The sequence below is a fragment of the Silene latifolia genome, chromosome 8, assembly GCF_048544455.1.
Source record: "Silene latifolia isolate original U9 population chromosome 8, ASM4854445v1, whole genome shotgun sequence".
Classification (NCBI taxonomy): domain Eukaryota; kingdom Viridiplantae; phylum Streptophyta; class Magnoliopsida; order Caryophyllales; family Caryophyllaceae; genus Silene; species Silene latifolia.
This window is the reverse complement of record NC_133533.1, coordinates 26,100,693-26,172,781: the sequence shown is the minus strand read 5'-3', so window position 1 is coordinate 26,172,781 and position 72,089 is coordinate 26,100,693. Positions and strand designations below refer to the sequence as shown.

At 37.5% G+C, this 72,089-nt stretch overlaps 1 protein-coding gene and 1 pseudogene across 1 annotated transcript; one reads left to right on the top strand and one right to left on the bottom strand.

Annotated features, from left to right (window-relative positions):
- Positions 1-22,494: 22,494 nt before the first annotated feature.
- LOC141594889 (linoleate 13S-lipoxygenase 2-1, chloroplastic-like) lies at positions 22,495-40,193 on the bottom strand (annotated as a pseudogene).
- Positions 40,194-59,773: 19,580 nt separating this feature from the next.
- Positions 59,774-61,188, top strand: LOC141594888 (uncharacterized). Its single transcript, XM_074414874.1, has 2 exons — positions 59,774-60,154; positions 61,123-61,188. Exons 1-2 carry the CDS (start codon positions 59,774-59,776, stop codon positions 61,186-61,188), a joined length of 447 nt encoding a protein of 148 aa, XP_074270975.1.
- The last annotated feature ends 10,901 nt before the right edge of the window (positions 61,189-72,089 follow it).

Genomic DNA, 72,089 nt, shown 5'->3' with positions numbered 1-72,089 from the left:
AACTGATTTAATCCGATCCAAAATCAAACCAAATGACCTGTTTACCCGGTCTAAGTACAACTATTACACGTTTTGTTTGTTCCAGCTATGCAAGCCGACAATTTTTATTTGTCTTGTGGAGTAGAGTTTATTATCCACTAGTTTTATACCCCTGCAAAAATACACGGGTTGAATATGTTAATTTTATCTTTCAAAGTTTAAAATTTTAAATGTATAAATAGTCAAAGTTATAGTACTCCGTATTTCATATGGTACTCGACTTAGTAGGTGTGACTCGGTCGAGCATGTAATACCCGGTTATATTGAGACTTTTAAAGGACCTTTGGAATAGTGAGTTAACCCTTTAACATAATAAGAGGCTTAATCGGGAGTAGGGAGGTGAGTAGTAGACCGAGTGTCAGTGGACCAAGTAAGACCTTTAGTGGACCGAGTAAATGGCACTTGGCCGAGAATAGGTGATACTTGACCGAGTGAGGGTACTCGGCCGAGTGTACAAACACACTCGACCTAGTGGTTTGATTCAGCGGGCGTTATAAACAAGAGTCGGGATTAGAATTCAGCAAACTCAATTCATTTCTTCTTTTCCCTCTAAAACCCTCAAATACCTCCCACATTTCTTTAATGGTATGTTTGGGAACCTTAAATTAGAATTGAATTCTATAATTGAGACTTTTCAAGTGTTTGGGAACCCCTAGAATTTGGAACTGGAATTGACTCAATTCCTTATCAATTTCAAGCTAGTTAAAATTTGGGTCTCTCAAATACCTACCATATAGTAGTTACTTCAATTCTATCACTTGTTACATTTTATTTTGTGACGCAAGTTCATCGCAATATTTTAATTTATAATATTTATTCTAATCGCAAATATTTTCCGTGACAATATTTACTTTCATCAAACATATAACATCCGATGATCCCGACCCATATCCGTCTTGCCCAAGTCAAATTCCAATTCCATGGGCTACCCAAACACAATTTTGGAATTAGATTTAGAATTGAATTCAAACATTTGAATTTTACATTTGAAATCATGAAAATGAAAACAATTTCGCATTTTCAAACACTACATAAGCTTTCCCTGGCCTCCTTCTATGGAGTTTGAACCTAAATTCGAAGACATTGCCCCCCTCGTTCATATCTCTTTTCGGATCTTGCATTTGTAAGTCTTCCGTCAATTAAAGCGAGTACTGTAATACTACACTTTTCTGGTCCTTGGGTACTCGTTCGAGTGGGTTGTACTCGACCGAGTAGGTGTCTTGAACGTTTTAGACAGGCTACTGCCTTGGGTGTAATCAACCAAGGTAGGTGACACTCGGTCGGTACTCGGCCGAGTGTCCGGTCTGGGGACGTTTTATTCGCGGTTTGGTTAAAACGATTAGGAGTTATAAAATTGTATTATCAGTTCAGTAATTATCATTCTACAAACCTAAACATTTCTATACATCTCCTTAAGCATCTTAATAATTTACTAAGCAAGTGTGGGTGGATTGTGGAGCGTTTGGAGTCCGTAAGGTCGTGCCTATCGCGTCGTAAGTCTTTATCGTCCTTAATCAATTAGTATTGTTGTTGTTAATAGATAGTTAAACCCTAATCTGGGCGATTAAGGGAAATGGTTATTTTGGGGATGTATATTGATATTAGTATTGTCGGTGTATATATGTTAGGTGACGACTTCGTTGAGAAGCAATTCCGATTGATTATTGTTTGGTTGCCAGATTTGCTAGTCAGTTGGGGTTTCCCTACTCAGTATTCTTCTCTATGATTGATGATAAGTTGTTATGGCATTGTGTGATTATCATTGGTGTTGAATTCTTCTGATATTGTGGTATTATTAGAATTGAAAGTATTAATTGTGAAGCCATTATCGGGAGATGGTCTTCACCCCTATGTTCGCCCTTTGTGGCTCCCAACACAAGGGGGATGTGCACCATTAATTAATGATCTGGATTCGCTCGTTGCGATGAGTAGGGCTAGGGGGCAAAGGTGCGGTCTACCACTAGCGGTGTCGGTGCCTATTGCGATGGGTGACCTGGAAGGTCTGGGCTGTGGTTCAGACATCCGTATTTAAGAATACGAAGATTGTTTATTGCAGGATTTGTTTTTACTGATTGTTGTATTTTTAACTCGTTATTTGTTATATAGTTGACTGACCCCTTTGTTGTTTTAAAATCAGCGGTGATCCATGGGGATGGTGAGCAGGGTGTTTGGCAGGTTTCGATGCTTGAGCTCTTACGGGATGGATGGGACACCGCTGAGTCTAGCTTTTGTCATAGCTTCCACTGTTTTGCTAGTAGACTTTATTTTATGACAGTTTGACTGTATACACTTTTCATTTGAAGTTTTGGAGTTTGTAACTTGATTTAATATACTTTATATATTTTCGTTTCATTATGGTATCTGTGATGCTTACTACCTCGGGTAACCGAGATGGTAGCACCTCCATTTACTAAGGTAGGCCTTGGTTAAGCACTTTAGTGGATGGGGGTGTTGCAAAGTGGTATTAGAGCGATGATTTTGAAACCTAAAACCAATGAACAAAATGAATATAGGGTGTCTAAATAAAATTAACCCGGGTAGGAGTTGTTTGGAGCTACCGCAAAGGTTTGGGAGACGTCCCAAAACCACAAGATTGCCCTCACAACTTTGAGTCGGTCACTACGGGGCGTGTCATGGGGATCATTGTGTGTGTGTGTGTGTGTGTGTGTGTGTGTGTGTGTGTGTGTGTGTGTGTGTGTGTGTGTGTGTGTGTGTGTGTGTGTGTGTGTGTGTGTGTGTGTGTGTGTGTGTGTGTGTGTGTGTGTGTGTGTGTGTGTGTGTGTGTGTTGGAAGAATTATGGCATGAATTGGATGGAAATGATGTGAAGCATTTGATGTGACATAGTGTGACATGTGATATTTTGGTCAGTTATTAGAGTCTGAGCACTCGGCCGAGTAACTAGCACACTCGACTGCGTACCTCTGTGTACTCGACCGAGTACCTCTTTCGCGGACGTGATTTTGATTTTGAGCCATAGGCTATATCTTGGTTATTGAAGCTCAAAATGTCGCCAAAGAGATCGGCTGCGTACATCAAGGCCTCTAAGATGAGCCTAGATGATATTGCTAAGATGATCGAGAAACAAGAGGCACTCACTGAGGCCCTAAGGAATGTAGGGAAGGGAATGGAAGTAGTTGTTGATGCATCCCGGTTGAGCGCCACTATTTCCCGATTCAACCATACCACCTATGAGGGCACAAGCAAGCCCAAATTGCTTGACAGCTGGTACTGGGAGATGGAAAGTGTTTTGAAAGTTGTTAACTGTTCGGATGAGATGAAAGTGGAACAGGCTGCGTATTATCTGAGAGACGAAGCTGGGGTGTTGTGGCACCATGAGAGGGAGGTTGCACGTGAGTATTACAAGAGCATGGGTGAACCCGTAATTCCTTGGGCGGAGTTCAAGAAGGCAATGAGGAATCACTTTGTTCCAGAGCATATCAAAAGCAAGTTGAGAGCTGAGTTTGGCACTTTTGTTATGACTGATAGTATAACCGCGGCTGAGTACTATCACAAGTTCAATGAGCTGTCGCGCTATGTGGAGGACATAAAGCTGAGTTAACTGAGTCTGGCTCTCCGTTTTGAGAGGGGGTATGGAAAAGCTACCTACCGGGGTGATCTATGACTTAAAGGAGGTTTACAAGAGAGCGGGACACGCTGAGAGGTTGGTGGACATGGCCAAGGAGGCCAAAGAGAAGGGAAGTGAGAAAAGAAAGGCTGAGAATAAGGGTGGTAAATAGTCAAGCTTCAAGCGTGGTAACCACAACAAGACAAGAGCTTATTCTGGTGGGTCTGGCTTTAGTGGTGGATCTCGATTTAGAGGAAGAGGTAGTCGGAGTACGAGTGATAACTCTAACTTACACTGCTTCAACTGTGGCGGGATAGGCCACAAGTGATTTGAGTGTAAGAGTGTTGGGGGAGGAGGCTTCCAGCGATCATATCAGGGGAATTATTCGCAGGCTCCGAGTTAGAGTATGGCGAGTAATAGGCCAGCTGGGTCATGGAAGAGTCAGAGCGGATAGAACAACAACTATTGGCGGCTATAACAGCAACAATGGTGGATCTTATCAGCGCCCGAATAAAACTGTGTGACTAGAATTTGGTGGCCAAACCTACTAAATCGGCGACTACGGTGCAAGGGGGAGGGGGGGGTCAGAAGAGTAGCGGTAAACTATTTATGATTGGTAAATAGGCGGCTGAGGATGATGCGCAAGTCGTCACAGGTACTTTTCTTGTTAATCATAAACCAACTTTCATTTTGTTTGATTCAAGGGCAACCCATTCGTTTGTGTCTAGAGGTCATGCTTTAAAAATGGGTTTGGGGAGTTTGAGTTGGTAAAATATAATCTGTTTGTACCATCGAGGGAGTCGGTGTCATGTCATAAGTTGTATAAAGGGGTGTCTATGGTGGTTCGGCAATTAGACTTACCATTTAACTTACTTGAGTTCCCTATGGATGGGTTTGAGGTCATATCCGGGATGGACTGGTGGGATAAGTATGAGGCTAAGATAGACTGACATTAGAAAAAGGTGTCTTTGAAAGGTCCCAAGGGAATTAGAGTGTCATATCGGGGGTTTGTGGTGAAGCCCAAGGTCAAGATGATTACAGCTATGACTTTAAAGTCATGTTTGAGAAAGGGATGTCCGATGATCCTTTGCCATGCTACGGATACTTGCGTGGAGGAGCCATCAGTAGCCGAGATACCGGTTGTGGGTGAGTTTGACAATATCTTTCTGGAGGAGATATCAGGGTTACCTCCTAAGAGGGACATTGACTTCAGTGTAGAGCTTAAACCAGGGACGTGACCTATATCTAAGACTCCGTACCGTATAGGACCAAAGGAGCTGGAAGAGTTGAATAAACAGCTGAACGAGTTGTTGGATAAGGGATACATTCGACCTAATGTATCACCTTGGGGTGCGCCAGTTTTGTTCGTGAAAAAGAAGGATGGTAGTATGAGGTTGTGCATCGACTACAGAGAGTTAAACCATGTTACTGTGAAGAACATGTATCCTTTACCAAGGATTGATTGATGATCTTTCTGACCAGTTGAGTGGAGTCGGGGTATCTTCAAAGATTAATCTAAGATTATCGGGTTATCACCAGTTGAGGATTGCAGATAAAGATATTCCTAAGAAATATTTTCGGTTGCGGTATAGTCAATATGAGTATGAAGTGATGCCTTTTGGGTTTACAAATGCGCCAGCGGTGTTTATGGATCTTATGAACCGGATCTTCAGTCCGTTGCTGGATAGATTCGTGGTACTTTTCATTGATGATATCCTAGTCTATTCCAAGACTACGGCAGAGCATGAGGAACATTTGAGGTTGGTTGTGCAAACATTGCGCGATAACCAATTATATGCCAAGTTGTCCAAATGTGAGTTCTGGTTGGAGAAGATGGCCCTTCTAGGCCATGTGATTTCAAAGGATGGTGTAGCTGTGGATCCTAGTAAGATCGAGGTAGTGTCAAACTAGGAAGGACCGAAGAATGTTGCTGAAATTCAGAGTTTCTTGGGTTTTGCTGGATATTACAGGAGGTTCGTGAAAGACTTTTCCAAGATTGCTAGGCCTGTGACAGCTTTGATGAGGAAAGAGACCAGATTTCGATGGGACGAGAGTTGTGAGACGGCGTTCCAAACCTTAAAGGAACGTTTGACTATAACTCATGTCCTAGCTTTGCCAGAGGGAAATGATAACTTCAAAGTTTATATTGATGCTTTGAAGAATAGATTAGGGTGTGTCTTGATGCAGAATGGGAAAATCATTGCCTATGCTTCGAGGCAATTGAGCCGTATGAAAAGAACTATCCTACTCATGATTTGGAGTTGGGTGCGGTTGTATTTGCTCTAAATATTTGGAGGCATTATTTATACGGGGCAAAATTTAAAGTGTTTTTAGATCATAAGAGTTTGAAGTACATCTACACTCAAAAGGAGCTGATTGGTGACTATGATATGGAGATTATCTACCATAAGGGAAAGGCTAATGTAGTTGCAGGTGCCTTGAGTAGGAAGAGTGTTTATTTGTTATGCACTGTCATGTCATTGATGAAATTGAAAGATGAAATGACTAAGCAAGATGAGGATCCATATTATTCGTAAGGGATATGCCATTGGGATTTGACTATAGAACCCGAACATTATGATGACATAAAAAAGAAATAGGTGCTTGATCCCAAGATTCAGGAGTAGAAGACTAGAGCAGAGAAGGGTAATGTTTCAAGATTTTCGATCCATATAGATAGGAGTGTCTGATTCAATGGGAGGTAGTGTGTACTTAATGATGCCGAGTTGAAGAAACTGAATATGACGGAGGCTCATATGCACTACCTATTAGGTACATCCAGGAGGTGACAAGCTCTATAAGGACTTGAAAAAAAACATTTTGGTAGCCCAGAATGAAGAAAGAGGCAGTTGAGTTCGTGGCTAGATGTTTGACTTACCAAAGAGATAAAGGGGAGCAGCGGAGATCACAAGGTAAGATTTAGTCACTTGAGGTACTTGAGTGGAAATGCGATTCGATTTCTATGGACTTTATTGTGAGATTACCAAGAACTCAGCAGGGTAATAACATGATCTGGGTGATTGTTGATCGTCTAAAAAAGGCAGCTCATTTTATTCCAATAAAAGATACATGGAGTAAGATTCAGCTGGCTAATGGATACAAGAAGAATGTAGTAAGACTACATGGGGTACCAAAGGATATTGTATCTGATAGAGATAATAGGTTTATATCGCGGTTTTGGCAAGAGTTGTAGGATCTGATGGGGAACTACTTTAAAGATGCGTATGACATTCTATCCTACGACAGATGGTCAAACTGAGAGGGCCGTCAAAACCTTAGAAGACATGCTACGAGGTTGTGTGATGGAGTTTGTTGGAAGTTGGGCAGATTGACTCGACTTGATTAAGTTTTAATATAACAAAAGCTATCACAAGAGTATTGGGATTGTTAGGTTCATATACTCATATTAGACTCATCTAATCATTTTATAAATTACTCATAATTTGTATTTATATGGATCTAGTTGCATACATAACAAAATAAGGAGAAAAATGATTTTTTTACATTTCATATGGGCCGAAAAATAGGGCACTAGACTTGGACTCCTTCTAAATCTAGATCTTGAGCTTAGTACATTGGGATGATCCACCAAGATCTACAAGTCTCAAGTATAGAGACACTCCTCTTAGTTGCACCCAAAACAATACCCTTAAACTAATATATTAACTAATTGGATTAATATACTAGTATCCTTAAATAATTCTAATAATATGTATTACTACTCTACAAATAATATTTATGATGATATTAGAATAAAGATGAACAATTTTGTAGAGGTTCTCTAACTATTTTAAAGAGATAGAGATATATTAAGAATGATAAGAATTAGAGAGATAGGAAAATAAGAACAACTTCTTGTCCTATCAAGGGGGGTGCCGGTTGGGTGTGCTTATAGGGAAGGGAAAATTTTTCTTCTCAAGACTCCCTTTTGTTCTTACCCATAAGTTAGAGTAGGTTCTAGGGTTTGAAGGCATGCTTAAGGTGTAATGATTATGTCCTAAGCATGCAATAAACTAATGATAAAATTATCACCCACTAACCCCTTATACCAACCGTTTTTTATACTTAAAATTGACCTCCATTTTATTTTTGTAATTTGTCATTTGTAATTTGGTGGGTCATGTGTCACACACCATGCCCATATCTATTTTTAATGCATATTTAACCCCTTAAATATCATTTTATAACAAATAAACTACTTGTGACTAATTAACTAGTAATACATGATTACAATTATTAAAATGGGTCATATAAATATAATTTACAACATTTTGCAATTATAAATAATCAATCATTCTTAATTTGATTGTTTCACAAACAATAATGAATTTTAGTAATGAAATCTTTTAATTACTAAAATAAATCTTATTTAATCAAATTACAATAAGATACAAAAATTCTCACTCACAAATGAATTGTTCAAATTTAAGGAATTAATTAACTTGTATCATTATACAATTAATTAATTAATATATTAAGAGAATTGTCCTATAGGTGTAACCTTAAGGGATAAATTTATCACCACTGTCAAACGACAGTAATGTTAAACTCTAGTTAGCTAATCATTACCGATTAATATTGATCAGTTGACTATATAATGAATCATTCCTTACGTATTTCTTACTATGAGATTTAATTATGATGTTTAATCATGTGATCGCACTATTGTTGAGGACACATACTCCAACAATCTCCCACTTGTCCGAGACAAGTGTGCGTCATCAATTCTCTTGTCCTATTACAATCTCCCACTCAATACAAGGTGTCTTGTAGGTCGTACTTGCATTTGATCATATCTTGAGTGGTTTCCTCGATCAGGAGAGTAACTATCTGACCGGAATTATCTACCGTAGATACCTTCCGAGCGTGGCCACGCATTTTCAGTTCACTTCTCCTGAGTGGCCCTGAGATTTTCAACAACCCTGACAAAGGGTTGGACAATTCCTATCGCACTATTCCCTTCGTATAGCCACAGTTCATCATGACCCAAAATACACTCATTTGACTTCAGTTATGACAGTTGTAGAGTATGGTTTTTGTGTAACTCCTTGCACATAAATCCATCTCAATTCTAAATGGTTAGTTTCATATCTTTAGTACTTCCTGAGTACTAACTAATGAACTATGTGGCTATATAGAGACTTCTCTCAAAGATTCGATTTGTAACATCTCGTCATACTCCAAGTATATGAATTTTAAGAATAGCGATACATCTTAGCGTAATAAATTAATCCCGCAACGGAATCATGTGGATTCAATTTCTACATGTTCAAAACCTTTGAACTTGTCAAGATTCTTATTAACATAAGAATATTAACTTTTTGCTAATATCCATCGAACTGGATACCTTAGAGATGTATTATTCTTCTCCTAAGTCTTTCATCATTCACAATGATCAATATGTCCCTTACATATTAGACAAGTAACACCACATTACTCCCACTAAACTTCATCTATAAACAGAACTAATCGACAATTCGAGAAAAGTTTATCACATGATCAAAACATACAATTCAACTCCTTAACTTCTATGTAAAACTTTTCCTTAAGTTTTCATACTACCTTAGGATTATATCTAAATTCAATGAGGCGTTGTTGTTGCGTGCAAAATCCTTTGCCACCAATCAACCAAGCTAAATAAACATTTTCATGTTTATGCTCATTTCGGACTTTTGCGGAGTTGAAACTAGATAAAGCATCTTAATAAGTTACAGGTTTGTTACTTTCAAAAATAACATGACTCTTGTCCACTTTAGATTTCGAAGAAATAATTACTGATTTTGACCAAGAAGGAACATCTTTCAACGTCTTATTGTCAGTTTTTGGCTCTTGAACATTTTTTTCCCACTCTTTCTTTAAGAAATAATCCTATTTTCTTAATAGATAGCATCACGAGCCACAAACTCTTTGTTCTCGTGATCATGTAGGAAGAGAGAGCACATGTTTACTATCAAAATAAGCTACAATTTAGGTACCATGCCTACCATATCTCATATGAAAAGTAGATGATTGCTTTAATCATGTTCTATTTTAGTGGAAAATTTAAATGCTAGACAATTTTATAACAGAAATTACCTCCAACTGTAATGTAAAGATTCAATCATATCATAATGAAAGTGAACTTGCGATACGATATCACACTCTTTTTGGTGTAGATAAAAGTCATCACTTTATTGTTCCCCATTTTAACAAAGTACTAATACTTTGGTTTTATAATCTGTAAGTCTTGATACCTTTTAAACATTCATTGAACTTATTCAAAGAATTTCTCTTCTTAGCTCATTAAGTGGATATCAAGTATCTACCTAATTCGTTGATAAAAGAGATGAAGAAGTAATAATCTTCTGATTGAATTTGTATTCGACAACACACTTCAAAGTGTAATTAGGGCGAATATCTTGCTCTATTCATTATCCTTTTCAAGGAAAAAACATGAATTATCTTGCTTTGAATACAAGATTCGCACATTTCATGAGATTCACAATCAAATGGTGTGGGATACTAGTCAAAACTAGTTTTAATGCGACTTTCAATCAAGAAATGAGAAATAATTTGGGATCACCAACTTGAGTCTTATATAATATATATGATATTTATTTTTAGTTTGAATATAATTAACTTAATTTGTGATGCGTGTATTTTATATAAGGTTTTTATCTCATTTTTACACGCATTTCTTGGTTATTTATGTGGCATCTGGCTACAAATTCCCCCGAATAGTCTACTTTGGTTTGTCTTGTATTATTTACAGGTATGAACCGGAAAGGAGCATAATCAAGCCTAAAACATGTCCCTATGCATGCATTTAGGAGACGAGTTGATGCGGAGCTTGGAAACTACTAATTATGATGCGCAAAGAAGTAAGATAGCTAGGCGAGCAAATGAAGAACTTCAAATTACTAGTGCCTAATTTGAAGAGACATATCTCGAGTTCTACAATTTATTTTCAGGTAATTCCAATTGTAGATGGAAGCTTGTCCTCTTAGCTTTCCAACGCCACCGGAAACGCCCTGTTTGCCCAAGTAACGAAGAAATGGCAGCCATTTGAAGTTCAGTGCGCGAAGCAGGAATTATGCGCTGGAAACTACTCGATCGAGTAGATAGTGTTCGATCGAGAGGTTTAAAGTCCTCGATCGAATAGCCTATTTTAGATAGTGTTCGATCGAGTAGTTTTTCTACTTGATCGAGAGGTTTTGCTATAAATTACTCGATAGAGAGGTTTTAAACCACTCGATCGAGTACTTTTCTATCTGCCGCAAGGTTTTAATTTCGTTTAGGTTAATAATTGTCTTTCCTATATTGGAAAGACGTCATTAGGTCTAAATATCACCATATACATGACTTTTCTGCCTTTTTACTGTTGAACACTTGTTTTCTTTCTATTTTCCGGATCTTAATCTGTAACTCTCTCTTTCCCTTTACTCTCTTTATTTAATGCTTGTTACTTTCTTATCTTTATCTTTCGCTCTTGCCTTACTCATCACTATGTCTAGTTAATTCCTCTGCTAGGATTTAGGGGATTTAATGAACTGTTATTAATTGCTAATCAGGTTACAGATCTTTCGCTTGTTGTTAAGTCTATATTGTTAATCACTGCTCATAACTGTAACTAGCTACTTGAATCGATGCATTTAGCTTAATTAACTTTGGTAAGCCTTGACCTAGACCGGAAGGTTGGAAAGGGTGAGACCCGCAGTGAATAATAAGATGCTTTAGTGAGGGCGGAAGCTAAGCTAATAGTATTTTAGGGCGAATTGAGACCGAAAAGAGATATTCGTTGCCCCTTAGACCGACACATGCGACTGATCTGTACCTTAGCTGCAATTAACTGACATTCATTGATGACCCGACAATCCTAGTTTTCTCTCTCTCTTGCTAATTCTTCATATCTTTAATTCTCTTGCCTTTAATCTTGATTACTTTAGAAAACAAATTACAAAACCCCCATCTTGTGACCTCAGACGGACTAAATTGACAAGTAGATAGTGACCGCCTCCCTATGGAGATCGACCCTACTTACTGCTAGCTTCTGTTAGTGTACTTAGGTTTTATTTTTGGTACAGAAACGACCGTATCAATTTGTATGGTCTCACCATAAACTTAATTGTGGTATGTTAGGGCACAACGCTTGTTTTAATTGTATAATTGAGAAACCCTTTGCGTTTTATACAAAAACTTGAATTACATTCTTATTTAGAGTTGGTGTACATCATGACAATTATTGAGGTACATTTCTAAATACAAAACTCCTATCGAGTTCTACGGAATAGAACGATTCCTATGGAGTTAGTCCACAACCTATGATACGGTTCATTTTCAGAAAGAGATTCTTTGTCGTTACCAATAGTGGTTTAGCGGAGACTCGTGTTACAATCGAATGATATCGTATATGAGTAGGAGTAGTGAAATATAACAACATAAACAACGAAATAGTGGGAAAACTAACATTCGTCGTAATATATGAAGACATTTTAGCATGTTTTAGCATTTATATAATGACCTCCACCCAATTATATAAATGATTCCGAGATCCAAATCCACATTAACTCCGGCACGGGGAAACCGATACATCCCTCATTAATATAACTTGGTGGGTTAACTCTTTAACCGATTCTACACTTAGAACTCTCGGTCGATGAAATTACGTTAAGTTTATCTCTAGCCCCGGAACATAAGACTAGTCTTCATGTCCCGTTGAGTCCAGTCAAATTTCGCGTGTAATAACGTTTTATTACCTCACTTACCGAATGATAAATGAAAGCACCCCGGGAAAACCGAACCTACCTCAAATGTCACGGGGATTCATGGGTCCTACTATTTGGTAAGGCTTAATCTCAATTTTTAATAACGTGAGAGATCGAGTCAATTTATTATCTATCAAATTTAAGTTAACTAAATTTTCGAACTTACGATAATTATAGTTGACACGGTCGAATACTCGATATGATATGCATGTGTTGTTTTTGGCGATTTGGCAATGCATGCAAACATATAAAGGAAAAATGTAAAGCAATAAATAAATTTCCTAGTATGGCCTTCCTAAAATAGAAAATCAAATAATCTATTACAAATTCGGAAACCAACTCCTTTGGTCCCTTGAACTTCATGTGATACGCCTCCCAAGGAAAAGACCGTCTTGACCGGAACTCCTTTCCGAATGGCTCCGTCTTTAGGAAACTCCGGAATTGCAAAATAATAATAAAAATACATGGCTATTCCTATTATACATTTGTAATAAAAATTTAAATCTATTAAATTACAAAACGGTGATGCGAAATCACATCAAAATTACAACCAAATCGATATTCCCTTTCATTACGGGTAATACCAATTAAAAACTAAGACCATACTAAAATAAAATTACATAATTCAAAATTATATAAATAAAATGTGACATTCATCAAAAAAAATGCAGCATTATTATATGATCTAACATGCCAAATTAATGTGCCAAATCGCCCTACTTAAATTTTATATCGTATATAATCTGGTTCAATGGAAATGCGTGATATTAACTTATTAAAATCACAAATCAATACTTAAATCAAATTTAAGCTCAAGTTAATTATTCTAACCTTCTTAGGACTCAAACATTAGTCTTCACTCAATTTTTGACAATAATTCAACTTGGTTTTCTATTATTGCTTATTAAACTTCTCTTAATCATAACAATTATGAAATAATTCCCAATAAATCATAAAAATTTGAAAAACTCGAAATCACAATTTTCTAAATTCTGTAATATTACCAAGATTCCAAAAACTCAATAAAAATTACCCACAAAAAATATTTATAATTTATATCATTAATAAATCGTATAAATCATAACTTTTACCATTTAATTCCAAATTAAATATAAAAATTATGAAAAATCAAAATCAAAATTTTGAACATTCTTAAATAATATCCAAAACCTGGAAATGGCAAAATTTCAACTAAAAATTTCGAATTAATTTTTATGACTAATAAAGTTGCTCTTTTATCGATTTTATCACATAAAAATCAATAAACATACCAAATCAATCAAAATTAATCATAAAACTTTAGATCTGATGTTCATATCAAATATACAACATTAGGAAAAAATTTCATGCCATAAAATTCATTTTAACTATTTTTGCTAAAAATAGTCACTATTTATATCATTTTAACCATTAAAATTATAAATCACGCATAATAAATCACATTTATCTAAAATTTTACATACAATCTGTAAAATATGCATGTGACATCATATTAAAATATCATGGCCTATTTCAAAGTTTAACTATTTTTAGTCATTTAACCTCCATTTATGCCATTTTTATCACATAAAAATCATAAATCATGAAATATTAATCACATTAATACGAAATTTTACATACAATACATAATATACTCATGTGAAGTCATACTAAAAAATCACGGCCATTAGTGAATTTTAACTATTTTTAGTAAATAAAAGTTCATTTTACTCATAAAAATGTAATTATTTCACTAAAAATCATTAAAATAAGCAATAATCATCCATAAATCATCAATATGACCTAAAAACATTACCAGAATGTATAACATGCAAATATTTTCGTGGTTTTATCCTCATAAATCACAAAATATCTAGTTTTAATTAAGTTACATTTAACTCGAAAAAACCAAACCGATTATGCATGCAACACCAAAGCTCTTGATGTCAATTGTTAGGTTCATATACCCATATTGGACTCATATAATCATTTTATAAATTACTCATAATTTATATTTATGTGGATCTAGTTGCATGCATAACAAAATAAGGAGAAAAATGATTTTCTTACATTTCATATGGGCCGAAAAATAGGGCACTGGACTTGGAATCCTTCCAAATCTAGATCTTGAGCTTACTACATCAGGATGATCCTCCAAGATCTTCAAGTCTCAAGTATAGAGACACTCCTCTTAGTTGCACCCAAAACAATACCCTTAAACTAATATATTAACTAATTAGATTAATATACTAGTATCCTTAAATAATTCTAATAATATGTATTACTACTCTAGTAATAATATTTATGATGATATTAGAATAAAGATGAACAATTTTGTAGAGGTTCTCTAACTATTTTAGAGAGATAGAGATATATTAAGAATGATAAGAATTAGAGAGATAGGAAAAATAAGAACAACTTCTTGTCCTATCAAGGGGGGTGCGGTTAGGTGTGCTTATAGGGAAAGGAAAATTTTTCTTCTCAAGACTCCCTTATGTTCTTACCCATAAATTAGAGTAGGTTCTAGGGTTTTAAGGCATGCTTAAGGTGTAATGATTATGTTCTAAGAATGCAATAAACTAATGATAAAATCATCACCCACTAATCCCTTATACCAACCGATTTTTATACTTAAAATGGACCTCCATTTTATTTTTGTAATTTGTCATTTGTAATTTGGTGCGTCATGTGTTACACACCATGCCCATATCTATTTTTAATGCATATTTAACCCCTTAAATATCATTTTATAACAAATAAACTACTTGTGACAAGTTAACTAGTAATACATGATTACAATTATTAAAATGGGTCATATACATATAATTTACAACATTTTGCAATTATAAATAATCAATCATTTTTAATTTGATTGTTTCACAAACAATAATGAATTTTAGTAATGAAATCTAAAATAAATTTTTTTAATCAAATTACAATAAGGTACAAAAATTCTCACTCACAATTGAATTAATCAAATTTAAGGAATTAATTAACTTGTATCATTATACAATTAATTAATTAATCTATTAAGGAAATTGTCCTATAGTTGTGACCTTAAGTGATCAAGTGATCACCACCGTCAAACGACTGTAATGTTAAACTCTAGTTAGCTAATCATTACCAATTAATGTTGATCAGTTGACTATATAATGAATCACCCCTTACGTATTCTTATTATGAGATTTAATTATGATGTTTAATCACGTGATTGCACTATTGTTGAGGACACATACTCCAACAGGGATGGCACCATTTGAGGCACTATATGGGAGAAAATGCAGGAGTCCAGCGTGTTGTGATGCTAGCGCAGAAGCTGTGGTGTTAGGACCACAGATGGTACAAGATATGATTGAGCAAGTACATTTGATTCGACAAAAGATGAAAGCAACTTAGGATCGGCAAAAGTGCTATGCGGATCTACACCGCAGGGATTTTGAGTTCCAAGTGGGCGACAAAGTTCTTTTGAAAGTGTCACTTATGCGTGGCGCTGTGAGGTTTGGCAAAATAAGGAAGTTGAGCCAGAAGTTCATAGGCCGTATGCGATTTTGGATTGGATAGGTGAAGTGGCTTATCGGCTAGCTTTGCCACCTGCTCTTGATCGGGTGCATAATGTGTTCCATGTGTCACAATTTCGAAAGTATGTGAGTGATCCGTCTCATGTGCTTGAGATGGAGAATATTGAGCTCGATGAAGCGCTTACTTATGTGGAAGTGCCAAAAAAAAATATTGGATCGCAAGGTGCGCAAGATAAGAAACGGTAAAACCATCTTGCTTAAGGTGTTATGGTCTAACCATAATGTTGAAGAAGCTACATGGGAGCCGGAGGAAGCAATGAGGGAGCGTTATCCACATCATTTTGATCAGGTATGCTTGGTTATGAGAATGTAACCTTATTCTTTTAAGGGGGGTAGGAAAGGATCGCGCGTGTTTTTGGGATATTAGAAGTCAGTTTTAGTAGTACCTTTGAGTTATCTTTTGTCTTTTGGTTATAGTTTGTTATAGTTTAGGAACTAATTGGTGTTTGTTAGTGTTGCGTCTGGTGGTGTTTATGTTTTTTTATCCAGGTATGAGTTTGAACTTCGAGGACGAAGTTATTTTTAAGGAAGGAAGACTGTAATACTACACTTTTCTGGTCTTTGGGTACTCAGTCGAGTGGGCTGTACTCGACCGAGTAGGTTTGTTGAATATTTTAAGGCAGTCTACTGCCTTGGGTGTACTCGACCGATTTAGGTGACACACGGTCGAGTAGAGCGTACTCGGCCGAGTGTTCGGTCTGGAGACTTTTTATTCGCGGTTTGGTTAAGATGAATTAGGAGTTATAAAATCCTATTATCAGTTCACTAATCCTGATTCTACAAACATAAACATTTCTAAACATCTCCTTAAGCATCTTAATCATCTCCTAAGCAAGTGTGGGTAGATTGTGGAGCGTTTGGAGTTCGTAAGGTCGTGCCTGTCGCGTCATATATCTTTATCATCCTTAATCGATTTGTATTGTCGTTGTTAAGGGATATTTAAACCGTAATCTGGGCGATTAGGGGAAATGGTTATTTTAGGGATGGATCTTGATATTAGTATTGTTTGTGTATATTTGTTAGGTGACAACTTCGTTGAGGAGCAATTCTAATTGTTTATTGTTTGGTTGCCGGATTTTCTAGTCAGGTAGGGTTTCCCTACACTGTATTCTTCTACTTTATGATTGATTATCAATGGTGCGGAATTATTGTGATATTGTGGTATTATTGACATTAATAGTATTGATTGTGAAGCCATTGTCGGGAGATGGTCTTCACCCTCATATTCGCCCCTTGTGGCTCCCGTCACAAGGGGGATGTGCACATTAATGATCTGGGTTCGCTCGCTCCGATGAGCGGAGCTTAGGTGGCAAGGTTGCGGTCTACCACTGGCGGTGTGGGTGCCTATTGCGATGGGTGACCTGGCAGGGTTGTAGGGCTGAGCAAAACCGTATACCCGATACGGTTTTCAAAACCGTATCGGGTATATGGTTTTTAAAATACCATTTTCTGAGTTCCGGATACGATACGGTTTAACCGGGTATACGTTTTTCGGATACCCGGCTAAACTGGATATACGAAATCCGGATACCCAGATACGGTTTTTGCTGTTTTTCTATTAAATGCAATAAAAAAAACTTGAAATCCATGTTTTGCGCGAGCCATGTGATTGTGTGTTTCACATTACTTTCACCCATCATTAATACGTGGGGGAAAAGAGAACCTAATAAACTTGAATCATCATTAAATTCATCTTTTCACACACCGACGTACCTACGCGGCTATGCCTCCACCACCTACCGTCGCTGGAGTATTACGCCGCCGTCACCGAATCATCACGCCGCCTTCTACTCTCTTCCCACGCTGTCGTCTGCCCCTGCGGGAGCTTCACAAGATGCCTCCTTTCTTCCTCTTTTCCATTCTCTTAGTTTACACTTATAAGATTTGATTCTAGTTCAATTTTTAATGTGACTTTGTGTGGCAGAATTAGGGTTGAGGAATTGGGGATTTAATTGTGGAGGAAATGGGGATCTGAAAATTAGGGTTGGGGAATTGGGGTGAGAGAGGAGAGAGGAGTGTAAAGTGTAATGTGATTGTAAAGTGTGCAATGTTTCCGCATTTCGTATGGGATTAGTTTAAGTGTTTTTTTTGTTAAGAATTTATCTCAAATCAGGTCAAAACTGTATATACAGTTCTCATTTTCCCCGACACGGATACAATACGGTTTTTAAAAAACCGTCTATCGTATATACGAAAAACTGTATAACAAGAACCGTGTATCGTATCGTATCAGTATAAAAAACTGTATCGTATTTTTTTGCTCAATCCTACTAGGCTGTGGTTTATTAGACATTCGTATTCGGAAGACGGAGATTGTTTATTGTAGGATTTGTTTGTATTGATTATTATATTTGTAACTCTTGATTTGTTATACAGTTGACTGACCCCTTTGTTGTTTTAAAATCTGCGGTGATCCATGGGGGACGGTGAGCAGGGTGTTTAGCAGGTTTGAATGCTTGAGCTCTTACGGGATGGATGAGACACCGCTGAGTCTAGCTTTTGTTATAACTTCCGCTGTTTTTGTAAACCATAAAATTTCATACCTGCAAATAAATAAAGAGGCACAAATATAATACGGAAAACAAGAGTTTTATTATTGAAAGTTTGAAGGTTACAATTTCCGTAACTCTCGTGATTCCATTCTAAAGGCTAGGGTTTTGATAGTGCTACGAGCGTCTTATTGACTTAATCTCGTAGAGAGATGATGGGGTCGTTTTGTGACTTGTTCCATTTACCTATAATTTGGTAGTAGGATGATGGGGTCATTTGACTTAATCCATCTGCTCTCCTTCTAACCCTATAGACGGAGTTGTATTTATAGTAGGGTAGCTTGGAGGGCAACGTAGAAAGATTTCTAAAATAGTTAAGATATTATCACAATAATTATTGATAATTATCTCTAAAATACTAAAGATATTATTAAATAAATAGATACCAAAAATTTAAAATTTTGGTGTCTACAGATGCCCCCCGAGACTGGTTGTAGAGACATGATGTCGGTTGCAACTCACCTCCTCTACTGAATTTGGATCCCTTGAGAATGGAGATGAAGCGCGAAAATTGTCCCACCGGGCATGCCAATTTGTAAACCATAAAAATTCATACCTGCAATAATAAATAAAGAGGTACAAATATAATACGGAAAATAAGAGTTTTATTATTGAAAGATTGAAGGTTACAATTTCCGTAACTCTCTTGATTCCATTCTAAAGGCTAGGGTTTTGATAGTGCTACGAGGGTCTTATCGACTTAATCTCGTAGGGAGATGATGTGGTCGTTTTGTGACTTGTTCCATTTACCTACAATTTGGTAGCAGGATGATGGAGTCATTTGACTTAATCCATCTGCTCTCCTTCTAACCCTAGAGACGGAGTTGTATTTATAGTAGGGTAGCTTGGAGGGCAACGTAGAAAGATTTCTAAAATATCTAAGATATTATCACAATAATTATTGATAATTATCTCTAAAATACTTAAGATATTATAAAATAAATAGATACCAAAAATGTAAAATTTTGGTGTCTACAGTTTTGCTAGTAGACTTTTTGTATGACAGTTTGATTGTATACACTTTTCATTTGAAGTGGATGGGGGTGTTACAAGTACATACGATGTTTGTGCTTATACGAGTATGGATATCGAAATTTCACCTACCTATTCGTTAATTATTAAAATAAGTAATATTATAATTACTCTTTTTTAAAGTTTTTTTAGATTATTTTCCAAATATAAATCATAATCATAATTTTTTTAATGATAATTTAATATTTTTTTTTGTTTTCAACCAATAACAAGATTATCACAATGCCCCATCACTCCCACGAATTGCGAGGTAAGGGGGTTTGAATGTGCGCAGTGTTACCCTTATGTCAACATTTAATAATATAAAGAGGTTGTTTCCTAATGAACCAAGATGAAAATTGCATCGAGAATTGTATCGAATAACACTGATACTTTATAATAGAAGGAAACACAACCTACTTGACCATTTTGATTTATGCCATCATAATTTTGAACCAATGAGTAATAGAGTCATAAAAGAAATATTCCCTCCTATTCATTTGAATCTTTACCTTTTCTTTTAGTGCAGATTTTTAGGACCTTACATGCATGTGACTTTTATTGTTTTAATCATTCATTTAGATCTAAAAAAACGTATACAACTTGTTGAACATACAAAAATAAAAACGTAAACAACCTGATGAATAGGAGGGAGGATCACATTAATATTATGCATACATGAGTATATAAATAACTAGTTGATAAATGAAGCGAATTTATTCTAAACTTTTACCTAATAGGTAGACAAAACACTATACTTGGGCTGTTGAACATGGTAAATGATACGAATATAATTTAATCTTCTTAAGTCTTTGAAGTGTCTCACAGGGTATAGCCGTATATGCTCTTAGGAGTCATAGACTCAATAGGTTATAATGACACAAGTAAAAAGTTAAATAAAAAGTTGCCTGCAATATTCAAATGAATCTGTTTTTAAAATAATGCTCAAAAATAAAATATTTATCGTTTTGGGTTGGTTTTGAAAGTATTTGTGAAAATGGTATCCACGTAGGCTCGGAAAATTCTGAACTTGGAACACGGGATAAACACGCCATTAGGAATGGCGTGTTTAATGTTTACGGTAAAACTAGAAATTGGAAAAAAAATTATATTAAGGAGAACACGCCGTTTAGAATGGCGTGTCTCTTTCCCTTGCCTTTCTCAATTTCTCTTCACGGTATCCTGCAACTCTTGAATAACATGAAGCATCCAACACCACTACAAAACAACCTCACTCAATTAACGACCCACTCCACCACCTTCACCACAAAGCATGGCACCGACCCAATTATCCAGAATTCGTTTTTTGTCGGTGTAGTGCCCAGGTTTGTTGTTGAAGTGAGCAAAGGGCGGAGGTGATCAATTCGGATCTTGTGGTGCAGAAACAGTAGAGGAGAGCAATCAGTATTGATATCAACGGAGCATGTAATCAATTAATTAAACTAAAACCAGAAAATTGGGGTTTGCACTTTGGAAATAAAACATGAAATCGAGGAGGACGAAGAGAGATTGTGATTCAATCGTATGTTCCAGTGTTAGAACACTTTTGTTGATGATGACATGCCTATTTTAACTATGCTTTAAGATGTTCCATTTCAGGATTTAGCCCACTTTCCCAATCAAGAATTAATCAATGTGCAAGGTCAAGAAGTGTTGATGAAGCTACCCAAGAATTGTGTTGTAATAAGAGTCACTTATGTAAGGGTAAGAGAGTATGGTACTAAGGCAACATGCAAGCAAGATCAAGTTCAACAACATGATCTTCTTGAGAAACGATAAGCAAGACTGTTGCTTTAGCTCGTGTCACTTGAAAAACTTCTTTGGTTTTAAAAATACTCATATTTCCAAATACAAACTTCTATTTTTGAAATGTTCATTTCTGATATTTGAATTTTATGAAAGGTTGTTTATTAAGAAAAGAATATTTCAATGGTATCTTTCAAAAGGTTTTATCTCAAAGTGGCAATACATTTTATCATGGCTTTTGGAAAGAAGAACTTGTTTCTTTTCAAAATTGTTTCTCTAAAAATGGCTTCACTTGGTTGTCAACCTTGCCTTGACTGATTTTCAAAGGCTTTTTAAAGATAATAACAAAGCATCTTTTCTTCTTTAACCTTTGGAAGAATGCTCTCTTTTATGCAAACTTGGTAAAGTCAAAAAATATTTGTTTTCTATCATATGTCTTGACCTCTAAACCCTAGTTTGCTCCTCTATAAAAGGGACACTCCTCTCCTTCATTTCTCAAGACTTTTCTGAGAATTTCAAAGTGTTTTGCAAAATTATTTTCTAAAGAACTCAAAGCTTTTCTTTCATTTGCAAAATATTTCTAAGTCTTCCAGTGACAACAATCTTCACTACCGTTGCCTTAAGTATTGCATTCTCTTACCTAAAATCGTTTGATCAATAAGTTGTCCTTATCAATTCTTTCATAGAATCAGTTTGAGGAAACTTGGTCTTGTAAACAGTCTAGTTAGAGTATTGAGTTCCTAGACGCAGTAGTCTTAGAACTCGTGTTGCAACCGGAGTAGGTTGTTGGTCTTTTTATTATAAGTGTCTTAAGTAGTCGAAGTAAATCACTTCACTTATTAATAAAAAAAAGATTGGACGTAGACTCTTAGAGTGTTGATCGAACCAATTCAAAAACATTGTGTTGATCTCTCGTTGCTTTTATTTTCGCTGCATTTATCATATTCGTACTTCATTTACGTTTTTCTTTAACAATGGTTCTGGATACTGTTGCTTTTAGTCAGTAGCCTTAACCTCTTGTGCTAAGACAAACAAGCAACAGTCAAATCAACCATTGCTTTTGGTCAGTAGCCTTAACCTCTTCTTAGTAACTCTTAACACGTCATTGACAATAGCGTGTTTAGTGCATATTTCAGGTTTGAAAAACCCGAGCCTACATGGACACCATTTTGACAAATACTTTCAAAATCAACCCAAAACGATAAATATTTTATTTTTAAGTATTATTTTAAAACCGGATTCTAGCAGGTATGCATGTATTTTTTTTTAAAAAAAAATCTTGCAGGTATATACTCCCTCCAATTCGCCATATTCTTCCCTATTTCCTAAAACGGTTATTCAGGTTTTCTTCCCCTTTCTATTTTTGGTAACTTTTTACTCTTATTTTATTCATACCTCTCTCCTATTACCCCACCCACCCAACTCTTTTAATCCTATTTTATTCCTTACTTTAATATTTGTGGCCCACAATTCATTATTTAACTCTTAATTATTCATCCCTCTCTCCTATCACCAAACCCCACCCAACTTTTTATCAATATAATACTCCATTTCTTAATTCTTGTGCCCAAACTAAAGAGGAAGAAAATAGAGGATTGGAGGGAGTATATGTTTGCGATCATATGGAGATGCTGTTAGGAACTCCCATACAAGTGACACCAGGTGGGGACACTGGCTTCAACAACTCATAAGGCACAACACCAGCTCCATTTCTGTTCTTCAACTTCTCATTATTGTTCCTCTCATCAATAATCCCTTCTAACTCCTTTAGTCTCCCACTAAATTTCTCAAAAGCCGCCTTAATCGCGCCTTCTTCTTCAAATGCGGGTTCCATGTTCTCCCCTATATACTCCTCATCTGGAGAATGAGTCGAAAGCACATCCGATATCATCATAACCCGTGTTGCTTGTATTTGAGAAGGGAAGCATTTAAGAAGTGTTGCCTCTGGTTTCTCAGAGAACAATTTCCATTCTTCTTCAGTGGGATCTTCTGTAGGCACATTCGTTCTAGTTAAGGTTGGTCTGTTAGGGAAATACCCTCCGTAACCATATTGTCCAAAATTAACTGTGGCATGATGTCCCGAAGTCACCCAAATCATGGTGGTAGTGATATGAATAAGGTCTTGTGTGGTCTTGAGATTAGGCCACCATGGTTTGTCCTTCTTGTCACCGTGACCTACTGTTCTTATCTCCGTCCACCATGCTTGGAGCTCATTGTCAGATTCCACTAGGCTTGATTTAGGGTAATAATGATTTGACATAATCTGTCACCCATTGCTTAAGGATGTCCCATAAGACTAGCCCATCATTCGCGAATGGATAGTCCTCTATGTGTAGCTTTAGTCCATGTGGAGCTGTTGGATCTTCAACCGCCATTCCTCTAGTCCCATGACATAAAATTGTTAAGTTAATCTCTCTTCGTACAAATAATGAGTTTCGAAAGTTGAGGTGGAGACAAGAAAGACAGTTTAATTTACCTGCTAATAAGGTCAGCTGGCAAAGCTTCATGATCAAATCTCCACTCGGAACCATAGATCACAGAACTCAGCTCAAGCGCGTACTTCCCAAATGAAAAGGAGCTCTCAATGATACCACCTGCATTAACTAATGCTTCTCGAGCAAGCGCATTGATTTCCATGGTGTACCGAAAGTGAGGATGCAACAGCCTATAGATTGGATGCATTGCACTCAATTGTCTATTTGTTGCAATTATGTATGGTTCCGTGCAGCAATGGGTTCTTAGCCTACAATAATACATATGTTCAGTCTATTTGTTGCAAGTTTCCCAATATAGAAAGATAAACAATTGAATGAGACATCCAAATATGGAATAGGTAAACAAATGTCTGGAACAGAAGAGTAATAATTATACTAGTGAGAGATGAGTTGATGGTATCCGGCATCATGGGCAAGGACATGAGCTTTAGCAAGCCTCCAAAGCCAGCATGACGTAGCGTCCCAATTGGGAGTAAAAGCTTGCTTCCATTGCAGTTTTCCATCGCTTGGTGGTCGCGTTAGCTTGATGGCCAAAGGTCGTAGAGTTTGATCCTCGCTAAGGATGAACAAGGTACGCGACCCATACAAAGTTGTGCCTTTAAGCTCCCTCACTTTGTTTACATAAGGTAAAAATGCATCATGGTAGTCTAGCATAAACAACTTCTTTTGTTTCAATGCCTACACTTAATGAAAATGTAAATTTTGCTCAGATTGAATTATTAAATAGAAATCAAATAATATATATACTCCCTCCGACTCAACAGATTCTTTACGCTTTTATTCATTTGTAAGGAATATTTCAATAAAATGTTAAGAATCTGCTAAGTTGGAGGTAGTAATCAGTATGAGTTAGTTGTATATGATTGATTCAACCTCATCCACAGTCATGTAACCTAAGATCGCCTTCTCTACCAACTCCGTTGTAATAGCGGATTCTGGAGGGCCATAAATGCTCGCATCCAATTTACTCTTCAGGGGCCATTCCTGCAAAACTAGTCTTGGTTATACCTAAATGTTCATTGTTAAGAACATAATTTGTGTCGACCGCAATTTCAAATTCTAGTGTGCAAAGTTGTACATATCATGCCATCATACCGTGACTAACTTGATGCTATACGGATTTAGACCAGCAAGCGTTTGACGCGAAAACTCCTCATCACTAAACCAAGAAAATCTATTCCCTGGAAATTAACGAATCGAAATAAGTCAGGAAATTACCGACGGACTGAGTTTTCGAGATTGGACTTAAAATTTGCTTGACCTTGTGGCTTAATATATGAGAACTTAGCATTTCAGTTCAGTTCAGTTTTATTCAGCTTGGTTCGGTTTAGTTCAACTTCATTCATTAGTTCATTTCAGTTCAGTTCAACTTTTTTCAACTTTTTTCAGCCGAACCGAATAGGTCCTTAGCCTGACATGTTAAAATTCTCATAAGGTAGTTGCATTATTTATGGATAAGAATCTTACGATCAAAGATAGCGGGAGGCTCGAATCGAAGAACATGCTCTTCAATGTCATGGATGGCTTTGACAAGTCTTGGCAAAACAGAAGTGAGAAGGCCATGTTGTTGGAGATCAGGTAGGCTAATTCCTTGATTGTAAAGTGAATCGACAGCGGTGAAATGTGGAAAGCCAAGTTGAGGATCAAGAATGAAAGTCTCGAGTGATGGTATGACAGTATGTAGGGCGGAGTAAACCGTCTTGGCTGAAAATGTTGTCCTCTTAATTTCCGAAAATTGTTCGTCTCTTGGTACATACACAGAAATACTCCTTGTTTCTGACGAAGGATCTGTGATATAATTAATACTAATTTAGACCCCGTGCAATGCATGCTATGGTACTCTTATAGAAAGCAAAAGTAATATGGTATGGTACCTGCGGTTGAACGAGGACGGCCAGTTCTACGTCTAGGATAAGGAAGGTCCGGACCACCCAAGACGGGTCTAGCCAAGTCAGCATCTTTGTCCGGTTCTCCAAGGTCATTGTAAGTGTCATAGTCATATACTCTTTCAAAGGACTTGCGTTCTCCTTCCCCATCACCTCTCATATTCTTCAGTTCGTTGTCCCTCATTCTTTTTAATCCGCTTGGAGTTTGTGACGGTAAGTATGACTGGTGCATCATGCATTGGACCACATGTGTAACCATCATTATAATTTTCATACAGACGTGATTCTTTTTCCAAGTATAAGATGTACTCATGTACTCATCACTGTCATGACTTTCATTCACAATGATCTTCTGCATTGCTTATACGCAGTCTCTAATGCATACTTTTGAACATGATTTTCGCCATTTATAGATAAATTTACAACTTTTACTATTTATGGTCACAGCGTCACGCCGTCACAGTTTTAGAACTTTGACCTCTAAAAAAGTAATGTATAAATCTTTAAGAAGGGGAGGGATTAATGTTAGTGAACATAAAATTGATCTCGGAATTCCAATTATCAGTTTAAGCTTTTGGTTGAGATGTTATCTTTACATAGTATGAAAGCCTAAAGTGGAATATTAAGCACTAGGTAGGAGGAAGCCTAATAATAAAAGAGAAAGGCAGTTAACCTTATTGGGGAAGAAGATCCTTGTATGACTGTATGAGGGAATTGAGATTTGGGGTGCACCCAAGAATTACAAGTAAAACGAAGAGGACCAAGAATGAAGCCATGAATGAGTATTTGGGTGACGTACATCTCTTTGTGATGTTCATTTTCGATAACCACTGCGCCCACCTCTCCAAAGTACGCCGGTACCTTAAATTCCGCCTCATATTTCACCACGCCCTCCTCGTTCTTCGTCCGATGTGCGTATGCTTTTATTGTTGCCTTTTCCTTTCCCACCTCTTCCCATTATTGTTATATATGTCCACACATGTAATCACGTTAGTTGAATTCGCCACAACTTTAAGTTAAAATAACTGTGATAAATTTATACATAGATCACTGACGGAGCCAGGATTTGAGCTTAGGAGCGAAAATTTTTAGGGGCGAATAAGTAATAATATAAGGTACACTCGAAAAAAAATCGAAAAATTTAACTAAAAACTACGAAAATCTCAACCGTCAAAGGGGCGACGGCCCCTACTAGCCCCCCAGCATGGGATTAAGTCACATTCATGAAGAGGAGAGCGAGTTCTAGCTTAGCCTGTATTATTTTATTTTTCATTTTAACCAAGATAGAGTCTACTTTATATTATAAAGGAAAATGAGATAGTATCGCTGTGTCGGTAGTAGTTATTTTCAGTGCCACCCGGATTATTTTAGTAAATTACCTATCATTTTAATTTCCCTCTTAACTTTCAATTTTCATAATGTTCCAGAGATTGAATTGAAAACTCAATAGTTAATACTCCCTCTGTTTTTCTATATATGTCTTTCTCACATTTCGAGACACACACTTCTCTCTGTAATATCTCTCAAACTATATGCTTAAATATAGTAATATGTATACTCATATAAAAGAGTTTTTTATAAGTAATTTAATGGTATAATTTTTATAATTTTTTACCAAATATTTTTTTGTAAATATTAAAGTCAAAGGCTCGTCTCGAAAAAGCAAAACGTCATATATTAAAAAGTGGGAGGAGTACCACATAGATTGAGAAAAATTATCCAAAAGCCATTATTTGTAGCAATTTAACGTGACTATTCACAAACTCAATCCAAATCTTAACAACAATAAAATATTATTATTTTCTCTTTAAAATTCGATTCAAATTCTTTTATTTCTTCCACACTATTCCTCAAACTCGTCAAAATTCTCAATAGTAGTATATGCAGAGTTAGGATTTGAAGTCAGTGGGGGCGAAAAATTTCAGCAAGGGGGAAGTGATTATAGGATAAGGTATGATAGCCTCGGAATAAATCGAAAACTTTTAACTAAATTTTTTGAAATTTTTAAAAGCCAATGGGGCTAGAGCCCCTTCTAACCCCCTCGCTCCACCACTACCTGCCGGGGGATATTGCCGTGGATCTTTTTTCCTTTTTAAGGTGATTACCATGGAACTTCGGTATATGACAAATTGAAGTTTAGCGGAACATACAAGGACTGCCGCAAATTCCATTATTGACCTTAATGGTTTTGGTGCAAAATAAAACCTAAGATTCAACCTTATTTTAAAACTATAATGTCATCTAGGGTGATACTACACGGTGACGCTCTATCGGTCTATCACATGGCGTTGTTTGGTAAACAGCATATTGGCCAAATTTTAGCATATTCAAGGCTTTTAGCATGTTTGACCAATCAATATGCTAATTTTAGTGTTTGGTAAACAAAGATATTGAAAACAAAGATATTTGGGGTCAATATCTTTTTTTACAATATCTTTGCTTACCCCAAAGATATTGGTTAGCATATTGTAAAATAGGAAATTTTTCTCCATTTTACAAAGAAAACTAACAATCTACTAATCGTAATCTGCAATTACCAAACACTCAAATCAATTCTTGCTAATTATAATATGCTAGTCAAACCTTCTGATAAAATCTGCCATTTATAATCTGCTTTTGCAATCTGCTTATGCTGAAATTAATCCGCTATTTACCAAACAGAGCCACAATTTATTTACACCAAAGTTTCAATTGTGGAATTGTGGATGAGAGGAGTAACCCATTGTGAGGCTAAGTCGATCATATTAACAATATTTGTCGTCCAATAACTACAAATGTTCCCCTCCATCTAGGCAGTAAGGATAATTTGTCCCATTTTTGTGTTCCATTTTATGTGCGAAGGGAATAGAAAACAAGCTTATAACAATTTAGTTACCATGTTTAAACATAAACAAAGTATTTTCTTTTATTTATTTAAAAATTTATTTTATTTTGCAAAATATGGGTTCTTATTATAATATGTAAAGTTTATAATTTTGAAGCGTCCTATTCAAACTAACAAAAATCAATTCAAATTACTTTTTTTTTTCCTGCATTATAAACATATCTTTGAATGTTGGACTTAGGTAGTACCAAAATGAACATGAATACATGATATAGCATCCCATTAAAAAATTAGGACACGTGACACATTATAAATTTATTAAAATAAATATATATATATATATATATATATATATATATATATATATATATATAGAGAGAGAGAGAGAGAGAGAGAGAGAGAGAGAGAGAGATTGAATCATGTGAGGCACCCTTCTTAGGGTGAGGCGGCTGGACACCTTCTAAACCGTCAGATTACAAACTATAAATGCCTCAGATGTTGACACGTGTCCCCTTATATAAACCCAACAAATTGCAAATTACCTCTCATGCTCCATCATTTACTCTGTCGCATTTCATCTGTTCACTTTTTCTCTCTTGACTTCGTTTCGCCATTCACTCGATTAAGCCCGCCATTGTCGTTAAGCTTTTCGACCTCCATTATCATCCGTAAGTACACTAACTTGTTCTTCTCTCGTTCCTTGATCTTAATTAATGTCGTACTTACAATTTCTAATTCGTAAGGAATTAATCTCAATTTTATTTGACCTAATTCTTCAATTTCCCCCAATTCCTCTCCTATTTCCTTATAATTTACCGATGATCATCAATTCGTCAATTAATCATGCCATAATTACATAATCCGTAGCAATTCTCGAGACGTTACATCACTCCTCTTTGCAACAATGGTGGTCTGCAAGTGTCGTAAAGTCATTTAATTTCTTTCTCTTATTTTATTATGATTTAATCGGTTTTTCGATTCATTTCGTCTTTTGATTTCATGTTTAATGTCTTTGGATTTTCGATTGTTTGTCTTTAGTGTTGAACACTTGAACATTTCTGATGATCTTGTTGTTTTGGATTATGTTAAGGTCTGATCTTGGAGCGATCTCTGGAAATTTAGGTTTTATTTTCAAAAACTTGTGTTAATCTGTTAGCACCTTTAGATTAAGCTAGTTGGTGAAGAATTCGGCTTAAAAACCATGTTTGATTTAAAGAATGTTGATAGAAGTCTGGTCTGATTTTGAAGCTGCTGTAAAATGGTCATGTTTTAAATGGCATGTTCATGGATACATAGCATATTGTCAATACTTTTCAGCTTAACTGTAGAATCTTAATAAATGGAGATAGGGGTGTCTTGGGATGTTAACATGGAATTTTAAGGCATTTACATATGTAATTTAACATTGGACTAACCCGAATGCGATGAGGTTTTCTACTATACGAAAAGGGCTACACATGCACCGACTCACCGAGCCTTGTTAGTGCTAGTTTGGGTTGAAAAATTCTTATCTACGAGTATAAGTTGTTATTTGTCTACTTTCATATCGGATTTGGCCATTGTCGTCTATTAGCTCAAAAGGTAGAGCAATGTGTTATTGCACATGGTGTGGGTTCGAGCCCCACATAGACGAACATATATAAAGCACTAGTTACACTTTGTAGTAACATTAGTTGTTCTATGTGGTAACAATAATTATCGAACAAAGTGATGCTAGCTAAGAATAACACTAGTTATTTGATAATGTAACATTGTTTCGTATATATAATAACACTGTTTATTTGATAAAGTAACACTTATGTTACATATATTGATAATAGAAGCTAATGTAGGAATTGAACCTACATCCTTTGTGCAATTGCACAAATGCTCTACCAATTGAGCTAATGAGCTAGTTTAGTAGAAACCTGAATATTCCACCAACACACTACGATTGATGTAATGGCCACAATATAAGTTTATAAGTCACCACTTCACCTGAGTATTCGAGTCATATGTTTCTCATGTTATTCCAAAGAGCATGTAGTGTTATTCCAGTAACTTGTCATGTTATCACATAGAGTAACCGTGTTATTCTATTAACTTGTTACGTTATTCCATAGAGCCAAATAATATTCCGTGACACAAAAGCCAGGTATTATAACACAATATCCTATTATGATAACATAGTTATAGTTACGGATTATAAAGCGCGAAAAACCAATTCTATTGATCTGAAGACAAACTAGTTCCGTCGATGACCGTATAAGGCACATTATATGCATTTAAAATCTGAATAAGGTATGAGATTCACAAAATAAGGTCTGAGATTCACCAAATAAGGAAAAGAGCAAAAAAGGTGATTTTAAGACCAAGTTTCACAAAACAAGCTCTAAGATTCACTGAACAAGATCTGAGATTCACAAAACAAAGTCTGAGATTCACCGAATAAAGAAAAGAGCAAAAAGGTGATTTTAACCACTTATGATGACCAAGTTTCACAAAACAAGCCCTAAGATTCACTAAATAAAGTATGAGATTCACAAAATAAGGTCCTGATTCACCAAATAAGGAAAAGAGCAAAAACGTGATTTTAACCACTTATGATGACCAAGTTTCACAAAACAACCTCTAAGATTCACCAACAAGGTCCGAGATTCACAAAACAAAGTCTGAGATTCACCTAATAAAGAAAAGAGCAAAATAGGTTATTTTAACCAATTATGATGATCAAGTTTCACAAAACAAGCCTTAAGATTCACTGAGTAAGATATGAGATTCACAAAATAAGGTCCGAGATTCACCAAATAAGGAAAAGAGCAAAAAACGTGATTTTAACCACTTATGATGACCAAGTTTCACAAAATAAGCTCTAAGATTCACTGAACAAGGTCTGAGATTCACAAAACAAAGTCTGAGATTCACCTAATAAAGAAAAGAGCAAAATAGGTTATTTTAACAACTTATGATGATCAAGTTTCACAAAACAAGCCTTAAGATTCACTGAATAAGGTATGAGATTCACATAATAAGGTATGAGATTCACCAAATAAGGAAAAGAGCAAAAAACGTGATTTTAACCACTTATGATGACCAAGTTTCACAAAACAACCTCTAAGATTCACTGAACAAGGTCTGAGATTCACAAAACAAAGTCTGAGATTCACCTAATAAAGAAAAGAGCAAAATAGGTGATTTTAACCACTTATGATGATCAAGTTTCACAAAACAAGCCTTAAGATTCACTGAATAAGGTATGAGATTCACAAAATAAGGACTGAGATTCACAAAATAAGGCAAAGAACAAAATAGGTGATTCCTAACACCTATAATGACCAAGTTTTAGAAAATTATCTTACATGTTCACAAAACAAGCTATAGGATTCACAACATAAGGACCGAGATTCACAAAATCAGGAGAAGAGCAAAACAGGTTATCTCTTATCACTTATAACAAAATTTAAGAATTTTAGCTTCTAAGTTCACAAATTAAGCTCTAAGATTAACGAATAAGGTCGACATTCACGAGAATAAGGTCTGAGATTCACAAAACAAAGTCTGAGATTCACCTAATAAAGAAAAGAGCAAAATAGGTAAACATGAAAATTTGATAAATTAAAACCAATCGGATTTACTACTTATGTGAGTGTAATTGGTGATTGTGGGTATCTGCACATCCAGGAGTTTATAGTCCAGAATACTGTCGACAGAAGATAATACAATATCATCAGTATCATAACTATATTGCATACCAGTTCACCCATTAATGCATCATGCTTCACTTTTCAGAGCATGTACCAAGTTATAGCAAGAAATTTGGAACAATGACCATAAACATAGCAACAGTACAGATTAAAAAAATTACAAGCCGAGCATGGAGGGCCTTCTTCACATCTGGTCGATTCAAGTAGCTTACGGTCTCATCTTCTATACATACATCAACACTCTCGCCCGACTTTTCGTAATTTAAAGTAAGCTCGTTAGTTATTATACAAATACTCAGGGAAGCACATTTTGAACTGATTTTATGATAGAAAATGTTATACCTCCTGAGGGCATATAATCTTGGATTGAGATAGCACTGAAGATATACAAACGTCAAGAGTGACATCATATTTGTCTATAAACCTGCTTGTTTCGGTCCCAACTTGCCTCATAACTTTGGAGCATATAGGTGATACAGACCCACTGTAATACTCTGTAACATATCGTGAATAATTGCAAGCCTTGGTGAATATGTTGTACGTTGAATCTGATATCAATCCATGAGACCAGAAGTACTCTGCCCTTGAGTTAAAATCTGTAGCTTATTCCAAAACCGGGTTCCATAGCTGCGATACATTAAACCCACGTCAATTACTTTGTAATACTGAAAATCGCTACAATTGATGTAATACTGAAAATCGCTACAATTGAGGCGAGAGGCGATGGCGATTTGGTGGTTGTTGAATTGATGCAATTGGAAAATCGCTACAATTGATCTGAAAATCGTTCAATTGATCAAATTGATCGAAAAAACGTCGGAATTGATCAAATTGATCGAAAAACTCGGAATAGATCAAACGATTGGAAAATCGCTACAATTGATCGGAAAATCGCTGCAATCTACGAACAATTGCTTCAATTGATTAGGTTATGGAGATTGATTTGGGAAAGATGGCTGAGAGGAGTTTTGATGATGAAGAAAGAAGGTTGTTTGTATAGGGTTGGGCGTGTGTTTATTCTAAGCCCAGTAGCGCGCAATATATCACAGTCCACTCAACATGTATCATTTTGGTGAGACCGGCCACCTCGCCATAATGAGGTGCCTCACGAGGATCCGGCCTCTATATATAGAGGCCGGATCCGGTGAGGCACCTCATTATGGCGAGGCGGCCGGTCTCACCAAATTTCTTCATTAGATTGGGGCGGACTGTTAGCGCGCAGTCATTAAATTTGGGTTGAAAATTTGGCCCAAATATTTTATATATTTAAAATAAACACACAAACACAACGACTCAAATATTCTACATCGACAAGCTACAACGATTCATCAATTTTAGCCATCAAACCCAAATATGCTCCATAAACTAATCAATTTTAGCGATTGTCTGTAGATTCCAATTACAGCGATTTGCCGATCAAGCTACAACAAGCTACAACAATAATATCGTGATTTGATCAGTTTCAGAAGATTTTATTTGATTAATTTGAAGGTAATTTCATGTTTTTGATAAAAATTGAATATATTCATATAATTTTGTTAATTCAATAATAAAGTGATGATATAAGGTTAGAATTTGATCAAATTGAGCGATTTAAGTAATTATAACGTTCAAATTGATGCCGATTGCGCGATTTCCTTTACCTAGCGATTTCGTACTAATTATTACATTGGTTTTGACGATTTTGGAGCTCTAATTACTATGGAGATTGTAGATATCACAATGGTTGATGATAATAGTGCTATTGAAACAAGTATTTCTTTTATTGAATCTCTAATTATTGTTTTCTATTTCAGTTTTAATTTGTGAAATTTTGCGGATTATTTGTTTCAATGTTGTGAATCTTGAAGGCGATTTTGTGAATCATAGTGAACTTATATGTGTATTTTGTGAGACTTGGTCATAAGTTGTTAAAATCGCCTATTTTGATATTTCTCTTATCTTGTGAATCTTAGGCTTTGTTTTGTGAATCTTAAAGCTAGATTTGTGAACATAGAAGTTAATCATATGATGCATATATCTTTGTTTAGTTGTGAATCTAGGGCCTGATTTTGTGAAACTTAGACATAATTTTGTGAAACGTAGGACCTGATTTTGTGAAACTAGAAGGTGATTTTGTAGACCTCGTAACACTCCCTCTGTTGTTAAAAGTTTTATGTTTTATGTTTGAGTTGTTGTTAACCTGTGACATGATTAGTGAATATGAGACGTGATTTTGCAGAGCATCCTCATAACACTTTCTCTTCTTCTTGTTTTTTTTTTTGATGGAGGGAGTATATTGTTAATTGGAGTATAGGCCGACATGAAAAGAGGTTGTCTTTAACTTCAAGCGGTGTTATTGATTGGGGAATTTTGTGGTGAATTTTGTAGATGAGACTTTACCAGAGATGGTTGTCGGCGTGTATTCTGATGATCCAGTTGCACAACTCGACTTTACTACTCTATTCCGTAAATTGCTTTCCATAGGTATGGTTTCACTACGTTGTAGTATTCCCTCTGTCCCAGTTAAAACAATTTTTTGTTGTCATAGTGATTTTGAACAAAGGTAAAAGATAATCAATGACTTAAGCGTGTATTATGATGATGCATATTTTTTTTGTAAGAAATATGCGGAATTTCCAAATGTTTTTTTTTGTTAATCAAGTATGAAGTATAATAATTGGTATGTTGGATAGGCGTAGTTTCTTCTGCTGGTATGAATATATCTTATTCTAAAGTGGAAATTGAAAGAAATGGTGTTTAAACTATGATTTTTATCACTTTTGTTGAAAATATGTGTGTTATGTGAGCTTGTTTACATAACATGTTGTTTTTGTTATGCATAAATTATAATGAATGTCTGCTTTGTTGTGATGTCTTGTGTGTTTAGTCGGTTTGGTGTTATTGAATTGGTAACAAATATTTAATTGTTTAAATTGTGATTCCTAGTAGTTAGAAGTTTGGTGTTTGGCATATTTCATAGGGGTTGTTTCCCTCTTCAACACAATGTCTTGATTGAGTGATTGGAGAAGTGTTCGCTTGCTGCCGTTCGTATGCTTAGGTACTTATGTGATTTAATTGGCTTATTAGGTGAATCTGAGACTTTGTTTTGTGAATCTCAGACCTTGTTCAGTGAATCTTAGAGCTTGTTTTGTGAAACTTGGTCATCATAAGTGGTTAAAATCACGTTTTTTACTCTTTTCCTTATTTGGTGAATCTCAAACCTTATTTTGTGAATCTCATACCTTATTCAGTGAATCTTAAGGCTTATTTTGTGAAACTAGATCATCATAAGTGGTTAAAATCACCTATTTTGCTCTTTTCTTTATTTGGTGAATCTCAGACTTTATCTTGTGAATCTCATACCTTATTCAGTGAATCTTAAGGCTTGTTTTGTGAAACTTGATCATCATAAGTGGTTAAAATAACCTATTTTGCTCTTTTCTTTATTAGGTGAATCTGAGACTTTGTTTTGTGAATCTCGGACCTTGTTCGATGAATCTTAGAGCTTGTTTTGTGAAACTTGGTCATCATAAGTGGTTAAAATCACGTTTTTTGCTCTTTTCCTTATTTGGTGAATCTCAAACCTTATTTTGTGAATCTCATACCTTATTCAATAAATCTTAAGGCTTGTTTTGTGAAACTTGATCATCATAAGTGGTTAAAATAACCTATTTTGCTCTTTTCTTTATTAGGTGAATCTCAGACTTTGTTTTGTGAATCTCAGACCTTGTTAAGTGAATCTTAGAGCTTGTTTTGTGAAACTTGGTCATCATAAGTGGTTAAAATCACGTTTTTTGCTCTTTTCCTTATTTGGTGAATCTCAGACCTTATTTTGTGAATCTCAGACCTTGTTCAGTGAATCTGAGGGCTTGTTTTGTGAAACTTGATCATCATAAGTGGTTAAAATCACGTTTTTTGCTTTTTTCCTTATTAGGTGAATCTCAGACTTTGTTTTGTGAATCTCAGACCTTGTTAAGTGAATCTTAGAGCTTGTTTTGTGAAATTTGGTCATCATAAGTGGTTAAAATCACGTTTTTTGCTCTTTTCCTTATTTGGTGAGTCTCAAACCTTATCTTGTGAATCTCATACCTTATTAAGTGAATCTTAAGGCTTGTTTTGTGAAACTTGATCATCATAAGTGGTTAAAATAACCTATTTTGCTCTTTTCTTTATTAGGTGAATCTGAGACTTTGTTTTGTGAATCTCAGACCTTGTTCAGTGAATCTTAGAGCTTGTTTTGTGAAACTTGGTCATCATAAGTGATGAAAACTAGTGGAATGATTTAATTATTGTAAAACCAATAAGCTCAAATGGTAGAGCGTTGTGCAATGCACAAGGTGTGGGTTCGACTCCCATGTTGGTTATTATGTTGGTTATTGACTGCTACTGTTACTTCAAAGCCTAATTGGTATTTCTCTAGTGGACTCTTGGGTTTTGGCCTTTTACATTTATGTTATTGTATTTAAGTTTAATACACTAAATTCTTAAATTAACTAGGCTATATGAGATTCGAACTCATACCTTTGTGCAAGATTTGCACATTGCTCTCCCATTTGAGCTAATAGCCGTTAAGATATATTAGTACATAACAAAGATTAAATAAGGGGAACCTTAAGCTAATAGCTAACAAAGATATACGAGTACATATAGTATGTGCTTTAACAAGATACTTTAATACGACAATCTGCGCATAAAGGTTTCCTTTGGTTATTATCATGAATAACACTTCTCCGCAACTAGCAAACAGTGAAACAATCTTCAAGTTCAGGTAATGTGAAATCAAGTGACAGCTTTTTTTATGGCATATGATTTCTGTCAGATAATTCAAGTCTCACTTACTAGCTAGTAACCAACTACAAGTATTCATTTAGCATCATCAATTGCAAATCACTGGAAATAACAAAGCTAAATGACAAAGACCTATTAATCGACAGATTTTTGGGAACCAACAAACAAAAAATTACGGAATATTTACACAGCAAGAACCCATTACAAGAACATTTCATTATCGGCCAAACAACAAGGAGAATCGATTAAAAGAAAATCCAAAGAAAAGTACCTCAAAAAAGAAAAGAACAAATCCGAAACAATACCTGTGGGCGAGGAGGAAGAACAATGAGAAAGTCTATAATGAAATAACGCCGCAGGTATCGCTTGGCTATTTGAGCGGTATCAATTACAAGTTCACCTCGCCCAAAACCCGAGAAGATGGTGCAATAAATGCGATGACGAATTGAAAAGCCATGTGGATAAGGTAGAAAGCATCAATCATTGTACGCATGGAAGTCGTAGTAGCAGCTAAGCCATAGTCCAAACCAAGACAATCATCCTTCTCAACTATTGGAAGATAGAAGAACAAGGGATCTATAGACACTGCAACAATGCAAGATATGACAAAGAGTTTATTCCAAAAAAGAAGGGATCGATCTTGAGGAACAAATACATTCTTGTCAGAAACTCTAAGATCTTCAGGGAAGACTGCTCGACCAACTCCTGATTTAAGTGATTTACCAAATGTCCTAAGGCCTTCAGATCCCACCCTTCCAAAATGAAGGGATGTGGCCCTAGTTTGGGCTCCATATCTGATTTTTCGGTCCTCAATCTTTGAAAGGAAATCGAGTTGTACTGGGGGTTGCAGATGAGAATGAGTCCATGTTATTGAGCCTGTCATACAATAGGAAGCCATTGAGAGTAATAGTAGTAGTACACAATTTAAAACAAGCTCGAATCGAAAACACACAAAATCAAGTAAATCAGTGAGCAAAATAGAAATAAAAGGGAAGGACCTTACAAAGAAGCGGAGAAATCGACGTCAATTGATTTTATGTGTTCATACGCTGCTCGATTATGATCAAGAACGATTAAAACCTGCATTAAAACAATTAATAAGTAATGAAAGTATAGTGATAACGGCAAAAACGAGATGAGTCAGAGAAGAAAAAATGAAAAGTACCGATGAATTGAAATGAAAACTATTGAATCAACTGAATCGATCATAACGGAAAGGAACATTTGAATAAGAGGAGAAATCGACTTCAATAGATTGCATGTGTTCGTATTGTGCTCGATTATGCTCAGAAACCGATCAAAACCTGCATAAGAACAGCGATAAATTAAGGAATAAATAAGTCGATTGAAAATTAGGGTGAAAAATAAGGAATTATAATGGAGGTGAAAATCTAAGTAAATTGAAATTAAAATGAGGTGATCGAAATTACCTAACTTCGGATGATAACGAGGTCCGAGAAAGTTCATGGTAATGGCGGAACAAGCTCGATGGTAATGGCGTCGAAATCGAGTGAATGGCGAAGACGGAGCTCACTGTATTAGACGACTTGAACAGAGAGAGTGAAGGGAGTAAATGTGACGGAGTAAATGTTTGAAGTTAGGGAAATTTGGAGTTTGTTGGGGCTATATAAGGAGACACGTGTCAACATCTGAGGCACTTGTAGTTGTTTAATCCAATGGTTTAGAAGGTGTCCAGCCGCCTCACCCTAAGAAGGGTGCCTCACATGATTCAATCTCTATATATATATATATATATATATATATATATATATATATATATATATATATATATTTTTTAAATGAATTTTATATTAAATTTTAAAAAGTGAAGGTAAAACTTGACTTTTGACTATGGGGTTGTTTGGTTGATCAAGGAACTTAATTCTCCTAGAAAAATACAATTCATAGGAATTAAGTTCTCTCATCCATTTCGGGTGAATTTCGAAAAAGTGTTTGGTTGTTCATGTAGGAATTAAATTCTAGAAGAATTTCCAATGACCAAGGGGTGAGTAGGTAAGCAACTTCACACATCATGTAGGCATTGGAAGTTCCTGGGAAGTTCTAATTCCTACATTTTTTAAAATTTATGGCAACCAAACAACCCATGTTTTTCAAAATCATGGGATTTTCCAATGCCTGTGTTTTCTAAGTGGCAACCAAACGACCCCTATATATAACTCATTTGCATTTCCCACCCAAACCCATTTCCTAATTAATCTCTTTCGATATCTCATTCTTCGTCTAAAGAACATCACTCACCCTCAATTCAACTCATTTCTCCGTTATAAAACAATGCACACTATTCAACTTAAATTCAGCTTGATTCTATTTGAAAAATGTGTCCAAAGGTATGTTCAAATACCTTCGGCACATGCCCGAGACATGTCCAATTAAATACCATGGACACGTGTTAAATGAAGAAAAATAGATATGGCTTTATAGTTATTCCACATATTTAGGCGTGTGTTCGACGAGTACTATCAGTATCCGATACAGTATCGAATACGGGATGACTAGTTAAGAGAAGTGTCGTGCTACCAAGTATCGGAGTGCATTTTAATAACAAATAAAAATTCATTAAAAATTCTATTAGCTAATGAATATGCAGAGTCTACTGATGAGTAGAGCAAGTAACTAATAAAGTGGCTTATAAAAAATTACAGATTTTTGTTTAAGACTGGTGTACCATTTTAAGATTAAGATTAAGATTAAGATGGTCAAATAGTATTAAAATGTTACTATTCTAGACAAAAGCAAATTATACCGGAAAAAAACAAAAAGATTTGTCTAATAAAATAATATTTAAGGCGTTTTAATTTTAAAGACAAATATCATCATCTGTAAAGGTGACTGATTGATAAAAATTAGAGTAAATTAAAATGATGTAATTGAATTATGATGGTGAGTTGGATCTTACTTGGGTCAAGTTGAGCACTAACAAGGCCCAGTAACAAAGATTTACCAAGTAAATCCGAAATATCATCAAGGCCTCGGGTAAGACCAAGATTTGAGAAAACACCTGCAATAGTAGGTTTTACACTTACTATTGCCTTCAAACTTTTTACACCATCTTTCTCAGCTTCCTCAATAATATTATTACTTGCTGTTATTTCGCTTACACTAATGCCTTTTTCTGAATGTTTTTGTGCCCTAGCAGCAGTTGCGTGCCGCGATTTCCTGCAAATTAATGAACTACTACTACTACTGCTAGTATGTGGCTTAACAACATTCCGGTCACTTTCCCCGTTTATTACCAAGAGCTTGTGTCCGAAACTAATATACGAGTAGTCTTTGTTTATGGTGTAGATGGCGGAGTTTAACATAATTTTTTTTTAGTTAAATATGTGAAATAATATTTAGTAGGGTTGTCTATTTTTATTAAGTTTGTATGTTTGTGTGGATGATAGCAAACTGAAACGTGTCATGATCGGGGAAGTGTTTGTAGTTAAGATAGATCTTGGACGTTGACATGCATTATTACGTAGTGACGGAGTCGGGAATTAAAGTATTATTGAATTCATCAGCGGGGTAACAAAATTTAACGGGGTGAACAGAGTAATGGTACACGGAGAACTCGAAAAAATTGGAAAATTTTAACTACAAATCTTTGTAATTTTCATCCATCCAACGAGTGCCTCTGCTAGCACCCCTATCTCCACCAATCGATTTTATGTGGGCATTGATTCTACCAATACTACAGCTATACTGCATGTTTAATTCGTTTGTTTGAGCTATGCATGCCAGCCATTTTAATTTGTCTTGTGGAGCACGAGTTTTATTATCCGTGGGGACCTTCCTCACCTCCTATGTAGGGTATTCTACCAAACCTATTAGCTAGTCTAGCTCAAGATAAATAATATTTATTTTAATGGTAAAATAAATTTAAATACTACCATTTAATAATAATAATAAGATAAAGAGTAAATTATCAATTACACCCACGCTTAATTCACTTTTTTAAACTAACTCCTACGTCAATTTTTTTTAATAATTTACCCCCAAATTATTTGCTCAGGTTACATTTTGCACTCTTTACCATTTTCAGGCAAAAAATAAATAAAGAATTGACAATTTTGCCCCCGCGTCTTGCTTTCTCTTTCTCTATACAACTTTTAAACAAATAATTGATCATTTCCAAACGTCTTGCTTCTTGCTTTTTCTTTCTCTTCTTTCCACCTCATTTTATGGGGTTCTTTATCTAATTTCCCCAAAAAATTTCCACCAAAAATTTTCCCCAAATCTCCGTCATAATCAAACAATTGATGAAGATGAAGAACCAATCAAAATCCTAATTGATCCATTCACTAAAGAACAATTAATCATGATTGTTGCGGATCGAAATGCGGTCTGGAGCGAAGAAGCCGTTGAAGGAGCCGCAAAGGACGATATCGGGTCGAACTGCGTCGTGTCGACTTGTTTGCGGTTGGGCCCGTGGTCGGGAGTAGTGGGCGTGGCCGGGTTTGTTGACGTCGATTGGGGTTTGGGCATTTAAGTATACATACACAGAGAAGAGAATGAAAGAGATGGGAAAGAGGGGAAACAAGTCAACAACCTACTTAATAAAAGAATAAGGGTAAAATCGTCATATTTAAACAAAAAAATTGAATTTTGACGGAAAATTGGCCTGAAAATAGAATTGAGTGCAAAATGTAACCTGAGCAAATAATTTGGGGGTAAATTATTAAAAAAAATTAACGTGAGAGTTAGTTTAAAAAAGTGGATTAAGCGTGGGTGTAATTGATAATTTACTCTAAGATAAAATTCTAGCTATTATCTAGACAACTAAGGGATATAGAACTTGTTTGCCTTATAGGGCCATTTGACAAACTTGTTGAATGTTTTGGGGCTTATTTCAAACTAATTTGGACCAATGGGCATGTCAACATTTTTTTACCTAATTCTAACTAAATTCTCTATGTCAAGGAGCGGCTTTAACCATTTTCATTGCAAAAAAAGGAGTTGTGTACTCTGCTTTAGATGACTTTATTTAATTAAAAGGTAAACCGTTGGTTGAAGACTTGATGTAGCGGCTTTACCCTCTTATACTTAGGCGGAATGAGTATTTCAAGTAGCGGCTTATTTCAAATCAGGAAAAAAATAAAAATTATTGAGGTGAACCCATTTGTCCAAAGTAATTTGAAACATGGCCATGATGACGATTAATTTGTGAAATAGCCTTATAAGGCCAAAAAGTTCCATTATATACACCTGTTTAGATCCATTTTCCCCGTTGTTGGCTCACAACTCCTTTTTTTCTCCCTCTCTTAAAAAATCCTAATTAAAAACCCAATCTTGAAGCTGTTGCAACTCCCTTCCGCCCACCGTCCCTCTTGAGTCTCACGCGATCGTCGGAGATGAGGTCGTTTTCAAAGCTTTATCTTCGGCGACCTCTCACTCTTCTCTAATTAAACTCGATTACCCGGTTCCATTCACCCATTACCATTTCACTGCTTTCCAATGTTCCCTTCATGGTTCGATCAGTTTTCAATCTTGACTATGGTTTGTCAAAACGGTTCACCATCCTCTTCTTCGTTCATCCTTTTAGCAGTTATGGCCGTGGTTGGTCTTGTATGCGTCCTGGTGGGTGTTCCCTTTTCCCAGGCATGGCTTCCTCTTTACCTTTGTCTTAATCGTGTGTATATGTCCGAGTTTGATTTTGTCGTCGGAGGTGGCTGTTTGGCTTTCGTTGGTGGACTTTGTTTGTGTTTGACGTTTTCTTGTCCGAGGTTGGTGTTGAAGGGAACTTTGGGTGGTGCTGCTGGTAGTTTGAGTGTAGGATTGTGTGTTGGTAGTTTGGCTTTAATTACTAGAGGAGTGGGAGTTGGGTGGGCTTAGGATGGGATTAAACGGTGTTGATGGTTTGGGTCAGGTGCGGTGGTTTTTCCGAAAACACTTGTTCGATAGTTCTTGTTTTATAAGTTTTTATCACTGGTTTACTAATTTTCAAAAGGGTCCTGATTTTCGCATTACACATTTTACTCATTTCAGTACACTATTGACAATTATACCCCTCACATCATTTTTCCCTCATTTTCTCTCTCTAATTTCTCCCTGGTATATTCTCTCTAACTCCACACCTCCATTTTCTTTTAATTTCACATCACCCTATTTACGACTACTCATGACCACGTTGGGAGCGGGGTTCGTCGACCTAGTGGGCGGTCGAAGGTGGCTCGCCGGCGGTTGGTAGGTGGGTTAGGGTGTTGTAGTGGGGTTCAACGGTTGGTTGCACTGGTCGCCGGCGGTGAGGCACATGGCCGGCCGACCACACCCCCTCGGAGCAGTGGTGGGTTGGCAGTGGGTGAGGAGCCGCCGGTGGGGTAGCCGTGGTATGTGGATCAGGAAGTTGGCTTGGTGGTGGAATTCAATTGATTTACTGTACTACTTTGATTTACTATACGTCTATACATAAATCTACAATGTAAATGAGAGGTTTTTTTTCCTTTTTAATGTAGTACCTAAACAGTACTCAACGTTGTACACTTAGTTTCTGTTGTACTTGCGCATACATTGTCCATTCGTTACCACCGTAAAACAAACAATACCACCATTGAACGACACAGACTGCCACCACACCCTCTGCCTGTCTGCCACCGCCGTTACTATCGTTGCCGGCCTACCACCATCAAACGACACCAGCGGCACAATATGCTAAGCAACCAACAACAAACGCATACACCAATTAGCAATTTATTAATTTTAGACATAGAACCCTAATTAAAAAGGAATAAAAAATACAAGAAAGAGTTAAATAAATTATTCATTTGGGATTTTAACGAATTAAATATCTATTCATTCGAATAATTGTTCATATTTGAGAATTTTGAGGAGGTTGAAGAAGGTTAATATTTTAACAATGGAGAGAATTAGGTTTGATGTGTTTTTTTAGTAGGGGTAGCAAATGAAAAGTTTAGTGTAAAAAGCACTAAAATGAGTAAAAATTGTACTGCGAAAATAAATTCCGTTTTCAAAATATTCTACTCTTAGAAGAGTATTTGCATTAGTAATCAGTACCTCTTAAAGGCTTTATATCTTAACTTTCCGAGTTGGGGTTGTTTTGCGAAAAGGTATGGCTGTCATTTCTATAGATGAAATTTTTCTAAAGCACTTTGTTGTTGCTCCTGGAAATGGTGAGTTCAAGGAGGATGACTAGTTACTTTTTAGTTCTTTCTTACCAATGGAATAAACCCATTTGATTAAGCTTAAATTCCTTAAGGAGAGGGGCAACGACTTCTTTAAGCAAAATCTGTTTGACTCAGTTTTGTTTTTTATGAAATGGCATGTCGACTTTTATGTTTGGTTTTGGAATCTATGGAGGACTATGACGTTGAATCTGTCTTGCAATTAACAATCTATTTAAATTTGAATTTAGCGGCTTGCGCTTGATGCGTGCATTTTATATAGACTTTTTGTACCATATTTGCACGCATCTCTATGCATATTTAGTAGTGTTTAGCTACAAATGTCCCCCGAATTGTCTACTTTGGTTTCTCTTGTATTATTTGCAGGTATGAACCGGAGAAGAGCATAATCAAGCCTAAAACATGTCTCTATGCATGAATTTAGGAGATGAGTCGAGTTGGAGCTTGGAAACTACTAATTGTGATGCGCAAAGAAGTAAGATAGCTAGGCGAGCAAAGGAAGAACTTCAAATTACTAGTACCTACTTTGAAGAGACATATCTCGAGTTCTACAACTGATTTTCAGGTGATTCCAATTGAAGATGAAAGCTTGCCCTCTTAGCTTTCCAATTCAACTGGAAACGCGTTGTTTGCCCAAGTAACGAAGAAATGGAGGCTGTTTAAAGTTCGGTGCGCAAAGCATGAATTGTGCGCTGGAAAGTACTCGATCGAGTACTATCTTGTTCGATCGAGTAGTTATTTTCTTCGATCGAATTCCCTCTTTTTTATAGTGTTCGATCGAGTATCTAAAGTCCTCGATCGAGAGGTTTTAGCTTGGATTTGTTCGATCGAGTGTTATGAAAGTGCTCGATCGAGTAGCTTGCTATGGACACGAGCTCTTTAGCTTAAGTTCGTGTTTTAGGTTTAATAATTGTCTTTCCTATAAATAGGAAAGACGTCATTAGGTTTAACTCTCTCTTTTCTCTCTTCTTTTCTCTCTTTTGAAAACTGGATACTGTGGAAGGCTGCTTTTCTCTCATTTTCGGATCTGAACTTTTGTAATTCCTTCTTCCCTTTTATCCTAGTATTCTTTCTCTTCCTTTCATCTCTTTACTATTCTTTCTATTGCTTTATCTTTCCCTTTTTCTTCACCCATTATTATGTTTAGCTAATTCTCCTGCTAGGATTTAGGTGATTCAATGAGTTGATGTTAGTTGCTAATTAGGTTTGCAGATCTGTTGCTAAAATCTTGTCTTTGTTATTAATCACTGCAATTAACTGTAATTAGCTGCTTGAGTCGACGCAATTTGATAATTAACCCTGGTACACCCTGACCTGGATCGGAAGATTGGAATGGGTAAGACCCGCAGTGAACATTAGGATGCTTTAGTGAGGGCGGAAGCTAAGCTAATAGTGTTTTAGGGTGAATTGAGACCGGAATGAGATATTCGTTGCCCCTTAGACCGATACAAGTGACCGATTTGTGACCTTAGCTGCAATTATCTGACATTCATTGGTACCCGACAATCCTAGTTCTCTCCCTCTATTGTTAATCCCTTTTATTCTTTTCTCTGCTTTAGTTAGTCAGTTTAGATAACAAATCAACAAAACCCCCCAGTTTAATGACATTAGACAGACTGGAATAACAAGTAGATAGTGACCGCCTCCCTGTGGAGATCGACCCTACTTACCGCTGACTTCTGTTAGTAGTACTTAGGTATTTATTTTTGATACTAAAACGACGGTATCAGTGCTAATAAGCTCCATGAGTATGAGGCAGTCATAAACTTCTGCTCTTTGGTTTTGTCGTCCTTCCCTAAAAATGCTAAGGCTCTATTTCGTAGAGCTGTAGCTTGTATGAAGATTAATATGCTCATGGAAGCGCAAACCGATCTAGAAACAAATAATCAATGCTTGAACCTAAGAATAAAAATATCCTTAGAGAAATGAATATTGTCAAGAATCTATGGGCTATTAATCATAACAGTAAAAGAAGTATTGATGACCAGTTGCTATGTGAGGTGGCTAGGGAAGGTAAAAGACCTATCCTTGAATTTGATAATACTGGGGACATCTCAGTAAACGATAACCACTTTCTGACTCTACTGTCAAGGATACCTGCATTTCGGATGATGGTCTTCCTATAAATTTCGAAGAAAATTCTTCTTCTAATATTGATTTGGAACACAATCACAAAGACTCTCAAATGGGTGATAATGAGCATATTCCTAACAACTCGGATCTTGAGTTCTCAAGAAAGGGTGGAGGAAATTCACGACTAAGGATATCCGGACAAGCTTATCAAAAATTCTTCAAGGTAGTAAGGTGAGCTTTTACAATAAAATAGACTTGTCAACTATGACAACTCGGATCCTTAACATCGAGGTCACCAAGGAGCTAGGAATTATAAGAGATCATTATAAGAGAAAGAAGAGGAGGAGACGTTCTAAAAAGCGGAAATTGAAGACGGTGGTGGTAAATGAAGACACGTCTTCTTGTTCAGGTGTCATCAATAGGACTCGTGGTATTAATTCGAGGGAATCCTCTATTGGTGGCGTAAACTTGAGTTCGTCCTCTATTTGTGACAACTTATCTCCTTCTGGTATTCAAATCCTCCAAGGAAACCCTATGGTTGTCGCTCCTAATTCCTGCTTACCCGTTTCTTTGGCGAATGACATGGCCAACACCTCTGTTTGCTTTCAAGCCCATAATGATTCAAATGAATATCAGTCATTCCTTTTTACAACTTGTCCTAAGAAGTGTAAGATTTCTTTGTTTGGTAAACTGTCACGTGCCTCGCCTACACGTAGGCCTTGCAGGTACCCTTCTAATCGTCAAGTGAGTGAGAAAAAGAGAATGACTAACTCCAAGAAGAATAATATCCAAGGGGATGAATCTCCGAGACACAATGTATCTACTAGATCTACAAGTAGGTCTTTCTCCTGTAAATTTCTACGTCCTCGAGGCGTAAGTGTGTCTTGTTACACGTACTCCTCCGAAGCCCAATTGACAAAGAAGAGAAAAGAAGTTTTCGCTTATTTGGCAAGCTCAGATCGTCCCCTCAAGAAGCCTTTTCTATTAGCTATCCCCATTCTTAGTTTAATTTCCTTTTCAAATAATGTAATAATAAAGTCCGACTCGAAGAGTTGGGTAGGTACTGTGTAAGTAAACTTTCTTTATTCCTACCTAAAAAAAAGATCCATTTTACTACTAAAATGTATATTGTCAATTTAAACAACAATTGTGAGAATAATACTAGGAGTAATACTAAGGCCTTATTCTTTCCGGTTTATAACAGATGACCTGAATTGAATGGAGCTTAGCTAAACTAAACTGAATTGAATTGAACTGAATAAAGTGGAGTTGAACTAAACTAAACTTAACTGAATGGACTTGAACTGAACTGAACGGAACTAAGGCCATGTTTTTTCTGGCTTATTTTCAGCTCACTATAGTTCAACTCAGCTCTATTCGATTCGATTCGATTCGATTCCGTTTAGTTTAGTTCATTCACTCACTCGATTCGATTCAGAACACCCCACATACCAAGGTGCCTTACAAAGGACCATCCGAGCATGAGAGACTGTTACCATCTCGGTTGCCCGAGGATAGTATATCAAAGAAACCATTCCGGAAAATTTATTAAAGTATATAAGTTTAAGTTTACAAGTCCAAAACCAAAACAAAACAAGTGTTCACTAATACTAAAAACAAGTGAATCTAAAACAGCTAATCTCGTGACAGCGGAAGCTAGACTCGAAGTGATGACTCCCCATCTCGTCTCCATAGCTAAAGACCATCATCACCCGTCCCAATCAGCTCACCATCCCCGAATAGATCACCACAGATTTTACAAAACAACGGGGTCAGTTCAGTGCATAATCAAAATAAGACAAAGTACGATAAAGATAAACAGCTGTTTCACAATCCACCTCCAACTCCCAATCACATCTCATAACTGACCACACACCAAAGTGTGTAGCCCTGCCAGTGGGGGACCGCAGCCTTGCCCACATAAGCCCCCGCTCATCAACGAGCGATAACCCTGTTCATTAATGTGCACATTCCCTCATGTGGCGGGTTCCACAGAGGGCGAATCAATGGCGTGAAGCCACTCCCGCAAGTGACTCCACTCAGCCGAGGACGCACCTCGCGAACATCATCAACCATCTTAACTCCAACACCCAAACTCCAATACACCAACAATAATCAATCACAATATCAATCGTACAATCAATAACAACACATATCTTAAATCAATTAAATAGTAAACCGAGTAGGGAAACCATACTTTAGCACCAACTGAAATGAGACAATCAAGCAGGCTAAAATGGCTCCTCTACGAAGTCTCCACCTAACAACAATCATACAATATAATTGAATCACAAACATGCACAACAACCCCTTTCCCCCAAATCATAAAACTAAGGCAAAACCCTAAGAGACAAATTGACAAAACTTATAAAACTAGAGGCTTACTGATACAATCGACGCAAGAGAAGAATGAACAAGACTCACGAGCAATCCACGAACTTGAGAGAGATTAGAGATGATTAGAGTTACGTTGAGGGTTTAGGTTTTGGTAAAAAGTGATTATGAAACTGTAAATTCCGTTTTTATAACTCTAATCCTCTCTAAATCAAACCGTGGAAATAAACACCGTCAGACCGGATACTCGATTGAGTATAGAGTATACTCGGCCGAGTATCCCTTACTCGGTCGAGTATTATCATACTCGGCCGAGTATTCCTGGACAGTGGCCTGACCAGAAACACACGACGCATTACTCGGCCGAGTAAGCCATATTCGGCCGAGTAACAGACTTAGAAAACCGTAGTATTACAGTCTTCCCTCCTTAAAAAGAACTTCGTCCCCGAAGTTCAAACCAAACCTATAAAATATGAACAACTAACACTAACTCAACCAATCATGCTTACTTCCACAACACGGCTCACGATATCGTCTCAACTAGAGCATAGCCTCTCGATACTAACTCCATAATACTATTGAATACCATAAACATAAGTGTTGCCAACTCTATCTTACTTCCATAATGCTCACTAGCAAACTCAATGCCAAGACAATCCACCAAACAAGATCAACCACTAAAACGGAATGTTACATTCTACCACCATTAGAACAAACTTCGTACTCGAAGTTTACTCATACACATAAACATCATCACCCAATCCGTCAACACTATCGAAGTTTACTCACCCTCATAAACATCATACCACTATAAGCACTGCCATTACCTGTAATAAAATCAACCACAACATAAACCCATCATGTATTCTATACCAACACTCAAACTTCCAATTATACTACAAAATGTACAACCATCAAACTCAATCCATCAACATCATCACCCAATCCATCAACACTATCGAAGTTTACTCACCCTCATAAATATCATACTACTACAAGCACTGCCATTACCTGTAATAAAATCAACCACAACACAAACCCATCCTGTATTACACCAAAACTCAAACTTCGAATTATACTACAATATGTACAACCATCATTCTAAAACGGAATGTAACATTCTACCACCCTTAGAACAAACTTTATCCTCAAAGTTTACTCATACACATAAACATCATCACCCAATCTATCAACACTATCGAAGTTTACTCACCCTCATAAACATCATACTACTACAAGCACTGCCATTACCTGTAATAAAATCAACCACAACACAAACCCATCCTGTATTCTACACCAACACTCAAACTTCCAATTATACTACAACATGTACAACCATCAAACTCTCTTTGTCGCATCCTACTCCTCTTAAGATAAATGTTACATCCTCGTAACTCACTAATACTAGATCCTTAGCTATATCTTCTTATTATCTTTATCACCACCGCATGTCACTGATAACCGCCTATAGCCTCAACACCTACCTACATCCGTTCATATATCCAAGGCTCTCTTACTCTAGCCATTCTCATACCTTAATTTATTCGGCACACCATCTAACCTATACCACAAAATCCTTAGCATAACCATTATCGCAAAACGACATACTTCTTTAAACATGCACTTATCTCCACAATCATAATTCTCCACAATTGTTATACACACTCACACTAGATCCTCAAGCTCTCCTGTTTATTACCGTAAAACTCATCCATAACTTAACATAATACTAGTTCCCAACACCTTATACTCACTGTCCTAATAAAGATTACAAACCATTTACCGCTTCCAGCTCAGCACACACACACATTTCACAAAACTCGTGCCACAACTATGTCAACCAATGTCTCAACTAAACGAGATCGAAAGTTCTCTAACAACCTCTCCCAATTGTGTCCCATTAACAGAATATCATTATACCATGACAACAACGGAAACATACGCAACTTTCTTCCACATCATACTATACCCTCACTCCCAAGCTGAAACTGGTAAGAAACATTAATAAACAAAACAACAATCTATATGCCCAGACCGACACTGACAGGGAACAACAGTAAACAAAACAACAATCTATATAACTGATATTTACTTTTAAAAGTTCGTCTCATCAATATCCCCTCTACTCCACAACAACCGATGACGGCAGCGCAACACCGCCACCAACACGAAGTACCGTGCCCGGTTCGCCACCCGAGGCACAACAACCACATTGATAGTCGTCGCAACTTATACAATCCCATAAACACTGACTCAGTACAACTTCCTTGACCAGAAGACTTCCTTAAAACCGCTTTACTAGATCACAACGCAACATATTACATGGAATCACAGATAACAACCTTATGAATATTATCCATACCATTACTCATGAGGCCGGAATCTCACACTATCACTTGCAGATATCATACATACACATACAAGTATAACATATGACGCGGAACACTCATATAATGACTCATAACTATCATACCATACCATTACTCGTGAGGTCAGAACCTCACACAAATATTTACACACATCATGGACCCATAATCGAATCTAACTAGCCAATCTTGATCACGTAAGTTACCACTTGATAATGGATATCTCTCACCCGACTTAACTCAGATGCCCTTCATATCATATCCTCCCATCCGCACAATTATCACCACTCGACAGACGTACCCATATCATAAATACCCAACTACTAGCAAGCCCCTCATATATCCACATCTTATACTCCCTCACAACCATACATACCAATCAGGCCTCCACAAAATCAACCTCTTTAGAACGGCTAACTTCCCTATTTAACATCATTCTTAACTACTAGTAACAACAGTACGACACCACCATTTTTCACGTAATTACTCTCTTACCATCACCTCTAAATATAACGATTCATTCCCTCTTTTTGGTTATCATCTCAAATAACGAACATCAAATCCATCAACAAAATTTACCTCAACATTCTTTCCAATTTTATCCTTAATTGTATCGTCACCTAACTCTCCACCAAAATCTCATATCGTCCAAACACTCCACCAGCCTCTCACTACCTTAATACCTCGAAACTCATGTCTAACATGTCGTCCAGAACTCCTATAGAACCATTCACTCACACCCTCCCATGATGCTATCGTACATTTCCATGATTCCTTACTTTCATGTTCCATAACTTTACTCAATAATACCAATTAACAATTCATCTCCTTCCTTCTTCTACCTAACTCTTTAGTAATCCGATTACCTTCTTGTTGCTCCACAACTCAAATTCCATTAATTCATATTAATATCTTCTCATTCTTTCTTATCACTGATCCTCTCCCATCATACTACTAACTCACACTTGTCACCATCAAGTCCACACATTCGGGACTTTGCCCCTCTTTTGCACCCAAAAAAACCATCAAGTCCACACAACTAACGGTTACTCTTTAATTAGTTGTATTTCCCTTTCGTATCCCTAGAAACCCAAAAATTCACCTCATACCGTTAATTGCCCAAAGAATTACACACCAGGCTCACCTCTTGATAATCCAAATTCCCAAACTCAGTCACTATCTACAAATCCACGTCGCGACATAACTCCATCTAATTTCACTATATACCACACTTCTCCATCCCTCTACAATGACCTTTCATTACATATATTCTTAACCAACACAATCCTAACCATCTCCCTCCATAAATTTTCAATCTTTCATTCTCACGTTTCTTTACACTTATATCACCCTTGCCCATATACACTTACTTTTATATTACTCAAACACGCGACTACATCACTCACCATATCTCACAAAACATACTCCTTGCCTCGATTAGCTCATCAATCTTCCCTTTCTTTTTCCATCATCCATCACAACCACATATAACTCATGTCCTCCCTACCCAAGACATATCCCTCATAAGCCGGCATTTCCCACATCATAGCATCTGGTAACTTACGTATCAAGACCGTCACATATATAAAATAATGCTTTAAGACCCAAAACATACGTGTGCACATAACGTACGACTCAAAATATATGTAAGAACATAGCCGCCGACTCAAAACAACCGCCCAAAGAGGTACTAGGTCGAGTGCATGACGTACTCGGCCGAGTACAGAACACTCGATCGAGTAATGAGATTACTCGGCCGAGTTCACGACTCCAGAAGCTGAACAAAATTATCGCAGAAAGATTACTCGGCCGAATATGGGTTACTCGGTCGAGTATGAAAGTTACTCGGCCGAGTAGGGCCTACTCGCTCGAGTACCGCAAGACAGATTCTCGAACGCGTCCGTTTTTAAAATACATATACCTCACTCATTTACTTGGTCATTTTGGGCGTGTGACTTACCGTTAGAATGGTAAGACGACAAACTATCACCTCAAAATGAAATTACAGCAATATCATTTCTAGAACTCGACTTATGACAGTTTAAAGACAGCCCTTCCATAATCGGTTTTCATACAAATCAATTTTTCTTAACAAAACAATTTGAACATGAATAAGGCAAACAATAACAACTCAATACTTCTAAAATCAGTACATAGGTAAACTTTTATCATACCCATATATAAATTAAACACCACATTCATATATATAGACGCATCACCTTAATCACATGCTACTACCAACAAACCAAACATTAACATCATCATGATCATACAGACATACCCCACATCACATTACATATACTCCAATCACTTCCATTAAAACCAAAAACATATACTTCATCCAACATACACTTCAAGGCATACAATAGATAACGATCCCTTGACACCCCGTCGTAACCGGCTCAAAGTTGTAAGGGCCTCAATGCGACTTCGGGACGTCTCCCAAGTCTTTGCGGTAGCTCCAAACAACTCTCCCCAGGTTCATTTTATTTAGACTCCCTATGTTCATTAGGTTCATTAGTTTTAGGTTCCAAAATTGTCGCTCTGATACCACTTTGTAACACCCTCACATACCAAGGTGCTTTACCAAGGACCACCCGAGCATGAGAGACTGTTACCATCTCGGTTGCCCGAGGATAGTATATAAAAAGAAACCATTCCACAACATTTATTAAAGTATATAAGTTTAAGTTTACAAGTCAAAAACCAAAACAAAACAAGTGTTCACTAAAACTCAAAACAACTGAATCTAAAACAGCTAATCTCGTGACAGCGGAAGCTAGACTCGAAGTGATGACTCCCCATCTCGTCCCCATAGATAAAGACCATCATCACCTGTCACAATCTGCTCACCATCCCCGATCACCATAGATTTTACAAAAAACTAACGGGGTCAGTTCACTGCATAATCAAAATAAGACAAAGTACGATAAAGATAAACAGCTGTTTCACAATCCACCTCCAACTCCCAATCACATCTCATAACTGACTACACACCAAAGTGTGTAGCCCTTCCAGTGGGGGACCGCAGCCTTGCCCACCTAAGCCCCCATTCATCAACGAGCGATAACCCTGTTCATTAATGTGTACATCTCCTCCTGTGGCGGGTTCCACAGACGGCGAATCAAGGGCGTGAAGCCACTCCCGCAAGTGACTTCACTCAGCCCAGGACGTACCTCGCGAACATCATCAACTATCTCAACTCCAATGTGACACCCCCATACTCCAAGTGCCTTACCAGAACCACGTAGGTATAAGGACGTCACCATCTCGGTTTCCCGAGGCAATGATAATCATAAGACAATAACGAAACATACTTAAAAGTAAATAATGTTTAACGTGATTACATACCAATACCAAAACTGTTAAAAAGAAATACAAGTTCTCAAAACTGTCTACTGTCAAAATACTATCAAGGGTCAGACACAGCGGAAGACTTCTAAACTGCAACGTGATGACTTATCCCACCTATCCCATACGCATCGTCTCATACCTGCTCAATAACTGCTCATCATCCCCAAATGGATCACCACAGTTTTTAAAACATTTAAACGGGGTCAGTACTATTTACATAAAAACAAGCCACAACAAATCAAATGCCAAAACAACTCACACAACAAACCCCAGTCTCCATAATCAATCTCCACACAACTGACTACACACTAAAGTGTGTAGCCCTGCCAGAGTACCCATCGCAACAGATACTCCACACCGCCAGTGGGGGACCGCAGCCGTTCCCACCTAAGCCCCGCTCATCTCCATCGATCGATAAACCCATGTTCATTAATGTGCACATCCCTTCTGTGGCGGGTTCTACAGAAGGCAAATCAAGGGCGTGAAGCCACTCCCGTAAGTGACTCCACTCAGGCAGGGACGGACCCCGAAGATCACAGACAAATAAACAGTAATTACAACACAAACCAACAACTGTCTGAATCAATCAATAATACGAAATCACAACAGTATGAATCAATCAACAATCACTAACTACAGCACAATCACCACACATCATGTAATTAATACTGAGTAGGGAAACCCTACCTGGATAGCAATCACCAAGATCGTCACAATCAGCTACACACAATCGTTCTTCAACGAAATCATCTCCTATAAACACACAATCATACAATCACAATCTAACATCAACCATACTCCCCAAAACCCCCCAAATTACCCAAATAAGGTTTCAACTAAAATCAATAAAACGATATAAAAACTATACTAGGATCTTACCCACAAAGCGACGGTCTCAACGGCGTAAAGAACTCAACGATCCGACGACTCTAGCCCTCATGATTTGATAGCAATGCGAAAGAGGAGAGTAACGTAACATGTTTTCACTCTTTAAGAAACTTAGAAAAGGGTAAAATGAAGATAAATTGACGAAAGATGATTTTATATCCTTCTCGCGTTACTATCAAAACCCGACAAAATAACCCGTAAAACTCACTTACTCGATCGAGTAAGTAACCTACTCGATCGAGTGCCTCTTACTCGATCGAGTGCCACAATACTCGATCGAGTACCCATCAGACAGACTACTGATTCGTATAAAAATATACTTACTCGACAGAGTAAACCTCACTCGATAGAGTACCCATAGACATAGAAAACCGTAGTATTACATCCAACACCCAAACTCCAATACACCAACAACAATCAATCACAATATCAATCCTACAATCAATTACAACACACATCTTAAATCAATTAAACAGTAAACCGAGTATGGAAACCCTACCTTAGCACCAACTGAAATGAGACAATCAAGTAGGCTAAAATGGCTCCTCTACGAAGTCTCCACCTAACAACAATCATACAATTGAATCACAAACATGCATAACAACCCATTTCCCCTAAATCATAAAACTAAGGCAAAACCCTAAGAGACAAATTGACAAAACTTGTAAAACTAGAGGGTTACCGACATAATCGACGCAAGAGAATAATGAACAAGACTCACGAGCAATCCACGAACTTGAGAGAGATTAGAGATGAATAGAGTTACGTTGAGGGATTAGGTATTGGTAAAAGTGATTATGAAACTGTAAATCCCGTTTTTATAACTCTAATCCTCTCTAAATCAAACCGCGGAAATAAACATCGTCAGACCGGATACTCGGTCAAGTACAGAGTATACTCAGCCGAGTATCCCTTACTCGGTCGAGTATTATCATACTCGGTCGAGTATTCCTGGATAGTAGCCTGACCAGAAACACACGAGGCATTGCTCGGCCGAGTAAGCCATATTCGGCCGAGTAACAGACATAGAAAACCGTAGTAGTACAAGTTCAGTTCAGCTCAGCTCCATTCGATTCGATTCACTCCATTAAGTTCAAATTTATTTTCAGTTCTACTCATCTTAAACTTAATAGTTTTTATTAATATAATTAACATTACTATGATTATTATTACTATGATTATTACTATTACTATTACTATTACTATTACTATTACTATTACTATTACTATTACTATTACTATTACTATTACTATTACTATTACCATTACCATTACCATTACCATTACCATTACCATTACTATTACTACTACTACTACTACTACTATTACTATTACTACTACTACTATTATTACTACTATTACTATTACTATTACTATTACTATTACTACTACTATTACTATTACAACTACTATTACAACTACTATTACTATTATTACTACTATTATTACTACTATGATTATTATTATTATTATCATTATTATCATTATTATTTTTATTATTAAAATTATTATTGTTATTATTTTTTTATTATTATTATTTATTTTAAAACCGCAACTTTTATTGAGATCAAATAAATTTTTACAAGAAATTGGTGTAATACCACAGTTTTCTGAGTTCTGTTAATCGGCCGAATAGGGCTAACTCGGCCAAGTAGTGTGTCGTGTGTTTTCTGGGCAGGCTACTATCCAGGAACACTCGGCCGAGTAAGGGGTACTCGGCCGAGTAAGGGGTACTCGACCGAGTATCCGGTCTGACGGGAATTATTTCAGCAGTTTGGTTAAGGGTGATTAGAGTTATAAATTACCTTTTAACAGTTTCACTTTTCACTTTTACCAAAACCTAAAACATTTATAAGTACTCTAATAATCCCCAATCTCTCCCAAGAGCTTTGTTTGTTCTTGAGTCTTGTTCATCTCTTTCGTGCGTCGGTTGCGTCGGTGAAGGATTTGTAGAACGACAATTCTAGCTTCTGCTTGTTGACTCGTAATTGGATCTGTGCTAAGGTAGGGTTTCCCTACTCAGTTGGTTGCATAATTGATTTAAGATGTGGTGATTTTGATTGTATTCATATGTTTAGTATTGTTGTTGATTTGTATTCTTAATTGTTGGAGTTGTGGTGGATTGATTATGTTGGTGAGGTGCGTCCTCGGCTGAGTGGAGTCACTTGTGGGAGTGACTTCACGCCCTTGATTCGCCCCTTGTGGAACCCGTAACAAGAGGGGATGTGCACATTAAGGAATATGGGTTGTTGCTCGTTGCGATGAGTGGGGCTTAGATGGGCAAGGCTGCGGTCTCCCACTGGCGGTGTGTATTATTTGTTATGGCAGTAATCTGGTAGGACTATACACTTAAGTGTGTAGTCAGTTATGAGACATGATTAGGAATGGAGAATGATTGTGGAATTGTTGCCATTGATATTCTTGTATTTTACTTATCGTAATTATACAGTGAACCGACCCCATTGTTGTTTTGTAAAACTGTGGTGATGCATTCGAGGATGGTGAGCAGATTGTGACAGGTGATGGTTGTCTTTAGCTACGGGGACGAGATGAGATGTCATCACTTCGAGTCTAGATTCCGCTGTTACGAGTAGTTGTTTTGGTTTTCAGTTGTATTGAGATTTCATATACACTTTCTTTTGGTTTTGCTTTGAGACAATGTAATCGTTTAAACTTTATACTTTAATAAATGTTTCGGAATGGTTACTTTTGATATACTATCCTCGGGCGACCAAGATGGTAACAGCTTCTCATGCTAGGGCGGTCCTTGGTAAGGCACCTTGGTATGTGAAGGTGTTACAAAGTGGTATCAGAGCGACGATTTTGGAACCTAAAACCAATTAACCTAATGAATATAGGGAGTCTAATTAAAATGAACCCGGGTAAGAGCTGTTTGGAGCTACTGCAAAGACTTGGGAGACGTCCCGAAGTCGCATTGAGGCCTTTACAACTTCGAGCCGGTCAACATGGAGGTGTCTTGGGAATTGTTGTGTGTTTGAAGTAATGTGTATTGCATCTATAGCTGTGATTCATGTGAAGTTGTTGGATGAAATGAGAAAGTGAATTGCGTATCTTGAACTTGGTAGTACTTGAGCATGATTATGTGTTAGAAATTGGCTTTGGAAGGGTAGTAATATGTTATATATGTCGTATGCATGATTAAGTATGTTTTCTCGTATTAGTTAGCTCGTTTTTGGCCTGATTCGGCCAAGCAGGGCGGGTACTCGACCGAGTAGGTGATACTCAGCCGAGTAACCAAGCACTCGACCAAGTGTTTGTTTGTGTATATGAGACAATAGCTACTTGTTGTGATCACTCGGCCGAGTAAGAGGGATACTCAACCGAGTGAGGCATACTCGACCGAGTACCGTGTATACTCAACCGAGTTTGTTCTATGTGTTTTAGAGGTTAACTACTGGAGTGGAATACTCGGCCGAGTAGTCTCAGTACTCGACCGAGTATTTCACCGTACTCGACCGAGCACTTCTTTGGCGGGCGTTTTGTTTATTTTGAGCCGTAGGCTATGTGCTTACGATTTTTTGGTTATATCAGCTCAAAATGCCGCCAAAGAGGCCAGCAGCATACATCCAAGCCACTGAGATGACTGTGGATGAGGTTGCCTGCATGATTGAGCAACAAGATGCGCTCATTGAGGCACTCAAGAACGTGGGTAAGGGAGGTGAGAAACCGGTGGACGCATCCTAGCTAAGCACCACCATTTATCGCTTCCACCCCTCTACTTATGAGGGCACCGATGAGCCACAACTGCTTGATAACTGGCACCGCGAGATGGAGAGTCTACTAGAGGTTGTGAAGTGTCCGACAGAGATGATGGTGGAACAAGTTTCATTCTACCTAAGGAATGAGGTTGAGGTCTGGTGGCAGAATGTGAGGGAGGATGCTAGTGAATACTATAAGGATAAGGGATATAATGTTATCCCATGGTCAGGCTTCAAGAGTGCTATGAGGGAGCATTTTGTGCCGGAGCACATCCGTCACAAGCTGAGAGCTGAGTTCGATTCTTTCACCATGGCTGATGATATGACCGTCACAGAGTACTATCACCGGTTTCTAGAATTGTCACACTACACAGAGGATATGCAGATGGGTCAACGAGGTATAGCTCTTTGCTTTGAAAAAGGGCTGGCACTGAAGATCATGGATAGACTACCAGCTGGGGTACTCACAGATCTGAAAGAGATTTATGCACGAGCAGGGCATGCTGAGAGGTTAGTGGACATGGTCAAGGAGGCTAAGGGAAGGAATGCTGAGAAGAGAAAGGCGGAGAGTGATAGTGGCAACTAGTTGGGCCACAAGAGGGGCAATCACAGTCAGCCTAGGGCCTTTTCTGGAGGATCTGGGTATGCAAGGGGATCTTGAGCTTGGGGAAGAGGAGGAGTTAGGAGTACTAGTGATAACTCCAAACTTACTTGTTTCAACCGTGGCGGAGTGGGTCATTAGAGGCACAAGTGCACCAGTGCTAGAGGAGGAGGAGGAGGCTTTTCGGGGACTTATCAGGGGAAATATTCTCAGGCTCTAAGCCAAAGCTCTCCTAGCAACAGGGCATCTAGGTCGTGGGGCAATCGTGGCGGGCAGAACAACAACAATGGTGGCTACAACCGCAATAGTGGAGGGTCCTATCAGCGTCCAAACAACAGTGTGACGCATAATTTGGCAGTCAAGCCAACTACTTCGACTACCATGGTTTAGGGTGGAGGTCAGAAAAGTAGTGTGAACATCTTTATGATGGGCAAACAGGAAGCAGCGGACGATGCTCACGTTGTTACTGGTACTCTTCTTGTTCATAATACGCTATCTTTTGTCCTGTTTGATTCGGGGGCAACCCACTCGTTTGTGTTTAGGAGTCATGTTGTAGCTATGGGTTTGGGAGCATATGAGCTGGTGAAAGATAGTTTGTTTATACCTTCATGGGAGTTGGTGTCATGTTCTAAGTTGTATAGATATGTGTCCATGTTGGTGAGGGAGGTAGACTTATCGGTTAACTTGTTAGAGTTCCCTATGGATGGGTTTGAGGTCTTCGTCGGGATGGTCTGGTTGGGCAAGTATGATGCTAAGATAGATTGCAGACAAAAGAGAGTATCTTTAAAGGGGCCTAAGAGAGTCAAGGTATTATATAGGAGGGTTTGTGGTGAGACCTAAGCTTAAGTTCATAGCGGTGATGACTCTAAAGTCATGTTTGAGGAAGAGGTGTCCTTTGGTTCTTCGTCAAGTGAGAGATATGCGTGAAGAGGAGCCATCGGTGTCTGGTATACTTGTGGTTGGGGTGTTTGGTGATGTTTTTCCAGATGAGATACCGGAGTTACCACCTAAGAGAGATAACGACTTTAATGTTGAGCTCAAACCGGGAACGGGGCCTATATCTAAAGCACCGTACCGTATGGGGCCTAAAGAGTTGGAAGAGTTGAAGAAGTAGATGAATGACCTCTTAGACGAAGGGTATATTCGGCCTAGTGTGTCACCGTGGGGAGCAACAATATTGTTTGTGGAAAATAAAGACGGGAGTTTGAGGATATGCATCGACTATAGGGAGCTGAATCATGTCACGGTGAAGAACAGGTATCCTTTGCCAAGGATTGATGATCTTTTTGACCAGCTGACGCAGGGGTGTTTTCTAAGATCGATTTGAGATCGGGTTATCATCAGTTGAGGATAGCAGATGAGGATATTCCTAAGACAGCTTTTCGATCACGATATGGTCACTATGAGTACGTAGTGATGCCTTTTGGGTTAATGAATGCACCAGCAGTTTTCATGGATCTTATGAACCGGATTTTCAGCCCGTTCTTAGATAGATTTGTGGTCGTCTTCATTTATGACATTTTGGTCTACACTAAGACTAAGGAGGAGCACGAGGAGCATCTGAGGTTAGTTTTACAGACTTTGCGAGACAATCAGTTATATGCCAAGCTATCTAAGTGCGAGTTTTGGTTGGAGAAAGTGGCCTTTCTGGGTTATGTGATATCAAAGGAGGGTGTGTCGGTGGATCCTAGCAAGATGGAGGCGGTGACTAAGTGGGAATCACCGAAGAATGTTGCTGAGATTCAGAGTTTCTTGGGTTTAGCTGGCTACTACAGGAGGTTCGTGAAGGACTTTTCAAAAGTCGCAAGACCTATGGCACCGTTGATGCGGAAAGAGACTAGATTCTATTGGGATGAGAGTTGTGAAACGGCGTTCCGAACCTTAAAGGACCGTTTGACCACAACTCCCATCTTAGATTTACCTGAGGGAAGTGAGAACTTTGAAGTATACACCGATACTTCAAAGAATGGTTTGGGTTGTGTGTTGATGCAGAATGGGAAAGTTATCGCTTATGCGTCGAGGCAGCTGAAGCCGTATGAGGAGAATTATCCTACTCATGATATGGAGCTGGGTGCAGTTGTTTTCGCTCTAAAGATTTGGAGGCACTATCTTTATGGGGCAACCTTTAAAGTGTTTTCAGATCATAAGAGTTTAAAGTATATCTAAACACAGAAAGAGCTGAACATGCGACAGAGACGATGGATGGAGTTGATTGGGAACTATGAAATGGATATCATCTATCACGAGGGTAAGGCTAATGTGGTGGCAGATGACTTAAGTAGGAAGAGTGTACATTCGTTATGTACAACTATGTCTTTGCTAAAACTGAGGGATGAGATGTCCAAGATGGAGATTCATATGATTTGAAAGAGGGATGCCATCGGGAACTTGACTATCGAACTGGACTTGTATGATGACATAAAGAGGAAACAAGAGTTTGATCCCAAGATTCAAGAGTGGAAGTCAAGGATAGAGAGTGGCACAGTTTCAAGGCTTTTTATCCACACAGATGGGAGTATTCGTTCTGATGGGAGATGGTGTGTTCCTAGTGATGCAGACTTGAAAAGGTTGATCATGACGGAGGCTCATTGTACTCCTTATTCAATTCATCCGGGTGGTGATAAACTTTATAAGGACTTAAAGAAAATGTTTTGGTGGCCTAATACTCGCCCGAGTACTCTCAGTACTCGACCGAGTATCCGGTCTGACGGGTTTTATTTCCGCGGTTTGGTTAAGGGTGATTAGAGTTAAAAATTACTTTTTAACAGTTTTACTTTTCACTTTTACCAAAACCTAAAACATTTCTACGTACTCTAATCATCCGTAATCTCTCCCAAGAGCTTTGCTTGTTCGTGAGTCTTGTTCATCTCTCTCTCGTGCATCGGTTTAGGATTTGTAGAAGAGCAATTCTAGCTTCCGCTTGTTGACTCGTAATCGGATCTGTGCTAAGGTAGGGTTTCCCTACTCAGTTGATTGCATAATTGATTTAAGATGTGGTGATTGTGATTGTATTCATATGTTTAGTATTGTTGTTGATTTGTATTCTTAATTGTTGGAGTTGTGGTGGATTAATTATGTTGGTGAGGTGCATCCTTGGCTGAGTGGAGTCACTTGAGGGAGTGGCTTCACGCCCTTGATTTGCCCCTTGTGGAACCCGCCACAAGAGGGGATGTGCACCTTAAGGAACATGGGTTGTTGCTCTTTGCGATGAGCGGGGCTTAGGTGGGCAAGGCTGCGATCTCCCATTGGCGGTGTGGATTTTCTGTCGCGGCAGTAATCTGGAAAGACTACACACTTAAGTGTGTAGTCAGTTATGAGACATGATTGGGAATGGAGAATGATTGTGGAATTGTTGTCATTGATATTTTTGTATTTTGCTCAGCTTAATTATACAGTGAACTGACCCCGTTGTTGTTTTGTAAAACTGTGGTGATCCATTCGGGGATGGTGAGCAGATTGTGACATGTGATGGTTGTCTTTAACTACGGGGACGAGATGGGATGTCATCACTTTGAGTCTAGCTTCCACTGTTACGAGTAGTTGTTTTGGTTTTCAGTTGTATTGAGATTTCATATACACTTTCTATTGGTTTTGCTTTGAGATAATGTAATCCTTTAAACTTTATACTTTAATAAATGTTTCGGAATGGTTACTTTTGATATACTATCCTCGGGCAACCGAGATGGTAACAGCTTCTCATGCTACGGTGGTCCTTGATAAGGCACCTTGGTATGTGGGGGTGTTACAATTGGTGGGCAGTCAGGACACAATATGGTCTCCCACCTCCTTAGAAATAGCAAAGCTAAGTCGAGTAAAAATAAAAGCAGCAGCGCACGCCCCGGTATCCTAAGACACAGAAAATTTATGAATCCGCTTGAGCAAGGCAATGGCATCCGCCTCCAACTCCTCCAACGAAGAAAAAGAAAAAGGTAAGAAACCATAACCGATTGCCGAACACGAGCCCTGATACTTGGCGCATTTGCGCCGAGCAGCATCAACTACCACACGCCCGGGTACGAACTAAGACATCCCAGACTGAGTCAAGGGGGCAAGACCCGGTCAGATCCATACACACATCACGGCCCCTGTCCCATGAATAAAGTAATAAATCTGTAAGACGCAAGGACCTGTCATGCCCATCGATCAAACCAATATCTACCTCCTTACCAGCAGAGATTCTAGAGCGAAAGCAGATATCTAAAAGGGTGTCGCGAACAAGGTTATGCCGATGTTTGATACCAACAACGCCATCACACGACACAACATGATCCTCGTAAATATACCCCTCAAAGACCCGAGAGTAAGCAGAGCACGGCCCAGGCACCGAAAACAAAGGAATACCCAACCGATAGTTAAGCACACAACGGTAGGACCTACCGTTCATAGTCTGCCCTAACCCAGAAATAGGGACCGCACATAGCCAATCAAAAGTGTGCCCACCCTGTTGGGACCTCCACAACAGAACCTATCGAGGAGTAAAAAAGAAAACTGATTTTGTAGTAGCAACAACCCTCGCGAAATATATGTCTGCCAATTTCTTCATAAGTTTGGGGGTAGCGATCTCACTAGGGTTACGCATAAGGTCAGAACTATAACCTCATTAAACACACTCAAAGCCGCATTAAAAGTAGGTCCGGGAGCCATGACATCAAAGGTCCGAAGGAGCTTAGCCTGCAGCTCAGCAGACTGCAATCGAGATGCCAAAGAAGCATAATGTAGAACATCTCTGGCAGCATACACACCAAGTCCTCTGAAGGTAAATGGAAGGGTGACAATCCGCCACTGCCAGTCACCAAAACCAGGACCAGACGCAGTAACAATACGTTCTAAATGAGAACGAAGTGCCGTGTCAAAGGAAAGCTTAGCGGACTCAAAAGCAGCAGGTGAACAAGTACGTAAAGCAAAATAAAGTTTCGAAATACCAGTACAAGCTCGAATCAACAGCAGCTCGCACTGCGGATCATCAATCATAGCGACGAAACCCATAAGCTCGATGGTCCTAGTCACTCTCCTCATTACAAGCTTACTGCTGAACTCATAGCGCACACTCATAAGGCCACTAAGGACTTTGACACCACGCAGGGGCCTAGCAATAGCCCTGGGAGGACTAGGAAGCCTTGCTCACGGGATCTTCCGTAGGCAAAAAAAACCTCGGTTTTACCGACATTAAGATGAAGACCCGAACGAGGACCATCTTCCATAATCAGCTCCAAAACCTTCCCCACAACCAAGGTATCCCCAACAATATTGCCATAATCCAAGTACCAAGCCTGCAAACTTTAGTCGAAAGAGTCTCTGATCTTACAAACAAACGAATTTAACACTAAAGCAAAAAGCAAAGGACCCAAAAGGGTCACCCTGCTGGACCTCTTGACAAGACCACAAGCTGTGCTCACCATAATATAAACGGGTAGGACTAGAATAGCAAAACTCCACCCAGCGGGAGAGAATAGGGCAATGACTACAAACCTCTCCTAACATGATATCACGATCGACCAAGTTAAAAGCATTCTGGAAGTCCACCAACAGCATGCTTTTATTATTATTATTATTATTATTACTAATACTACTACTACTACTACTACTACTATTACTACTATTACTATTATTATTATTATATTAAAATTATTATTAATTGTTATATTATTATCATAATATTAATTATTATTAATAATTTTTTATGATTATTATAATTATTTGTATAATTATTGTTATTATCTCAGTTCAATTCAGCTCCAATGAGCTTAATTCAGTTAAGCTCTATCCAGTTAAGTTTAGTTCAACTCCATTAAGTTCTGTTCAGTTTATCTCCATTTAGTTCAGTTTAGTTTAGCTCAACTTCATTTAGGTCACCTCTAAAAAGTCAGAAAGAACATGGCCTAAATGGTCAGAGCTGAACTGAACTGAATCGAACTTGACTGAATTAAACTAAGCTGAACTGAAATGAGCTGAAATAAAATTAGAGAGAACAATACCTAAGATGTTTTTATTCCCGTACTTATAATCTTTTTATGAAGCATGCATTAAATTGTTTTCGTTTCCCCTACTTTTAATCTTATTATATTATGAAGAATGCATTCAATTCTTTTCTAATTCTAGGCCCTATTTGTTTTGGCTGATGACAGCTAAGCTGAACTGGATGAAATTGAATTGAGTTAAACTGAACTGAACTGAATTAACCTAAAATAAGAGTTAATTTGAGAAGAGATGAGCTTAAATGGGCTAAACTGAACTAAAGGAAACTGAACTGGACTGAATAGAGCCTAGCTGAACTGAAATGAGCTGAAATTAAGTCAGAAAGAACATGGTCTTAATCCCTCTATCCCAGTTATTTATTTATTTTTACTATATTTTGGCATAAAGATCAAGAAGAGGGGAATGTATCATTTGCGGTTATTGCTATTGGATAACAAGTAAACAATATGGAAATGAAATTTCAATTTACTCACTTCCAAAATTCACACATTATAGAAAGATATATAAAAAAAATGAATATTTTATTTTTTGTTAATTCATCGGTAATTAGTAAGATAATTCATATCTAATTTAAGTTACCGTCACCCATTTCCAATTAGTCGATTAAAATTATTGTTGGAAATATTATTTAGAAAGAGAAAGGCAAAGTTGAAAAGTTAAACGAATAATAGGAACGGAATAAGTAATATAGAATCGGAATATAGCAATTAAGTTAACGGTCCGGATTCTCTCCATTTCCTCAACAGAAATGGACATCCATTTCTTATCAACGGTCCGGATCAAATATTATGATGATCCAACGCTTGTAATCGTTTCATAAAAATAAAGGTGTAATAGATGGTGAGAGAAAATATATTAAAATATGGTTGTATTAGAGAGGTAATAGAGAGAAGGTAATGGAGAGGATCTAAATGCATTAAGTTATGGCCCCATTTGAGACAATAAAACAAGTGAAATATAAAGAAGATCTAAAATACGTCAAGCATGAGCTCATAACAAGGATTACTATTTGTTTCTTGCTGATTTTTGTAGGTTAGTACTGTATATCAGTATATGTGTGAGGTGTACATTTGGGATGGGACTTCTAAAGTTCTAATTATTGCTGGTTTTATTTGAGGTCTTTTCTAAAACTGGCCAAAAAAGGCACAATAATTATCGAACTAAAAATCTAAAATTCACTGTAATTAGTCATATTGTAGACGGATATATCCGTCTAAAGATGTAGTGTGTTAAATATGTCACCACTTTCATAATAAAACAACTCCCATCGTCCCACTTGTTATTTATTTTATTATGAAAGTGGTGATATATTTGACCCGTCTACAATTTTAAACGAATAGTGTCAATTTAAAATGAGATTTTGTGAATTCACTGTTACGTAACTCTCCAGAATTCCTATTATTGTGCATGGTGCACTCTCAAACTTCAAAATGGTGTGAGTGACATTAAAAAAAGCCATCACCCATTATTCTCCTTGCTAATATTATCATGGAGACTGAGCACCGAAAAAAAATATTATCATGGAGACCAGTGAATACTTAAGAGCCTATTTATTTTGAAGAATGTATTTGAAGGAAGATTAACCAACTTGGTAGCTGACGATTCTCTTGCTTGATTCTTGTTCCAAGATCGGTCCTCATGTGACGGGACCTTTAATTGGCATAGTGCACTAAACTTTGCTGCTTCTATTTGTGAAATTGATTCGGCTACTGTAACTTTGTCCTCTAACCCGCCCCCTTAATGTACTCTACATAAATTTGAACTTTGTTAATTAATTTCTCACCCCATTTCGCCAAAAAAAAAAGACATTAAAAAATAAATGGTGTGATAATATTATCACAATAAAATCAGCACTTTTAGTTATACTCCCTTTATTCGACCTTATTATCATACTTTCTATTTTGAGAAAGATTTAAACCTATTTAATTAAAAAGAATAGTAACAATGTCAATTTCGTAAAAAAAAAAAAGGATACATTAAAGATTAGGGGTAACAATGGTAATTAACTCATTTACCATACCAAATTTTAAAAAAGGATAATCAATTTGAATAAAAAAATTAAAGAAAAAAATACAATAAATATGTGATTTATTAGTAGCGTTATTGTTGGCACCTAATTTAGTTAAGATACTAAATTTATTATTTTAAAGGTATGTGGGCCTGGAAACTAAAGAATAAGGTTATTTAGCCTAAGTTATGTTAATCCAAGTTGAAGACAAACGGAGTCCAAGAAGATCAAAAAGTCCAAAAGGAGGAACGCTGAGCTAAAGGGCATGATAAGCTCCCATATGAAGCTTCAAGAAGACTCGACGGTTTATCAACCGCCTCCGACTAAAGAGTAGTTTCTAAGAAGCCGAGTGATGCCTATATATATGGAGGCATTTCATTCAAGCAAACGACAACTAAAACAACTAAAACAACAACAACTACAACATAGTCTGTAACACCACAACTATCCGGCCAAGATAATTGGAGCGTTACCATCTCGGTTTTCCGAGATAGAGATTCAAAACTCCAATCAAAGAACATTTTATTAATGTAATGATTAGTGAATTACATAAACGTAAACAAATGAATAAATAAAATACAACTCGTGACATCTATACTCTTCTAGCCAACTAGACTCGTCTCGTGATATCATCAAGCTCGTCCCGTCTCCCGCGTACTATCCAAACAACCTGAACATACATAACCTACTCCTCATATGACCAAAGGATATCATATGGATCGACACAGGCTACCCCAAAATAGATAGGTGACAATGCAGAGACACAACAAACGTCAGTTTCAATAAATAAATAAAGTGTAGTGTGAACATGCAATATGACTGTGATATGAATGAACCACCATCAACAACCACCACCACGGTACCGGGACACGCCCAGACATACCTACAACCACACTGGTATGGGGACACGCCTAGACATACCGATCACCACACTGGTACCGGAACACGCCCAGACATACCGATAACCACAAACAGGTACCGGGACACGCTTAGACGTACCGGGTCCGGAAGCCAACCGGATCCCCTGCAAGACGTCGTTTCTCAAACACACACGTCCCTCCAAACTCAAGTCATTAATGTGCACATCCCTCTTGGAGTGAGAAAGCTCCAAGAGGCGATCCAAGCGGAAGACGGTCTCCCAACTGCCTTCCGTCTCCAAAACAATCAACAACAACAATCCTCCAACACATGTAAAATCCCAACATACAACGGACAACATATGCCAAATACGTCACAAATACTAGTTCCTCAAATATCCCGACTCCTCGAGTCGTCATGACCAACCACATGCAATAAGACTCACTTAATACAATTAAAGATAAAAGACTCATTAAATAAATAAAGACAACAATGAAACTGAGTAGGATAAACCTACCTCGCAGCAAATCCGCATAAGCAAACCGTCACACAAGCTAGGCCCGTCTCGTAAAACCGTCTCACAAAACCCTTTTCCTAAAATACGATAATAATACGAATACGTATAAATATACTCATCTAATCATACAAATATGTATACAAATACGTATAAATATACTAATCCAATACGTATAATATACTAATATATTTATACCAATACGTATAAATATACTAATACATTATACAAATACGTATACAACTAAATAAACTAAATAAACTAAATAAACCCACTTAAACAATACAAATCCCGACTCAAACCCAAAACCACCACCACCACCGCTGCCACCGTCGACCACCACCACTAGCCGTGGTGGCCACGGCCAGCAGCAGCCACCCACGACCTCACCATAACCGACACCCTCAACAACATCAACAAACACTATAATCACCACCCTCCTCGCAATACCCATGCACAACATGCCACCACCGAGTCTGCCACCACCACCACGGTGCCAGCCTGACCATGGTGGGTCTAAGGGTGGCCACCATGCCGGCAACCACCACCCACAACAACAACAACAACACAGGACACACATATCCCCATAACCACCCGTCCGTACACCCCATTTCTAACCCAGATCCTGACCACCACAGCTACCCTAGCCATCAACCATGACCACCTCTCAACTCCCCGTACCACCCTCGACAACGACCACCCAAAACCTGAACCCAAACTGACCCGAAACTCCCCCAAAATCGAAGCCCTAACCCGCATGACAACATCCCCTAAAAACCCCTTTTTAAACTCGGTCAAACCCCTAAATGGGTGGTCAACGGCGGTCAAATGGGTGGTCAAAGACGGGTCAGAGGTGGGTCAAGGTTGGGACGAGTCAATGGTATAAAATTAAAAATATAAAGGCTAGTATAAGACGGTTTACCTTACGATCTCAAGGCGGATGGCAAAAGACGGTCTTTCTTTTCCTTTCTCCCTCTCTCTCTTTTCTCTCTAATGTGTGATGGTGGATTTTTGGTGGATTGCAATAGGATAAGGATGAGTGGATGAGGATAAGGGAGTATATATGTATATGGTGGGAGTATAATACATGTATAATGTATAATATATAATGTATTATTACTATTACTATTACTATTACTACTACTACTACTACTACTACTACTACTACTACTACTACTACTACTACTACTACTATTATTATTATTATTAAATACGAAGTATTACAATCTTCCCCCGTTAAAAAGAACTTCGTCCCCGAAGTTCATCTCACTCTCTTATTTCCTCAAATCTCATGCATTCTCTCGCACCTCACATGTTTATCAACCGTATACGCTCTTTCTAAACATCACACTCATCCCAAAGTTCTTCACTCAATTCTCACTACTTTCTCACATTCTGTACTTTCTCTTTCCTAAATTTCCGAATTATTACATCTACTCCCCCTAAAAGAGAACTTCGTCTTGAAGTTCGACTATCAACCTCAAAATACGATCTCATAGACTGATTACTAAGTTCCACAAATTATTATGTTCCAGGTTCGGCATTCTCTCCTATTTATTGCAAATCCATAAATAAATCACATATGGTCCTAATGTCATAGATATAACCCTACACTACGAGCCTCCCAAACTTCAAGGTACAAGATCCCGCCCACGGTTCGAAACCCTAATCCCATAACAACACCCAACTCAACTGGTTCTAAGTCTACACATCGGTCTCGGGGATAACTCGATCGTTACTATACACATATAAATCACATCTAATATCATACATGTACATGTATGCCAATCAATCATAAACATGCGGATTCTATGAAGCAACCAAATAATGCAACATTACTCGACATGTGACTAAACTATGCTCAATATTCCCATATTCCGGATATGCCACGCATATACCGCGTCAAATCCATCACATGATCCCACATGTGTTTTCAACATCCATTCCCATCTATCACCAACACTTCCGCTCATACGGAAGGCCACAATCACAACCATGCAAACGATCACTATGCAACACACAACTTGCATTTTTCATCTTACTTTTATGCAATGAAATGAATTTACGTCGATTAACATACATCAAACAAGGTTATCACATCATTAATGTCATAAATCCACCCATGCTGAATCAACAATTTCCATTTAATTTACAAAACGTCACACCACGTAGTAAAACGTAAACAATTCACACACATTACCCATGTAAGGTCAATCGTGGTCATCCAACCCAAGTCAACTAATATAAACCGCGAAATAAGGGTACATGCTCAATATTTGGTCAAACATCCACAAAACAAGGGTCAAGCACTCCACTCGATCGAGTTCAGAAAGCCACTCGGCCGAGTAGGAGACCACTCGGTCGAGTGCATGGTACACTCGGTCGAGTGTCACCTAGGGCAGAATGTTTTCATTCTTAACTTGGTTCAAAACTTCCCATTTCATCACACAAATGATAATAAATTCCGATGGTTTTTCATATACCATTAAACAACCGAATCAAACACAGTTATTAACCTTATGGCTAGCACTACTACACAATTTAGATAACGCATCCAAGGCATACTACCAACACAAACCTAATATTTCATCACCAACAACTGCATCGTAGTGCGACACTCTAGTCACAACGGTAACCACTATGCATTGCATCATCTCATGGACACGGTCTAATCACTTTTCACCCTCAAGGAACAGTAACAACATCACCACTTACTTAAGCACTACAACACAATGACGATGCACACCGTGGGTATTTTCACAATAACGCTTGGGAGGCAATTTTACAAACAAAATCTATACTACCACTCTCAGGACCGAAGTCCGACACAACCACTTTCACACATCATGACTATGTACTTAGGTTAACAGTTACCTCATGTATCACCAATGATCAAACTCATCCACGTTTATACCTCTTCACACGGGTTCACTTGAAACTTAAAACAAATTCCTCACTGAATGACGGCTACGACTCGCAAATCTCCAACTCATCTCTCGTTCTAGTACTCTCTCTCCCTCTCTTCCCCCCCTCTCTCTTTCTCTCTCTCTCTCTCTCTCTCTCTCTCTCTCTCTCTCTCTCTCTCTCTCTCTCTCTCTCTCTCTCTCTCTCTCTCTCTCTCTCTCTCTCTCTCTCTCTCTCTCTCTCTCTCTCTCTCTCTCTCTCTCGTATTCCCGATTCCTAAATCTTATCACTATTTATTCAACTCACATCATTTCCTAAGCCTAATTCCACATCCCCCAACTACTTTTGCAATTCATATTATCACTCTCTTTTCGACTCTCTGAGTACCTCAACTATTTCCTCATCTTTTCACAAGTTCTAACTTAACCACACCCTAACCAAGACATCTGGGTCGTGCTCAAAAGGTCATCCTCACATGTCCT

Excerpts from the sequence above, each read along its gene's own strand:
- LOC141594888 (XM_074414874.1), top strand. The coding sequence starts at position 59,774 with ATGGGCAAACAGGAAGCAGCGGACGATGCTCACGTTGTTACTGGTACT. Across the intron at positions 60,155-61,122 it reads AGGGGCCTAAGAGAGTCAAG|GAGGTTCGTGAAGGACTTTT; the intron begins GTATTATATAGG and ends TGGCTACTACAG.